The 70,906-nt window shown below is 31.8% G+C and overlaps 8 protein-coding genes and 2 long non-coding RNA genes across 25 annotated transcripts; 7 read left to right on the top strand and 3 right to left on the bottom strand.

Moving 5' to 3' along the window:
- The first annotated feature begins 808 nt into the window (after positions 1 to 808).
- LOC108841120 (uncharacterized) lies at positions 809 to 2,135 on the top strand. The gene is made up of 5 exons (XM_018613902.2): positions 809 to 941; positions 1,133 to 1,204; positions 1,308 to 1,418; positions 1,500 to 1,690; positions 1,795 to 2,135. The coding sequence occupies exons 1-5, from the start codon at positions 917 to 919 to the stop codon at positions 1,888 to 1,890; spliced, it is 495 nt and encodes a 164-aa protein (XP_018469404.2). The 5' UTR covers positions 809 to 916; the 3' UTR covers positions 1,891 to 2,135.
- Positions 2,136 to 5,175: 3,040 nt separating this feature from the next.
- LOC108841059 (uncharacterized) lies at positions 5,176 to 13,032 on the bottom strand. Of its 3 annotated transcripts, none has more exons than XR_008939321.1 (6): positions 12,696 to 13,032; positions 12,492 to 12,568; positions 12,315 to 12,432; positions 5,890 to 5,971; positions 5,553 to 5,770; positions 5,176 to 5,460 (listed from the first exon to the last, which is right to left on the bottom strand). It is a non-coding gene; the product is annotated as an uncharacterized LOC108841059 (long non-coding RNA). The 3 variants fall into 3 exon arrangements; XR_008939320.1 differs by having other exon boundaries at positions 5,553 to 5,592; positions 5,670 to 5,971; XR_008939319.1 differs by having other exon boundaries at positions 5,553 to 5,971.
- A 4,949-nt stretch (positions 13,033 to 17,981) lies between these two features.
- Positions 17,982 to 21,059, bottom strand: LOC108840421 (uncharacterized). 11 transcript variants are annotated; one of them, XR_008939290.1, is made up of 7 exons: positions 20,317 to 21,056; positions 20,092 to 20,177; positions 19,938 to 19,987; positions 19,738 to 19,851; positions 19,447 to 19,528; positions 19,077 to 19,170; positions 17,982 to 18,652 (listed from the first exon to the last, which is right to left on the bottom strand). It is a non-coding gene; the product is annotated as an uncharacterized LOC108840421 (long non-coding RNA). The 11 variants fall into 11 exon arrangements; XR_008939283.1 differs by having other exon boundaries at positions 17,982 to 18,890; positions 19,077 to 19,174; XR_008939287.1 differs by having other exon boundaries at positions 17,982 to 18,890; positions 20,317 to 21,055.
- A 2,365-nt stretch (positions 21,060 to 23,424) lies between these two features.
- Positions 23,425 to 25,381, top strand: LOC108843614 (hypersensitive-induced response protein 2). Of its 3 annotated transcripts, none has more exons than XM_018616846.2 (6): positions 23,425 to 23,557; positions 24,050 to 24,250; positions 24,340 to 24,460; positions 24,538 to 24,629; positions 24,711 to 24,807; positions 24,876 to 25,381. In XM_018616846.2, the coding sequence occupies exons 2-6, from the start codon at positions 24,062 to 24,064 to the stop codon at positions 25,232 to 25,234; spliced, it is 858 nt and encodes a 285-aa protein (XP_018472348.1). In that variant the 5' UTR covers positions 23,425 to 23,557; positions 24,050 to 24,061; the 3' UTR covers positions 25,235 to 25,381. The 3 variants fall into 3 exon arrangements, with proteins under 3 accessions (XP_018472348.1, XP_018472349.1, XP_018472347.1); XM_018616847.2 differs by lacking the exon at positions 23,425 to 23,557 and adding an exon at positions 23,651 to 23,669; XM_018616845.2 differs by lacking the exon at positions 23,425 to 23,557 and adding an exon at positions 23,775 to 23,791.
- A 1,940-nt stretch (positions 25,382 to 27,321) lies between these two features.
- Positions 27,322 to 30,320, top strand: LOC108835432 (glutathione hydrolase 1). Its single transcript, XM_018608688.2, has 6 exons — positions 27,322 to 27,845; positions 28,518 to 29,033; positions 29,095 to 29,330; positions 29,413 to 29,683; positions 29,765 to 29,902; positions 29,990 to 30,320. Exons 1-6 carry the CDS (start codon positions 27,522 to 27,524, stop codon positions 30,221 to 30,223), a joined length of 1,719 nt encoding a protein of 572 aa, XP_018464190.2. The 5' UTR covers positions 27,322 to 27,521; the 3' UTR covers positions 30,224 to 30,320.
- Positions 30,321 to 31,411: 1,091 nt separating this feature from the next.
- Positions 31,412 to 32,227, top strand: LOC108832017 (uncharacterized). The gene has a single exon (XM_018605509.1). It carries the CDS (start codon positions 31,412 to 31,414, stop codon positions 32,225 to 32,227), a length of 816 nt encoding a protein of 271 aa, XP_018461011.1.
- A 2,103-nt stretch (positions 32,228 to 34,330) lies between these two features.
- Positions 34,331 to 34,745, bottom strand: LOC108841576 (defensin-like protein 34). The gene is made up of 2 exons (XM_018614326.1): positions 34,685 to 34,745; positions 34,331 to 34,491 (listed from the first exon to the last, which is right to left on the bottom strand). The coding sequence occupies exons 1-2, from the start codon at positions 34,743 to 34,745 to the stop codon at positions 34,331 to 34,333; spliced, it is 222 nt and encodes a 73-aa protein (XP_018469828.1).
- A 726-nt stretch (positions 34,746 to 35,471) lies between these two features.
- Positions 35,472 to 35,931, top strand: LOC108841643 (defensin-like protein 34). Its single transcript, XM_018614398.2, has 2 exons — positions 35,472 to 35,532; positions 35,771 to 35,931. Exons 1-2 carry the CDS (start codon positions 35,472 to 35,474, stop codon positions 35,929 to 35,931), a joined length of 222 nt encoding a protein of 73 aa, XP_018469900.2.
- Positions 35,932 to 39,235: 3,304 nt separating this feature from the next.
- LOC108839864 (probable WRKY transcription factor 36) lies at positions 39,236 to 41,721 on the top strand. Of its 2 annotated transcripts, none has more exons than XM_018612644.2 (4): positions 39,236 to 39,392; positions 39,955 to 40,500; positions 40,597 to 40,710; positions 41,138 to 41,721. In XM_018612644.2, exons 1-4 carry the CDS (start codon positions 39,327 to 39,329, stop codon positions 41,555 to 41,557), a joined length of 1,146 nt encoding a protein of 381 aa, XP_018468146.2. In that variant the 5' UTR covers positions 39,236 to 39,326; the 3' UTR covers positions 41,558 to 41,721. The 2 variants fall into 2 exon arrangements, with proteins under 2 accessions (XP_018468146.2, XP_056851701.1); XM_056995721.1 differs by having other exon boundaries at positions 39,248 to 39,392; positions 39,959 to 40,500.
- A 522-nt stretch (positions 41,722 to 42,243) lies between these two features.
- LOC108839703 (SNF1-related protein kinase regulatory subunit gamma-1-like) lies at positions 42,244 to 44,341 on the top strand. The gene is made up of 4 exons (XM_018612483.2): positions 42,244 to 42,579; positions 42,676 to 43,118; positions 43,411 to 43,677; positions 43,743 to 44,341. Exons 1-4 carry the CDS (start codon positions 42,405 to 42,407, stop codon positions 44,196 to 44,198), a joined length of 1,341 nt encoding a protein of 446 aa, XP_018467985.2. The 5' UTR covers positions 42,244 to 42,404; the 3' UTR covers positions 44,199 to 44,341.
- Positions 44,342 to 70,906: the final 26,565 nt, after the last annotated feature.

Genomic DNA, 70,906 nt, shown 5'->3' on the forward strand with positions numbered 1-70,906 from the left:
TAAGTCAAGCTGATAACCTGCAAATTTATAACGTTAGGTAAAAATTGGTTAGTTTTTATTAAAAAAAAACAATCTTCGAGCATAAAGCTACTGGAAAGTAAGAATATTGAGTTTCTGTGAGGCATTTTATCAAAAACGTAGCATGCATGTTGAAAATGACATGCAACATGGAATAGACACGAATCAAGTAAGTAAAAACTAAGGTAGTTTCGATATACCCACAACTGAAGCTGATTCAATTGTGAATTACCGATAGGCTACAATTTTCAGACAGAGATCACAGCTTTAGAGATCCCACCCTGTCAAATCCAATGACAAACTAGATGAAACGAAGTTTACATGAAATCAAATAGCGGTTGAATTTTGAATTCAGAATTGGATGCCTTACAACGCCAATGATGGATCTAGCGTTCAAGAAAATGTCTTTGGGCCGTTGGGCGTTGGTTGTGTGGATATGAGTCAGTTGGTTAAATTTTTTTTTCATAAGTTTGGTTTAAAAGATAATAAACGATAATGATTGTCCGGGTTGTGGATATGAGTGTTTTTTTTTTTTCGTAAAACGATATGAGTGAGTTGTTTTAATTTTGTTTTGATAATTTCATCACTTTTTTTTTTTTTTTTTTTTTGATATCTCTGGTGTCTGGGCAGCCACTTTCCCAAATATCCCCGAAGGGGTCCAGCGCCCCAGCAGTAAGGATGTTAAATCGCTGTGGCCGGGTTTCGAAGCTGGGTGGCGGGCACCTCAGCCGAGGTTCCATTACCACCAGGCTACGAAGCCCGGTTTAATTTCATCACTTGATAAACCAGCACCTCCGGTTCTTTAGGCTTGGGGGTCACGCATAAGACACTTATAAAACCAAAGCCCTCGTATCCAAAATAAAAGGCATATCATTCGATCAGATATTCAGATTCGAGAATGGGTCGCCGCGGATACGGTGGTGGTAAATCCCAGATTACTTTTGCTTCTTCTTCGTTCAATTGTTCAATCTAGGGTTTTAATCGAGTTGATTTTACGCCTGATTTCTAATTAGTTTCGCTCTATTTTGATTGAGTTGATAAGGCACATATATATATTTCAGACTTAACCCTAATTATTCGTCATATGTAAATCCGAATAACATTCTTTATGCAGGAGGACGCAGATCATACTCAACTCGGCCTAAAGTTCGATCTACATCATTTTTTCATAAGAAAGCTAAGCCTGGTAAACAAAAAAAATATTTTTGACTTGAATATAAATCCCTTTTTGTTTTAATCAATTTTACAGTCTATATTATTGTTTATCTGTAATGTTAATTTATGTCCAGCCAAAGATGAGAAAGATGAAAAAGCGCCTCCTCCTGCTAAAGTTTCCCCTAAAGTTGAGACGGTTCATTGTGAATCTAGTCGCGGAAGTTTTTTTTCATCCATAGCTGATGGTATAATAAACTTAATTAAAAGAAATAATTTTTTTTTTATCTTTGCATTTCTATTTATTTTAACATCTTTGAGGAAACTAGGGTTTAATTGGGGAGCTGGAAATGCGATGGGACACAGATTCGTTGAATCCATTTTTGGTCCTAGAACCATTAAAACAGAAGTTGTTTTACCAGAGAGAGTTGAAGTAGCTGCTGTCTCTGCCATTGATGATAACGATAAATACAAGGACTACAATGAATCATGTAGCATAAGCTATAATGCATTTCAAGAAGTAAGACCTACATTTTTGATGATGATTGTTCTTAAATTCAAAAATCATTTGCAAAATTCTGTGATTTTTTTTCTTCGTGAATATTGTTTATTTATGATTCGCAGTGCTTGAACGTGGAAGGGAATAAACTAAGCAAATGTCACGTATTCATGGATTCGCTCTTCGAGTGCAGGAAGAACTCTAGTTCCTTCAACTTCTAAGTTGGGATTTTATAATTCTCTTTTTCTTTCTTAGTTAGTGTTTTCCAATAAATTAAGATTTAAAAACTTCGTTGATTAAATCGTTTATCATGTGGTTGTGTTTCTTGGTTAATTTGACCAACCAAGTGTATGAATTATCGTATGTCTTGGATAAAATAAAGTCTTTTAGTTTTGTGTTTTGCTAGAATTGAGGATTGATTTTGGTTTCATTATTTAACCTGAAAACAATTTATTCAGAAATGGACAAGAAGTTATTGAATCGATATTTGATTGGATGGGAGATTATTTTAGCTGCCGACAATTGATTTTAGATTTGTTGCACTAGTCGTATCTTGCTTGATGAACAAGCGACAAATCAGAAGAGAAATGGGGCTACCTTCAGCTGGGCTTTAGAAAAAAAAAATTACTTTCAGAGGAAGCTAAAAGCTTTTAGTTGGGATTCAACTCTATAAATGAGTAATAACTAGGGTTATTCCATTTATGGATCTTACCAATTACAATTAAACCTCTATAAATTAATAATACTGGGACTACACCAAATCTATAATTTTTTTATTAATTTATAGAAATATTAATTTATCGATATACTAATTGAATTAAAAATTCAATTTAGGACTATAAATTTATACTCCCTCCGTTTTCTATTATAAGTCATTTTAGAACTATACACATGGATTAAGAAAATCATTAATTTCTTAGATTTTCTAGACAAAAACATCATTAATTGTTTATCTAATACAATTCAATCAATACAAAAATAGAAAATATTTTATCATTGGTTATACTGTATTAGTGTAAATAAATTTTGCATAGAAAACCGAAAACGACTTATAATTTGGAACAAATGAATTTCTCTAAAACGACTTATATTAAGAAACGAAGGGAGTATTATTTTATAGAAATTTTAGTGTATATTAATTTATAGAGTATTAATTTATAGAGTTTATACTGTACAATGAAACCTCTATAAATTAATAACGTAATTTTTTATTAATTTATAGAGATATTAATTTATCGAGATATTAATTGAACCAAAAATTTAATTTGGGACTATAAAATTATATTATTTTATAGAGATTTTTAGTGTATATTAATTTATAGATTATTAATTTAAAGAGATTATACTGTATTGCAATTTAGATTTGAACTTTTTATTTATAAAACTGTCCTTCAAATTTTTGAATTTCTTTATTTCATACTTCAAAAATATTTTTAAATAATACAATAAAAATGATATTCTACAAGAGATTATTTAATATCATAAATTAATAGAAAATACCAAATTAAATATAAGAATATAAAATAAGTAACATAAAATAAGTGATTTAATAATCAAGTAAATAACTTTTAGAACCACTTTGATCAGTGAAGTATTGTCCAAACAAAGAAAATGTCCGGTTTTAAAATTTTCTTTCTCAATTTAAGAAATTCATGGATAAAGAAGCTAATTATACATTATGAAAAACATGAATTGAGTATTTGTGAGAAAAATATTCTGATACTCATTATAGTGTTTTTAAAACTGGACCGGAAGCTGAACCATATAATTTTTGGAACATGGTTTAATATGGTTTGATTGGATCAAACATAATTCAATATTCTGGTTTAATATATTTTTAGTGCATAAATGTAAAAGTAATGTAGTAAATATGATACATAATCTAAATATAAATGAATTAAAACATAAAACATTATAGATAGAAACTAGTTTTAAGTTTATATGGATACTTTATAGATTTTTTATAGTTTTAATAGCATTTATCAGTTTATAACTCTCAGATCAAATCCAGCTACATGATTGGTTTATGGTTGAAACATTTATTAGTCCCAACCCGTTTATGTAATCCGGGTCGGTCCGGTTTAAAAACAATGCTCATTACTGAACCAAAATATGCTATTATATATATATACTAGGGTTTGGTCCGCCCTACGGGCGGGATCATGACTTTGCATTTTTATTTTTGTAAAATCTGGTGCAACTTGATTCGTAAAATACTATGGTCTTCATTTTGTCCCCAGCTGAGGATGAGAGCTTACATAACAATTTTTCATATATCTGTTTTATTTATTTGGGAGTTCTGTGTGATGTAATGAACCGTGATATCTAAAATTTATTTTTCAAGTGTATTTAGCTTTTGATGCTAGTTGGAGAACAAATGTTTTGTGATATTTATTTGGTGTATTTTTTTGTACATAGTTTTTGTGGAAATGTATTGCTATATTTTCAGTTCGTAGGTGATGAAGGAGATTTTCTTTAAAAAAAAAAGAAGTGATGAAGTTGTTGAAAGCACTTAAGTGAAATGTGGAATATATGAAAATTTATTTTGGTTGCTTGATCGAAGAATTTGTAAATGTTGGCAATGTGTGCACTGGAGTGATGGTTTATGTGTAGAAGAAATCAACATGTTCTGTAGGTTTGCAAACGTAGTGAATTTTTTAAATTTACATGTACACCATTTGACAATACATGTTCATATATTAAACACATCAATTAAAAGATACATGATAATACTCTAAATCAATAGAGTGACTTATATTTACTTTTAATGAAATATGTTTTGAATATAAATCTAACTTAATAGAACAGATTAGACCTGTTCATTTGAATTGCAACCTTTTATCAGTACATAAAGCTATAATTATAAAATTTATGTAATATAAAATTTTATTTATCATATTTATAGGCAATTTTTAATATTGTATTTATTATTTTAATATTTGATATAAATTTATTTTCAGTATCTATTATATTTTATAACAACAATAATAAATTTTGATAAAAACACAGTTTGTTAAAATCTTAAAACTTACATTTTATATAATAATTTTAATACTATATTTTCAAACATTTCTTTAAGTCCTCAAACCCTAAGCAAGGTACTGTTTAAGGGATAATAATCACTTGAAAAATGATATTAAAAATTATTATATAGGACACACTAAAGGAAAAAATTAAGTTACAAAACAAAATCTAAATTAATAAACAGGCCTGAAATTACAGATATCTATACTAATTAAAGATATCTGAATATGTTAATTTTTGGTATAATTATTAGGTTAAGTTATTTAGATTTAAATGTAGATTTTTTAGAAAATTTTCGTCCAGAATTATTTTAAAAATGTATTTAGTATTACAGAGTTATTGCATCAAATAGTTGTTTTGGTAACCTTTCAAGTAAAATTCCAACAACAAAAAATTCTCAGTGCTATTTGACAAAGTTTTTTACGCACATATTCATTTTTATAAAGTTTCTGATATTAATATTTCCACTAAATGAAATGAAATTGATCAAAATGCTTCATTTATTGTGAAAAGGGCCATTCGGTTGGGCAAATATTATACTATTTAGCTTTGCCAAGATACTCCCTCGCAGCAGAGAACAAATCCAAAAGATATTCTTAATCTTATTACAGTAAAAGTTATCAACTTAGAGGGCTTTCTTAACCTCGAAAAAGTTGGGACGTGCACCGTTCGCCGCATCAGTGTCTTCAGCGGACGCCACAACCACAGCAACACCTTTGTCTCTAACCAAATCTATTGCTTCTGAGAACGCCTTAATGTCCTTTAAACTGTGGAACAAAAAGATGATCAAAACCACATTAACACCTTTTAATCATGTAACATAGAGAACCATCATTGAGAGAATGACTTGTTAATTAACCTCGGTTAGCTTGAGTTTGAATGCAGAGAAGCTCTACTATCTGTGGAACGTCAAAGAACATGTAGAATGAGTAGTGTAACTTCCAAAGGATTTCAATTTACTAAGTGAACCTGTCACCTGAGGCTCGGCAGTCGTGATCACATATTCATTAAGCTCAGAGATGGTGAGTGGCTCAATTTTCTTGGCATGAACTACCTTTGACGACGCTGCCGTCTGCTCTGTGCCATCAGCTCAGTCGGGTAGGGGTTAAGTGGGAGAAGACAGTCAAAGAAAGAGGAAATCAGATGCCAATACAATCTAAGTTGACGAAATGGTGTTTAAAATGAGTAGTACTTACTTGTCAAATTTCTCTCTTCCTACAGCTGTCTCAGTGTCAAAGAAAATATGTGTTCCAGATTTTGAGTTCATAAACAGCCGGCCTTCAAAGAATACATCAAGCTTATGTGAAGATATGCCCGGTGAAAAAAAATTCTAAAGCAATGCATTACTCCAAAGCTATATTAAAATGCATAAACTGCACATAGAAAAATTTATAACCTCCAACTATCTTTGGACTGATGCTGGTGGCAACTGGGAGGTGTTGGACATGGGTTTTACCCTTTAACAAGGCTTATAAGATAATGGGCTCAGCCCATTTGTGAGAAGGTCACTAGGAAGCCCTAGACCTCATCCTTCTATAAATAAGGAGGCATCCCCTCCTTGAGAAGGATCCTCTTTTTGATCTCTTGCCTCACTTCTCATTTTCTAGAGAGAAACACCAAATCACATGCTTTCTTCTAAGCACTTGTGACATTTCATTGTAGAACTACGATTGGCTTGATCCCCTTTCGGGGTACGTAGGCAACCCTTCACCGGGTCCAGCTATAACATTTTACACCTCTTTTACTCTCCATCTATCCAGTTCAAGCTCATTATGAAGACTTCTCCTAATCCCACCATCGAAATCAGTATACCCCCTACGAAGCACCGATTTCGGTTCAAACAATTGGCGCCCACCGTGGGGCATGGAGAAGTATCTTCGAAGAAAATTGAACTCAAAGTCTGTTTGTCCGTCGTCGTTTGCTCGTCGCCGTCTGCTCGTCACGTGACCATCTGCTCATCGTCGTCTGGTCATCACTTGATCGTTTGGTCGTCGATCGCCATTTAGTCGTCACCCGTTTGGTCGTCGCCGTCTGGTCATCACTTGATCGTTTGGTCGTCGCCATTTGGTCGTCACCGTCTGGTCGTTGCTATTTAGTCTTCACCTGACCCTTTGGTCGTCACCGTCCGTCACCGTCTGGTCGTTGCCATTTAGTCTTCACCTGACCCTTTGGTCGTCACTGTCCGTCAACTGACCGTTCACTCTCGTCATCTGACCGTCCACTCGTCACCTGGTCGTCTACTAGTCACCTGACCGTCTACTCTGGTCGACTACTCGTCACCTGGTCGTCTACTCGTCACTCGACCGTTTACTCGTCACTCGACCGTTTGCTCGTTTAAAAAAAAAACGAGTAAATATAGTTTCTTGTCACTTTTATTCGTCAAAAACGAGTAAATGACAAATTGCATTCTTTACTCGTTTCAGAAAAAAAAAAAAAAAACGAGTAAATGCATTTTACTCAAACGAGTAAAAGACGAGCACATCTTCCCTCATGATTTTTACTCGACCAAACAAAATTGGTTCCAGTCGGTATAATCATCACTTGCCGAGTAGAAAGAAAAGGGGGGCAAGGGACCGAGTATTGGTCAAAGACTTTGATCTCATTGGGCTCAAAGAAACAGAGCAGAAGCCCAATGAAGAATATTTTTCTTTTACTCGACACAGTTATAAAAGTGGATCTACCATTTATTTTATTTCCACTCGGCAATAAAAAATTGGGACGTGTCAGTATAATCATCAAGCCAAGAATTGGAAGAGCCCAAGCATACATCATTTCAGGCCCACTTGAGTCCTTTACTCGGGACAACAATAAAAAAAAAAAAATCCGAGTAAAAGCTCGTTCTCATCATGTGATCTCCATCTCCAGCTCCATCAAGGGAAGCTTCTTGTCGGCTCCAACCTCCATTACTCGTCATGGCTAAAGGAGAATGTGCTCGGTTACTCGGCTCCGAGTAATGACGATACACGCTCACCATGTTTTCCTCGACTACAAAGATGTGTCATCGTCAAAACTCTCCTCGACTACACCAGCTCTGTCTCTCGCTGCCGACTTCAAGCTCCATCACTCGTAGCGCAAAGATCATCAACCGAGTTCAAGCTCTTTCACTCATCAAATCCTGCTCGGCAGTATGGAGCCTAAGCTCGTGCACGTTCTTAGGTTCACCTTCTCGGTGATCAAGAGGCTTAACCTTATGAACGAGCATCAACGATACGCTCTGTTGCTCGTCACGGTCGAAACAAAGCTCGGCCTCATGCAGTTCAATGCAAAGCAACAGCCTAGCCACGTCACCTCCGTCATGCGCTTTATTCGGAGCCGACCTAAAGCTCTCCAACAAGGTCTTGCTTCTTCAGCTCGACAGAAACCTTATGCGCTTGCTCGGTGACTGAGGGCTTGCTCGGACCACATCATCTTGTGCACTCGCTCGGTGACTAAGGGCTTGATCTCTGATGCTCGTCGTCACGGTCTTGCCCACATAAAGTCCTCCGCAACTTAAAGTCTCGTATGCCTCCGTTTAAAGTTAATCTCCGTGTGTTTACAAGACAAGGCCTTGTTCAAAGCTCGCTTCAACTCCAAGCTCCATTACTCTCATTACGGTCGTCTCGGTTGCTCGCCGTTTGATCTCGTCGACAAAATCTTGTGGTAACCAACTTCAAGATTTCCATAGTCTCCTGAGGCCCGAGTAAAAGATCACCACCGACCAGCTCTTTTGCTCGCCTTACGCGAGACGCCATCACCAACAAGACGTCACTGCTGCCGAGTAACATACCAACGACGACTAAAAGCTTAGGCCGACCAAAAGCTTGTGCTCCAAGAGCTCATCTTATCTTACTCGATCAAGACACTCTTGCTCATGTGTTGTTTTCTCGGTGCCTATCTTAAGCTCATTCACGCTCCTAAATTCACTTGCTCGGAGACGAGACGCGGTGCCGAGTAAAAGCCTTCATGGTCTTGCCGAGTAAAAGTCACTTGTCTCGCCAAGCTGCTCGTCGCCATGTCGAGCATCGCAACGTAAAGAAAAAAGAAGCTTTAATTGGTCGGTCAAAGGATCTGCTTCATTTGGTGGTACAAGCCCATCAAGGCAAATAGTCAAACGAGCTAGAGTAAAATGACGCTTGCATCCGTTGCTCGTCATTCTTACTCCTCGCGAGTAAACGACAAGGCACGAGTTACTGGCCGAGTTACCTCTTTTAGGGACGATTTCTTAAGTAAATTTCCCTAGCAAAAGTTCAACTCGCGTCCTAGGCACGAGTTCACCGGTCAACTCGCCTAGAAAAGTACTACTCGCCTTTGTCTAGGCACGAGTTTAGTAAATTTGCTTTTCTCAAGGCACGAGTTTACACTCAACTCGCCTAACAAGAATACATCTACTCATCTTCACTTAGGCACGAGTTACTGGCCGAGTTACCTCTTCTAGGGATGATTTCTTAGTAAACTCCCCTAGCAAAAGTTCAACTCGCGTCCTAGGCACGAGTTCACCGGTCAACTCGCCTAGAAAAGTACTACTCGCCTTTGTCTAGGCACGGATTTAGTAAACTTGCTTTTCTCAAGGCACGAGTTTACACTCAACTCGCCTAACAAGAGTACATCTACTCATCTTCACTCAGGCACGAGTTACTGGCCGAGTTACCTCTTCTAGGGACAATTTCTTAGTAAACTCCCCTAGCAAGAGTTCAACTCGCGTCCTAGGCACGAGTTCACCGATCAACTCGCCTAGAAAAGTACTACTCGCCTTTGTCTAGGCACGAGTTTAGTAAACTTGCTTTTCTCAAAGCACGAGTTTACACTCAACTTGATAGAACCAAAATACGGATCACTCTACCGGTACGGATGATATGAACTCAGATCCAAGAGGATTGAGAACTGGTGGGATGAACGGTGACACAAAGGGTTGCGGAAGGCCCGATGATACTACCAGAGGTGAACTCCGAAGAGAACTGATGGATTGAACGGTGACACAAAGGGTTGCGGAATGACCCAATGATACTACCAGAGGTGCTTGATTGTCGCCTGATATGACTCACAGGTCCGACAAAGAAGCAAACTCGATCTGTTGCCGGATGTGACGCACCGGTCCAACGAGAAAGAGAGTGTTACTTAGAGCTAACCACACCAAGAACAAGAAAAGTGAGATACCCTCTCAAGGTTCCAAAAATAAACACTCAAAACTTATTTTATTTCATTGATCAAATAGCCTTTATATAATAGGCAAAGCATACAAAAGGTTTAGTCAAAACCTAAAAACTTGTAAACTAATAAATATTGTAGACTTGACTAAAGAACAAAGACCAAAGACCAAAGACCAAAGACCAAAGACCAAAGACCAAAGACCAAAGACCAAAGACTTTTGACTGAACTTGGGAAATTGTGCTCGCGAAACTCATCAGCTGGTCGCACTCTTTTGCATGATCGACGGTCTCTGAATTGCCGTCAGATTGATATATTATTCGACCATGGCTTGCATTTTTTATTGGGCCCTTCTTTCTTTGGGCTGAAATATGTTTATATAAACATATTTTCATAAATCATCAAACCCATCTCGTTTGATCCAAACACATAAGCCAAACTATCTTGATTTGTTTCTACTGCTGATTCAGGGCACATCATTCCCTCCTTCTTTAAAAAGATTTGCCCTCAAATCTGTCTTTCTTTAGCTTCAGATAGAATGATCTCTTGGCTTTTCATAGAACTCTTTTTTTTTTTTTAGAAAAGAAGATGAAAAGTAGAAGATGGATGAAGAAGATGGAAAGATGAGAAAAAAAATGAACAGACAAGTACCGGTTGAGTGGCTCTGATACCACTTGATACGTCCTGGGTCGGGACAGGATCACTCAAACGGACTTAGGGATATGAACTCGCCAAAAGGGAGAACTGATGGGATGAACGGTGACACAAAGGGTTGCGGAAGGCCCGATGATACTACCAGAGGTGAACTCCGAAGATAACTGATGGATTGAACGGTGACACAAAGGGTTGCGGAATGACCCAATGATACTACCAGAGGTGCTTGATTGTCGCCTGATATGACTCACAGGTCCGACAAAGAAGCAAACTCGATCTGTTGCCGGATGTGACGCACCGGTCCAACGAGAAAGAGAGTGTTACTTGGAGCTAACCACACCAAGAACAAGAAAAGTGAGATACCCTCTCAAGGTTCCAAAAATAAACACTCAAAACTTATTTTATTTCATTGATCAAATAACCTTTATATAATAGGCAAAGCATACAAAAGGTTTAGTCAAAACCTAAAAACTTGTAAACTAATAAATATTGTAGACTTGACTAAAGACCAAAGACCAAAGACCAAAGACCAAAGACCAAAGACCAAAGACTTTTGACTGAACTTGGGAAATTGTGCTCGCGAAACTCATCAGCTGGTCGCACTCTTTTGCATGATCGACGGTCTCTGAATTGCCGTCAGATTGATATATTATTCGACCATGGCTTGCATTTTTTATTGGACCCTTCTTTCTTTGGGCTGAAATATGTTTATATAAACATATTTTTCATAAATCATCAAACCCATCTCGTTTGATCCAAACACATAAGCCAAACTATCTTGATTTGTTTCTACTGCTGATTCAGGGCACATCACAACTCGCCTAACAAGAGTACATCTACTCATTTTCGCTCGGGTACGAGTTACTGGCCGAGTTACTTCTTCTAGGGACGTTTTAAAATAAACTCCCTTAGCAAGAGTACAACTCGCGTCCTAGGCATGAGTTCACCGGCCAACTCGCCTAGAAAAGTACTACTCGCCTAGGCCAGTCAAGTATAAAAGCGCTGAGTCCATTGTCTTATAAACCTCTTCATGAAATTCGTAGAGATCATTTCATCACTCTCAACGAACTGGGGGGACTTACTGTTGGACATGGGTTTTACCCTTTAACAAGGCTTATAAGATAATGGGCTCAGCCCATTTGTGAGAAGGTCACTAGGAAGCCCTAGACCTCATCCTTCTATAAATAAGGAGGCATCTCCTCCTTGAGAAGGATCCTCTTTTTGATCTCTTGCCTCACTTCTCATTTTCTAGAGAGAAACACCAAATCACATGCTTTCTTCTAAGCACTTGTGACATTTCATTGTAGAACTACGATTGGCTTGATCCCCTTTCGGGGTACGTAGGCAACCCTTCACCGGGTCCAGCTATAACATTTTACACCTCTTTTACTCTCCATCTATCCAGTTCAAACTCATTATGAAGACTTCTCCTAATCCCACCATCGAAATCAGTATACCCCCTACGAAGCACCGATTTCGGTTCAAACAGGAGGGACAATTTTTGGTTCAGAGAGTCGGAAAATATGTTCAGTACTGCATAGGACAAAGGTTTGCTAAGATCCTCTGTCTGGTTTTTTGGAGTAACTAAGATCCTTTAAATCTCAGACATCTTCTCCACTTCTCACTAAGACAGAAGCACAACTCCAGTTGAATCAAGAAACTTTATATAGAAGATTCTCACTTCTCACAAATGTTTTATGTAAAAATCAAAAGTATAATTTCATCTGAAATATAAAACATGTTAATACACATGTGACCATTATATTAAAAACAAAAGAGATATCAAACATACGATTCATATGACATATCAGAGCATAGTAAGTAATTTTATGGGTTAATTAACCTTAAACTTTATCTGCGAGAGCCAGAAGCAAGTTGATTTTCCAGAGTAGGGTCGTCCTTCAAGATGTCAAGTGCTTTAATAATCTACTGATATCTTCAAAATCATTTGCTTGTGAAACCTGTACGAATATAGTCAGAAAGAGACGCTAACAATTGGAAAAGAAGAAGAAGCAGAGACCTTGTTGTTGGAGCTCGCCATTGGGCCCAGAAGCTAGGTTTGCTTTTCTGAAGATTATCATCTCTCTGAAATTTGTCCTGGTAATGATGGCCGGATACGTATGAAGATGGTGAGGTCAATTATATGATATAGAGTGGGAGGTGTCGGATGAAGCTAGTAAATGAACGGATTTAAGGGGAAAATCAATGGAGAAAAAGGCGTTACATGAAATTCATCTGAGGAGGTGGAGGCTTCAGCCTCACAAAACCTCATCGGAAAGGTGGATGAAGGAGTTCTCCATCGCAGAAGTTGGCAAGCAGAACAGAGTATTTGTTTCGATTTCGTCTAGTCTGTGCTGTCCAGGACTGAAAGAGGGGATTTTATAGTGAGAGCTTCCGACGATTTCTCTGGGAATTGATTAGGCCGATTCAATGCAGTGTAGTAGAGGTATCAATGAGCAGTTACTGAGAGGAATCAAAAAGCCATAGACAACCAGAAAGCTTGAACATATGAATCCAAAGAAGGGGACGCAGCAAAGGAGTAGAGAGAAAGGAAACGTAGGTTTACTATGGGCCATGTTATTAAAATTATAAGCCCATTGATTAATAAGAAACGAAGAAAACAGAAATCATGCCTGCATCAAAATCAAAACGAACCGTTTAACTAAAAAGGGACAGGTGGCAAATTTTTCCCTCTATGGAAATAAAAAAGCCTACTTTATATATATAGATTTTATTTATTATATTTTCAATGTTAAATATTTAATCTAAATAAATTATATTTTTATGAATAGTTTATAAACGTAAAATAGTTGGAATTAATTGATAATTTTATAAATATATAATTATTAATTAAATAAAATAGAATCAATTTAGAATAATTCTTTTTGGATAAAAACTAGAATAATACATTGGAGCAAAACCAATTCAATTTTGGTGTTGTACCACTTTAAAGTAAAAATTAGAATAATACATCAGAGATGGGAAATGCTCTAGTTTGAGAAGAGTATATGTTTTAAATGGTAAACATTTCTGAGACTTTCTATAAAAATAGTTTGAATTTAAATAATATAGTTTGAATTTTGGTTCAACATAAACCTTAATTCCAGATAAGGAATTTTTTTTTTGTTTGATTATGTATAATTTTTTTTAATTTCCACACCAATAAATTCTGAAGAAAAAAATTATAATAAAGACTCAACCCGATTTACCAATAACCACAGCATTTCTAAACGGAGAGAATTCAAGAAAACAAAATAAATATTTGCATGGCAACCAAGAGCTCGTAGCTTGGTGATAAAGGAGGTACATCTGTACTGCCCGTCACTCGGGTTCGAGCCTTGTCCACAACGGATTTAACATCCTTTCCGTTGGGGCACTGAACCCCTTTCGAGGGAATAGTTGAGAATGTGGCTGCCCAGATACCAGAGTTATCAAAAAAAAAAAAATATTTGCATGGCATGGATAAGAGTTGCATGAAATCACTTCAGTGTAAGAGCTAGCTACTCTATCGACAAGATGTGGACCAGGAGTATGTAACTAAACAAAAATAACAAAAAATATTAAAAAGTAGGAGAAAGAAATGGCTGAGGTCCTTTGAACGACCTTTTAAGAACCTGCAAAAATAATTTGATGACACATGTTTTCTCTTCGTTAGTCAATAATTATTTAAAACATTTAAATTTAAATTTACAAACAAAACACATTAAAATATTAATTTTTATTGTTATAGGGTCCTCCCAAACAGTATTATATACTTCCTCAATTTCGAATTAGATGTCGTTTTAAAGCAAAATTTTTGTTTCAAAATAAGTGTCATTTTATGATTTCAATGCAAAATTTATTGACTTTTTATTTTAAGCTATTTTTCTATTGGTTGAAATCTGGTTAGATGTATTGGTAATGATGTTTTTATCTAATAAATATATAAACTTAAATATTTTATTAATCTGTGTGTCGAAATCTAGAACGACAAGTAAAATGAAACGGAGGGAGTACTTCGCTAAAAAGGCTGCATCGTGAATAATCGAAGATATTCAAATATGTAAATAGTAGAATAGCACTAGCAGATAATTTGTGTGTATAATCGACAATATTCAGCTCAGTTTTTCTAAAAAAAATAAAATTATTATCTAATAACATTTTATTTATTTAAATAATCAAAAAGATTTTTTTTTAAATAGTTAAATCCGGGTCAATGATAACACAGACCTAATCCCCGGTGGAGGTACAGCCCACAAATGACCCAAGCAATGAGTTCATACCCGTGTGGCCAGTAAGAATCGACCCGGAACCGTATTGAGGCCGGAGCTCTCTCAAGTACCATTAGGCTAACTCCGCTGGTTATCAAAAAGATTTTTAAAGCTGTTAGCTATTTACTAAATGTCATGTATAATACAGAGTATATGATAATATGTAAGCAGAAATCCTTTCTCATGTCTCGCTCCTATTTCTCTTATATACATATTTTTTTTAAATGATAAGATATTCTATAGATAATACCAATAGACATGTTCTACATTCTCAGATGTTAATTTCAAAAGAAAAAAAAACTCAGACGACGAAAAAGCATACGATATCTAGTTACAAAATTTAAGTTTAACTATTTTTATTTCTCATATATTGAAGCTATTTGATAAATAAATGTTCAGCCCTGCAGTTTTGTTTTGGTGAATATATTAGGATTGTACTATTATTGTTAGATTCGGACTAGTTACGGGTTTTCAACTTAAAATTAATTGGTGATAAATTTATTGGTCCTATATTATTTACGGTTTATAGAATTCTTGATGTGGAATATTTTATCCCTAATAATTATTTTCGAGTTTTTATACACAAATTACATAAAAGCCCAAGTACTAGACCAAAAACAAACAACAACAGAATAATCTACAATGACCACAACGAATAACAACATGTAAAATATGAACTACTAAACCCAAAACTGAAAAAGGGGGAAAGACGCAAATACAAAACAAACTACTAATAGTGTATGCCATGTGTTGTGAATACTCAATATTGATGTCATTGATAATATGAGTCTTTAGCCGGCAGAAATAGTCTTGTCCAAACTCGTCTCTAAAAGATTACCTACCAAATAAATCCAGATGGGTAATAAGCACAAAAACCAACACAAAGCCAAATTAACTCTGCAATAAACGACTATGGAGATTGCTCTGGGCCGGGATACCAGCCAACTATCACTTGTCAAAGCATCAGCAACCGTTGCAGCCACCATCGGAAACACCCTCTTGTAGTCCTATGAACAATAGCTCATGAGCACTTGATTACTCCAACTGAACTCAAGAGAACCTTACATGAACCACCTAAAATATAGATTCGAGATAGAAGTTCGTTCTTATTTAGAAAGACAAGTGGATGATAAAACCACAGAGAGATAAAACTATGAAAATTGCATATATAATTTATAAATATGCATATATACTGTTTTGGTCGCCATGTATAAACATAGTTTATTATTAGCCGAGAAAATACTATCTATATTATTAAAATATAATCTTTTCTAAGATTCTATCCCTCGTTTTGTGAGATAATTACAATGTTATCCCACTCATATATTTTTGCATATCAAATAAATAATATCAACGAAAAATTAATTTAGGTAATATTACAAAACTAAAAAACAATTAAATCATGTATAATTTCTCTCTTTATGATTTTACTTTCAATAGATACCACTATATTTATTATTTTAAAGACAGATTAGAGCAATTTCCGAAAAAGCAATTTCCGGAAAACTTACCCACTGTAACTTTGTATATAAAATTCTTTTAGAATATATTGTTTTATAGATTATGAATTTTTGATAAACACTAAACTGAACAATATATTTTTACTAATAATAATAATATTGAAAAATATTAAGTTTAAAATGATTAAAAATTAAAATTGAGTACTTAAAATTTATATTATAAATATTTCAGAAATATCAAAATATGTAAACAAATATATTAATAAACAATCTATTAATGGGTATAAATAATTTAACTTAATATATCAATAGCTATTTTTGGGAACTTGTCAAAACAAAATTTATTCCTCCGAAAATAGTCAAAAATAGTTTTTAACATTAAAAATATATCCAGCTTAAAACATAACAAAATATTTTAAAATAATGAAAGACATGTCTAAATATACAAATTATAGTAATTTGATTCTCATATATGTATATTTAAATAGAACTTTAGATAAATTTAGGAAATTAAAAATAATAATAAATTATATATGTTAACATATGCTATATATGGATCACTAGGTTTATTTTTAAGACTACATTTTTGGATCGAATATGGAAAAACTGTTTAAAAACCCAAACAATACAATATAATTTTTTAAAAAATTATATATTTCTAGTAATTTTTTAAAATATATGCATATTTTATCAAAATTATCTACTGAAAGTCTCGTGTTTTGAAATCACGAATAAAAATTTAATAGTTCACCTATGATTCTATCTACAGACAAATCAAAATTGCAAACGGGCAACTAAGAACGATTTTTGATTGGCTGTTTTACAAAGCCAAAACTAGGGGGTGTATTGAATCTGAAATTTGAAGTGATTTTGTTTTTAATGAGTTTTGAGATGATTGCAGGAGAATTAGAGAATTTGGTGTGACTTTTGTTAAAACATTCTAAAATCTCATCTAAAACACTGGATTTGGATTTTTATTTTTATGACTAAGAAATTCCTCTCAAACACTCTAGAAACGCTTAAAGTACTCTAAAATCTACAACTTAAATTTTGTTCAATAACATTGGATTTCAGAGTATTTTATAAAATGTCAAGTTCAATAACACTGTATTTTAAAGTATTTTTTAAAATCCACGTTTGAATAACAGAGGATTTGTCATTTTAATACAAATCACTTAAACTCTTAATTGAATACACCCTAAGTGAATGTTCTATTTCATTTTGTTTCTATTCAACAAAATTATTTTTACTAATTTTATTCTAGATCATTAAGTGGGCAGTTTGATTCCTTTCAAATTCCATCATTTTTATCTTTAACTAGTGGAGAATAAAAGACCAAACCAATTTTAGATATGGGTCATTTGGTATAGCAAGCCCCATTTAAAATCAACTTGCATTTAAAACAAACATGACTGATTACTCTTTACTAGAATTTTGCCCGGGTTTTTTTTCCATAGAATATAAATTCATATGTTTTTCGAGTATATACACATTTATATTTTTACAGCATTAAAAATAAAATAATTTTTGACTTTGAAACTATCTAAAACTAAAAAATTATTGTTTTTAATATCTAAAATATATGTCAAACAGAAATATAAAAAAAACTAATCAAGTCTTAGTTTTAATTCCTCTCTTTACCTATTTGAGTTCTAGAAATTGTTTGATTTTGTAATGATTTATATTATGTTTATGGTTTAGTATCAATATTGAGTTTCTATTTTTATTTGTGGTTTTATAAATTGTATTTCTTTTTCTTGCCTGCTTTCCTTTCATTATATGTTTATTAGAAAATCTATATAGATTTCTTTATATATATTCTAAGACATCGATGGTAAGAAAAACAATTGTATAACTAACTTTCTGTGTTTCAAAAAAAAAACTAACTTTCTATTATATAGAAAGCGGTGAAGACTTAGAGGAAACTCCATAAGAGATTTTCAGACCAAGCTTGATACATTAGAGAGGCAAGAGGAGCACAATAAAGAGGCAAGAGGAAACTCCACTGAAGGCACCATTTGTTTCAAGACTCTTTCTCTCCTGAAGGCTTCAATGGCCACATTGTCGAGACTATGGTCTATGGTCGATCACGGCACTCATTTCCCGTTCCACCTCAACTAACTAACTTTCTATCGTATAGACTCCTGTCTTAGCTTCACCTGACTCTTCCTTCGCTTTTCTGAGCTTCTCTGGAGCAGTTAAAGCAAATGACTTTTGCTCCTCTGCTTCTTTGTTAAGTTCTGGCATCTTCTTGGCTATTTATGTGCATCTCTCCTCTCTTGCTTCTTCGCTGTTTCTCTGACCTGATATAGCTTCTATATGTTGGGTTCCTAAGAGATATTTCTTCTCCCAATGGATACATGTGACAACTTGTGCAACCCTAAGCTCTATCACGACACCGCATGTTTCTTGTACTCATAGTGTGTATATCCTATTGTATCTTCTGAAGCTCTTGATCCACCGATGTCCCTCTAAACAATCATTTTTTTTCTTCTAAACAATCATATTAACTCAAGACTCAAGTATAATGAACAAAAAGAACCAAGAGCGTATGGCCCAGTGTTCTTTTTTTGTAAGTAGAGGTCTCAGCCATGTGGGCGAACGCCATGGATGGAGTTCCACCATGAACAAACATTGTAAAAAGTACCAGCTTTCTTTAACCTCTAATTTTGAATCTTATGTTCATTTCAATCTCTCCAAACTTGGAAACTGCAGGAGTATCAATCAAAATAGGACTCGTGGGTGACCCGAGACGTGGAGATCAAGATGCATGAAAGCTCTTGGTGAACCATGACTTTAAAACTGAGATCTTGGCTTCCGCTAGGTCGGCTAACTAATCCTTAGAGAATCACTATAAAGTTTTTCAGAGGATACAGAGGAGAAAACAAAATTTACCTGAACTATCATGACCAGTTGGCTGTCTAAAACGACATGTGAGGGTGGGTCTCCATTTTCTGTAGATTCTAGGGGCTCATATCTCCTCAGTTACCTGCCTAAGTAATTGAGTTTAAAGCTCTCTCAACTTCAGTGATGAAGTCAAGTATCAATAATATTAACCGAACAACAACAGAGAGCAGCAAAACTGAATATGGTACGATGTGATTAAGCAAAAGAGAGAGAAAATAGAGCTAGATGCGATTAAGCAAAGGAAAAAAATAAGTCAATGGATAACAGGTTGTGCCAATCATTTTTCTAATTCAAATAAACAGCTCTATCGTCTCTGCTTTGGCAAATCCTACTTTTCTTAATTAAAAAGAAAACAAACCTCAAAAGTAGACACATATGCGCATAACAGAACGGGACGACGAACTTAAGGCATGTGGCTCGACGGTTCGTGATTGAAGCACCTGCAATCAACCTTTAAAAGTGACAGTACAACTCTTGTTTGTAGGATTTACTTAAGAATAATCTGTGTTCATTTCTTATGAAAAAGGCAAGACGAATAGCCATTAGTGGTTTTTCTTGTGTTTCGCTGTCTTTTGATTCAAAAGAATATTCATAACGCATAACAATCACTTTTAAGGTAGAAGCATGAAGAGATTAGATAAGAAATTACCTTATAGCATCTTCACGCTATGTTTCATTCTGAAAGTATCAAGATTTGTGTCTTTTCTCTTGTTCTTTCTGAAACACCGTAGTCCTTGTCTCCAGAACTATCATGACTTGAACCCTGATAAACAGTTACACATTAGATACTTAATTCATCTGTTTCTTAAACAAACAGAAAATAAATATCTTTCATGCAAACGGGTATACTTTTCATGAGATGCGGTAGAACAATTTGTTTGCTACAGGTGTGGATCAGGCTGTCAAAAGATAGAAGAAGACGGAATTAATTGTTTTCTCAAGCGATAAAAGTATGAGAAGAAAATCCTTTTAATTATAGAAACTATTTCCGATTCTATGTAACCTCATAAAGGACAATGGCTTTCTCCTTGTTGAGCTGTAGCGATGCCTTCCTACTGCCTGATTAAGCATCCTCAAATATTGGTTAAACTGTAAGATCAAGGGCCAAGAAGCAAACAAAATCTTAGATATTGGCATGTAAAAAACACTGAATCATTATAGTATAAAATCTAACGTTAAAATGGTGAATTAACCAAAAAAGAATATATATAAATCAAAGTTAACTTACAGTAGTTAATGCCTCCTCAAAGTTGATCTATCAGTTGATAACACGTTCTAGGACACCCGGAGTGCTCACAAATCAAACAAACATAATGATAACAAAGGCGAAGAAAATGTCTCAGTTTCGATCATGGTATCCATTGTCCAACCCAAAACTCCAATTTTAAGACAACTTCTATTGGTATAAAACCTTTGAATTGCTCTTTTGGTGAACCAAGAGTAACTGTTATTATCTTCAGGTTTAGAATAATGAGTAGCCACCTTTAGCGAGTTGATCTATCGATGTCTCCAAACTATCGTAAACTGTTTTCTTTTCACATATGACCAAGATCTCTAATCTATTGACCAAAAACCCAATATCCAAATACACAGAGAGCTTGCATATAGATTATAAAACAAAATTAGAGAGGGGGGAAATGAGAGCCACCTTGATTCAGTGTTGCTGACTTTGGCAAGACCGGCAAGCAGATAGATTATACGTCATATTTAGTCTTTTTCTCAGAAAAATTGGAGGTGAAGACATAAATTATATAGTGACTGCACTAAATAATAAAGCTTAATGAGTCACAACTATGGTTCGTTAACGTTACAGCAGAGAAAGATAAGGACGTGAAAACGGCTGGGTTTCTCGTAGGAGAAGAAGGAAGATGAACTCGATCAGTCGCGATGAAAGTATAAAGTTGACAGAAAATTTGGACCAAAAGTGTGGGCTTGGACAAAAATTATTTTAAAGTGGCTAAATGTAATCGATCAAATTTTCACGTGTTGAAGAATAGATAATATGGCACAATACAGTACTATGATTGGTCTTAATTAATTTGCCGACGTGGCATAGCTATCCTTTGATTATATTTGCCTTTTAGTATAGTATATATAGATTCCACCCCTATATTGTTAGCTTTAAAAATTCTTGGAAATAATATCAACCGCAGTACCGTAAAACAAAGAAATTAAACATCTTTTTATCAGAAAAAGAGATGAGAAAAATAATGCCATTTCCTATTTTCATAAGAAGTAGGTCTGGGATTTAAAATCCGGATCTGCGATCCGATTCGGTATCTGCTCTGATCTGATCCGAAAAACAGATATCCGTAAAGTCCAGATCCAGATCCAGGTAGTGATTTTACGGATCTGGGTAGTGAAATTTTAGGTCCGGGTATCGTGATCCGGATCAAGACCTATTATATATTTAAAATATTTAAAATATAATTATATATATATGTATATCATATATAGTTTATATATAAAATAACTAAAATTTTAGTTTTATTAAATTTCAATAATTTTCAATTTTTTAAAAAATATATATTTTAAATAGACTAAATAAATGGTTAATTAGTTAGTTTTTAATTTAATTTATAATTTTTATTTTTTTAAACGTTCAGATCCAAGTATCCGGGGGTACTCGAATTTTAGTTCGGATATCCGAACTCCAGATATCCGGAAGGTCCGAATCCGGATTCGGATACCAATTTTACGGATCCAGATTCGGGTAGCAATTTTTTTCTCCTCATCCTCGGTCTCAGTTGATGTATTTTCTGTTTATATATAATTAGTTTGAACAATGTTCATAATCGTATTTGCATAATCTGTTATTTTTCAGATTGGGTTGATGATCAAAATAATATTAACGAAGTATAAAAAAATTTGTATTGTGGTTAAAAATTTATATTATAGTTGTCACATGCTAGACATGTAACTGAATATTTTTTTCTAATAGGCTTGCATGATCATTGTATATCATCCATAGATTACAAATGCTTCTTGTTTTTATATATTTTACGTGTACTGTCCTCAACCTAGAAGATCAAAGCTTTATCATACGTTTGTTTTTTTGTTTTTTTGTTTTTTTTGTTTTTTTTTTTGAACATACGTTTGTTTTTTTATTCTTTTCGGGTTAAAATATTCCTAGATTAATGCATTAATATAGCAACCATAAACTTTATATAATAATTATAATTATTCTAAATAATAATTATAATTGAATAATAATTATTCTAAATCATTATAATTTAATAAAATAATTTATTTGACATCTAAAACCTAATAGAAAAAATATATTTATTTTTATTGAATATTGTTTAGATAGATTATTTAATAATGTTTTAACTAATGTTTACTATAGACTTAATTCTAGTAAAGTTAATTATTTTTATATATTTATATTTACTATATATTTATTGTACTATATATTAATTTTATTAATTTTATATTTAGCTATTAATATATAAATTACATAAATTAAAAAATCATATTGTTAAAACATATTTAAAATTTGTTTGTTCTTTTTAATAAGAAATACATACAATAATGTTTTGTTCTTTAATAATATTTTCATTTTATTAATTAAAAAAACAAAAATCAAGAACCGAAATCTAAAATAACCATTCATGTTTAAAATCTACTGCAAAATCAAAAAAATAAACTAAAACCAGAATCTAAAATATAAAACTAAAAACCATTCAAAAATCATCACCTTAGTTTTCAAATAATTATTTTACTTTTTTGGTAAAAAAATAATAAATAATTTTATTTTAAATTTTTTAAAATTATTTCTTTCTCGCAAGCTTTTTCTCATGAAATAAAATAATTAAATGATTATAAATAAATTTAATTAGTAGACTTAAAAACTTTCTCAAATCTCAACTAATATAATCTTAGCACTGATGCAGAAATTATTTAAACTAGTTTTACGTTAGCCTATAAAGATTATGAGTTTCGGTTTAAAATTTATTCATTAAAAGAAAAGCAAAAATCTCTTTTAAACAGAAAATCTATTCTACTAAAACAGCAAAATGATCTACATATCTTCGTTAAAAGTTTCTTTTTTGAGAAAAATATATTCTATTAAAATAACAACCTGATATATTGATAAATGTTATGTCTAATTATATATTTCATTTATTTAATGGATTATTATGTCTATTCTATTAATATTAAACATATATATGATTACAAAAAAAAAATTATAAAAATTAAAATTTGCAGAAATTTTTTACACAAAAGGACAGGTCATGATCTACTTATCTTAGAAAGTCTGAGGAAATTATATTAGTGGTGCAAAATCAGACAGCATCAGACATACCCACTTCCACACAAAAAAAAACTCTGTTTCGTTGTGACAACACATTAAATTCGCCAATGAATGCAAAATTTGACTACACATCCTCTTCAAGTAGTTTCGCCGCCGCTGTCCGAAAAAAAGAAGAAGAGAGTTGTTTCGCTGTACCTTCCTTCGTCCTTCCCTTGTAATCTCCTCCCACTCTCCCTTCCTCTTCCATTTCAACAATACGCGTCTCTGGTTCCTATATAACATTTTTTGTAGTTTCCTTGATTCTATAGGATCTCTTTTCTTTCTCGGTAATCTATTTTTCTTTTCTTTTTTACGATTCATTTTGTGTTCTTTTAGGGTTTCGTTTGTTTGTTTTTTTTTCGTTGGTGTTTAGGAAGATGAAGGGGTTTTGCGGTTGTTCAATCATTAGGTGACTCTGAGTCTACTTATCGTACAAATAAATTAATTTTTATTGTTGTAAAAAAATATCTGACAAGTTTTTAATGTCTAAAAAAAAGTTTTTAATATCCTTTTGACTTTCTTTGTACGGTTCAGAATCTTTCTTGTCTTGTTCCTTACTTTATTGTTCTTTTTGATTTGGTGATCTCATTTTCTAAAGTTGTAGCTAGCTTCTTGCAGCATTTTTGTGTTTTATCTGATGCTCTGTTCACAATTTTTATTGATTCAGTAAACAAAAACAATGGGTCAAGTTTTAGGATGTGTGCAAGTTGATCAGTCGACTGTAGCAATCAAAGAGACTTTTGGGAAGTTCGACAATGTTCTCCAGCCAGGTTGTCACTGTATGCCATGGTGCTTAGGTAGTCAAGTCGCTGGTCACCTTTCGTTGCGTGTTCAGCAGCTCGATGTTCGCTGCGAGACCAAAACCAAGGTCTCTACTCTTCTTGCATGTCTCTTCATAGTCTCTAATGTTTTTGAGACATTGTTAATGGTTTTTGTGTTTTTTTTTGTTTGGTTTAGGATAATGTGTTTGTAACCGTTGTTGCATCCATACAATACCGTGCCTTAGCTGAAAGTGCTCAAGATGCTTTTTACAAGCTCAGCAACACCAGGAACCAGATTCAGGCTTATGTGTTTGATGGTTTGTTTCTCAATATCCTGAACATTGTTCTGTTTGCGTTACTTAAACAAACATTGATTTGTTTTTCTTTTGCATAGTGATCCGAGCAAGTGTTCCTAAGCTGGACCTAGACTCAACCTTTGAGCAGAAGAATGACATTGCCAAAACCGTTGAGAGTGAGCTTGAAAAGGTAAACCAAACCACTCTCAAGCAAAATTTTGTAAGCTTTACAGAAACATAAGAATATGTCTGTTCTTGTGTATAACAACAGGCTATGTCTCATTACGGGTATGAGATAGTCCAGACGCTTATTGTGGACATTGAGCCAGATGTGCATGTAAAGAAGGCAATGAATGAGATCAATGCCGGTATGCTCATTATTTTATATATACATACAAGTCTTGGGACTTGACATGTTTCTGTTCTGTTTCTGCAGCTTCGAGAATGAGAGAGGCAGCGAGTGAGAAAGCTGAAGCAGAGAAGATACTGCAGATCAAGAGAGCCGAGGGAGAAGCTGAATCGAAATACCTTTCAGGTCTTGGTATAGCACGTCAGAGACAAGCCATTGTGGATGGTCTGAGAAACAGCGTGCTTGCATTCTCTGAGTCTGTTCCAGGGACTTCTTCCAAAGACGTCATGGACATGGTTCTGATCACTCAGTACTTTGACACACTTAAGGATATTGGGGCGTCTTCCAAGTCAAACTCCGTGTTCATACCGCACGGTCCAGGCGCTGTTAAGGACATTGCTTCACAGATCAGGGATGGTTTACTTCAGGGGAAAGCTGCTGAGTAAGAAGATGTCAAAGTACAAAACTTTCTTCAGGGTTTTAGCTGTTTGTGTTTCTACTTCGTTTTTGTCTTTCGTTTTCTGTTTTGTGAAGTGTCTTATTAGTCTGGCGTTTTACTTGAATCTCTCTCAATAAAGCTATCTTCTTCAGTAGTTGATAATATCAATTTTCTCTAATAACAACAAAAACTATATTCTAACGGCTCTTCGTTTCAAACTATCCTGTTCTTCTTCCTTCTTCTGCAAAGTCCACCGTTACCATTGATGCCAAGTAATAAACATGCTGCCGATGATAACTTAGTCAGTGTCACTGCAAGTACATGCCCTGAAACATCTAAGAACATTGGATCGGTTGAAACAGGGCATTACGCACTCGTTTACAGGTAAGTGTAGAAGTATGTACTTTGGAAAGATTTTTAATGTTTAGCTTTGAAAAAATTCTGGCAATTACAACAGTCCAAACATCTGGCAGCTAGTACATGCCTGCTTAGACCATGATTATCGCATAGACCCAACAAAAGGGGTTTTTCAATTTTTTTTTTTTTTTTTACTTTTTGTCTTTTAAAAAAAGAAAAATTAAAACCCACCAATCGCGGGCCTCCACGTGTCAGTGGGGCCCGCAAACAGTGCAACACACCACCAACACACGTTTCTTCTCTGGCAACTTTTGTAACAGATCTCTTCATTTTTGTGGGGGCCTACCACCTACTTTTACTCTGAAAACCCCTTGAGAAGACTGCAATAAATATGCTCTTAGTGACACTATACATTTTTTTTTTGCTAATAGTGACACTATACATTTTATTATTGACACTATACACTTTATTATTCATTTTTAATGTAGGTAGCTAAAGATCACTTTCAGAGCATCCTTAATGGAATAAGTGAGGGGATATAGCTTAGATGTGAAAAATTAATAAAATAATATAAAAGTTGAAGTTTAGTAATAATTAGTAGTAGGATAAGTGGGAGGATATAAAACTTGTATCTTAATAATTATATAATTTAATAATGTTAAAACATATAATAATTTTTAAAACATTAAAAATAATTTTTAAATTGAAAACATAAAAAATTAATACTAAATTTTATTTGAAAATAAAAAGATACCCAATATACAATTTCAACTTATTATGAAAAAAAAATGAAACATAGAAATGAAAAACATAAAAAGAAACAAACATATTAATTAAAGTACACAAATATTTTATTTAATGAATACAAAATTCACCAAAACACTTCTTGCATAGTAACCAAAAAACACATCTCTCATTAGTTTTTCTTTTTTTCCTTTTATTATATTCTCATAAGATGTGATGAAATATTGCCAACGAAGAATCTAAATATTTCATATAACTATTATTATTATTCTTTGTTTGATATTTTTTTCATATAATTATTTTCAGGCTAATGATCAATGTAATTGATTGATTTCAGGGTAGAGAAAACAAGAGCAGTAGAGATATTATCCATGCTGCTCCAAACATATATAGATCGCTCACAAGACTATATGGATGCCAGCAAAGCCGACTTTAAAGTTGGTGTGGGTTTCCCTAAGTTACACGGATGGAGAAATGAACTACAATCAAGACGCACATCGTTAAAGGATTGTTGACTGGATTGACGCAACTAGTGGAGCTGCAAGTGCATTTGATGTCACAATCAATACAATTATTATTTATAAGGAAAAGTAAAAGAAAACAGAGAGTTAGAGTTTAATGGCAGTAGACAAGTGACATTTCAACATCTTCTACTGTGCTTTGGACCACTCTTTTTCGATTTATTTTAACATTTGAAAAAATGTACACTTTCGTCTTTTTAATCCTTTAATATACACTTTCGTCTTCTTCTTGAAACACACACACTTTTTGTTTATACTCTAGTAATCTCACTTGATATAAATTTCTATAATAATTAGTGTAAAATAATAATACTAAACTGTAATTCTTATCTTTTAATTGGTAAAATGTTTGTACATAATTTCAATCCTTCAAAATCTTGTTTCTGTTTTTTTTTTTATAAATAAAATAGAAAATACAAAACAATACTAACAATCATTGCCAATCTCGATTCTCTAATACATTAGTCTTTTTAATACTCATGTATCCTAGGTCCTAGTAAACGAAAAGGAAGTCTATAGTTAAGACAGAACCATAACTTTAACTATAGTTAGCTGGTTTAACTGTCATTCATGGCCAACAGCCTACGAAGAGAGCATTGAAAGCCTGAGGAGAGATAGCGAAGAAGTAAAGAGAAGACTTAGGGTTTCACACTCTCCGAAGAGGAAGCACCAATGATGCCAAAAGCGACGGTGGTTCTGCTTCTTCTAGTCGTCGCCGCTGTGGGAAATGCGACGGCCGAGAAAAGACAGCCAAGAATTGTCAAGCACAACGGCGTCGTTGCGACGGACGATGAACGCTGCTCTGAAATAGGGATGCGCGTTCTTCGGCAGGGAGGTAACGCAGTTGATGCCTCAGTGGCTGCTGCTTTGTGTTTAGGAGTTGTGAGTCCGGCTTCAAGCGGTTTAGGAGGTGGAGCGTTTATGGTTGTGAAGTTGGCCGATGGAGATGAGATCGCTTATGACTCTAGAGAAGTCGCTCCCCTTCGCGCAACCGAGGTAACGAAATATGCGTTTTTAAATAAACCTATTTGTTTCAACCATAGACCATCTTGGCAGAACCCTAGACATTCTTGATTTTTTTTTTTTTTGCAAACTTTAATTTGATTAAACCCTAGACAATCTTGATGTAATATCATTTTTTTAACATAATCTTGAACTAAAAAGTGTTCTTTTAAGCACAATCCCCTGCTTTGAACACAATGTTGAGATTAATTAGATTTCCTTAACGTTTTGGGGGTAAGTAGCTATTTTTTTTTTTTTGTAACACAAACCTTATCGGGGGTAAGTAGCTATTTTGATTGTGGTTTTGAACCGTAGAGAATCTTTGTTCTTGCTTGATGCATAATCTTAATATTATTACGCTAAACATGATCTTTAACCAAAAAGCCTCTTTTAAACATTATCCCCTCTTTGAAAAGCATTTTGAATACAATGCTGAGATTAATTAGCTTTTCTTAACGTTCCGAGCTTAGTAGCTGTTTTAAATGTGGTTTTGAGCCAAATCTTCTTCCTTTTAAATAAACATATTGAACTTTAAATGTGTTTCTTAGCGTTTTAGATAGACCTTGAAAATATTTGGAGGTAATATGGCGTCAAGAAACCCCTACCTGTGATGAATTAAGGCTTTTCGAAATCATTAACATTCTTTTGTTGGCTTTTTTTCGGTAGAATATGTATGGTGGCCACGTTGATCTGAAGAGGAAAGGAGCCTTGTCTGTAGGCGTTCCCGGGGAACTAGCGGGTCTCTTCACCGCTTGGAAACAGCACGGAAAGCTGCCCTGGAAGCAACTCGTCTATCCTGCTGAGAACCTCGCTAAGGGATTCAAGATAACGAAATATCTCCACATGCAGATGAATGCTACTCGAGGAGGCATCTTACAAGACAAAGGTCTCTCCGAGCTTTTCGTTTCGAATGGAGAGCTGAAGACACCAGGGATGATTTGCCACAACCCTATACTGGCTTCGACGCTAAGGAAAATCGCCGAGTACGGTCCAAAAGCGTTTTACAACGGAACTGTTGCGTTTGACATCGTCAAAGACGTTAGTAACCTGGGAGGGATACTAACGTTGGAAGACTTGCGAAGATACAGAGTTAAAGTCAAACGTCCTTTGTCAACAGAGATTCTTGGGTACAGAGTGCTTGGCATGCCTCCTCCATCATCCGGTGGTCCTGCAATGATGCTGGTAAGCTTCTTTTTATAGTTGAAGATATTATAATTTACTAAAAAGGTTTCTTGTGTTGCAGGTTTTGAACATGCTTTCTCGGTATGGGATTCCATCAGGTGTTTCGGGATCTCTCGGGGTTCATAGACTAGTTGAGGCTCTGAAACACGCCTTTGCTGTCAGAATGAACCTTGGAGATCCAGATTTCGTGGACGTTACCAAAGTCGTTTCAGACATGCTCTCCATAGAGTTTGCAGAATCGTTGAAGAAGAAGATAAACGACAATACAACTTTTGATCCAAAGTACTATGGTGGCAGGTTAGTTTTCCTAGTTGTTAGAACCCGTGGACTTATTCTTCAGTTGTTGGCTTTAGTATTTCTATCTATTCAAATCGTATAGGTGGAATCAGATTAAGGATCACGGGACAAGCCATATATCGATAATAGACAGCGAGAGGAATGCCGTTTCGATGACTACCACAATCAACTCCTATTTTGGGGCATTAATTCTGTCTCCGAGCACCGGAATTGTACTGAACAACGAAATGGATGATTTCTCAATCCCAATGAAACATGACGGTAGTGAATCTGTACCGCCACCAGCACCGGCTAACTTCATCAGACCAGGAAAACGTCCGTTGTCTTCTATGACACCCACTATTGTACTCAAGGTTAGATAAGTATAATACACAAAATAAAATAATCTAAAACTGGTTCGAAATGGCCGGTTTTTATGCACCCGGTTTATGCAGGATGGTAAAGTGAAGGCCGCAGTGGGTGCAAGCGGAGGGGTGAATATCATTGCTGGAACAGTCGAAGTTTATTTAAATTATTTTTTCCTTAAGATGGATCCTCTTTCTGCCGTTTTGTCTCCAAGAATCTACCATCAGGTTTGTTACTTTTATTTGTTTCTTCTGCCTAACCTAGAAAGACTTTTTTTGTTCACTACTCATGGCATTTTGTAATTTCATTTTCAGCTGATACCAAACGTAGTTTCGTATGAAAATTGGACGACGGTGTTCAGTGATCATTTCGAGATCCGTAAGGAAACAAGAGCTGTGTTGGAGAAGAAAGGCCATGTTCTAAAACCTATCTCTGGAGGGACAATTGCTCAGTTCGTAGTTCAGGAATCAGGTGCAAATTCCCGTGGACTGAGTGAGCTTGTGGCGGTAAGTGATCCAAGAAAAGGAGGGTTCCCTTCAGGATTTTGAGATCGACTTTTAACTTGTTATGTTAGCATGGACTCTGAACTTATTATTAGCATCGATTTTGAACTACTTATGTTAGTATTCGTATGTATGGGTTGCTGGAATGGTAAGATTAGTTCGAATGAGACAACCTCGTGATTTAATATATGTCTGTCTTTGTTTAACAAAAAAAATATATATATATATATATAAATATATTTATATATGTCTGTCTTTAGAAAAATACATGTACCATGACTCGGATTGACTCTTCAGATAGTTAAACATGACATGACAGTCCTAAGTTCTTGCTCATATTTGAACATGTATCTTACCAATTTCTTGGCATAATTAAAAGACTAACTAGGGGATATATTAAATAATGTGGAGCACAAATGCCTATACATGTGTTGATTCAAGGATCACTTTGCGACATAACTTGACAGCATATCGAACATGCTAAACTAAACTGTTAGTTCCATTCCATTAACTTCAGTACTATCTATTGATGTAACTTTGTATTCCCAAGCATATAAGAAAGAAGTGTAAAAGGAGTTACGTGTATAAGACTTAAGACAGTCTATCTATTGTAGAATCATGTGGTGATAAAGAGAGAAAAATATTTTAGAAGTAATCTTTTATAAAACAATCAGAAAACAGTGACAATGACAAATAGTTAATTTTCGTTTGTTTTTTTATCTATGACCTCTACGTGTGATTTCCAACGAATTTCAAACAATTTCAGATAAAGATGTGTTTTGACTCAAAGTGGTTTAATGCTGGACTTTGTAAATTTATCCCCGGATAACAAAGTTTTATCTCGAGAGTCAAATGAAAATATGAAACAGCTTTACATTTAAATATTCAATGTTGCATGCCCGTCTTTAAGAAAATAAAGATGCTATTACTCGAATTGTCTGATTCATGCATACTTCATAAAATCAAACATAACATGACTGTCTTAACTAATTTCATGCTCTTATTTCTGTTATGCAACGTTTATGGTACTAAATAGCAAAAAAATGACATTTTAGATATATCTCTATTTTTTTGTCGATAAAAGAAAGATATATTTCTATTTGCTGTAAAAGTTTCAGTATAAATTGAAAATATCTTACGGAAGGGATCACGTTTTATTATTGGAAATGGAGTATCAGAAGGCTTTATGGTGATAATTGGCTACCAACAGATCCTCCTCGATGTGCTACAAGAATGACGCATGGACACCACTTAATGGTTTCAGATATCATCATCTCTACAAGTTCATCTCAACATTGGAATGTTGAAGCTGCAAGACCCTTACTAAATGACGAACAATTTCACCTAATGCTCACTCTATACCTTCCTCAGACAAGGACTGATGATCATCTCGTCTGGCCAAATAATCCCTCTGGCAATTACTCTGTCAAAAGTGGTTATAAAAGAGAAATGGTGGAACTTGGTAGCGCCTTACCAGACTTGCTTCCTCCTCGTGGTGATGATCCGATGCTGAAACAGAATATTTGGACTCTTCCAATTTTACCGAAACTGAAACATTTTCTCTGGAGACTTCTATCTTTGGATTTGGGAACAAATACAAAGTTAAATACGAGAGGTATGTGTGTGGATAATCTCTGTCCCCGCTGCTCTGGATCACCTGAAAAAGTGAATCATCTTTTCTTCATGTGTCCTCTTTCAATTCAAACATGGAGGTTGAATCAAGTTACTTTAGGCTACTCTTCAACGTTTTCTGATGATTTAGAAAATAATATGAGACATCTGTTTGATCTTCAATCTTCTTCAACCCTAACGTTGGAACAGAAGCTCACACCGTTTTGGATGCTTTGGAAAATTTGGGAATCAAGGAACAATCTCATTTTCAAAAACAAGTCAGACTCCTTCATCCTCAACGTGATGCAGGTTATGTTACAGCTGAAGTTCGAGACTGGATTGAGAAGGCTGAGAAGGATTAATTGCCCTCGCACTTCGGGAGTTTGTGTGCGACAACATTTGTGGCGATGGATGCTTGAGGCCGAGAGTAAAGCTTAAATGGCGGCAACCCAATGTATATTTGCCTTGTGAGATATCAGATCTAAAGTCCACGTTGGACATTAGACAAAAGAAAGTCTAATATATAAATAGATATCCAACTCTAATAATACGAAGTTTTCTGGGATATAGCTCAAATGTAAATTCATGCGGTCTTTGTCTCCAAATCCCAAAATAGACAAATATCGTACTAATTGGACAAAAAAAGTTGGACATCGGCTCATTAAATTTCAATAATTGGTATTGGAGCGGTTGATGAGAGGTATATGACATAGTAGAGATCAAGTCAGAAAATCATAAAACGTGTGATGTTGTGAGAGAAGTCAAAGGAATGAGAAGAATGTGAGCGCATTTTCAAAGAAAAAAAACATATAATGTTGTGAGATGAGTGTGGTCCTTAGTTTCAGGAGAATAATGTGAGATATCAAATTTATGTAATACAAAAAAGTCTAATATATAAAGAGATATCCAATTATAATAGTACAAGCTCTTTATAAGTGTGGGATAATTCTTTGACCAAAAAAAAAAAGTGTGGGATAATTTATGTCCTAGTCTAATTATTCTCTATTTATGAAGAGATATCCAAGTCTAATATATAAGGAGATATCCAATTCTAACTGTGAAAATCTAATTATCCTCTATTTATGAATCGTAATATATTATAAGTGTAAGCTATTTAAATTCAGTTTAGATTATTTTGAATCCATTTACAATCAATTTCAGCTAACCAGGTTAGATAAAGTAAACTATTTAATTTGAATGCGTGTATATTAATATCAATGTCATAAATTGGTTTATAAATGTGACCTATTGAGCAAATATTTATGTAACTAATTAATTTTATAAAATTTCACTATAATTTTCTTATACTAATCAACTCTCGCTTCATAATTTGATCATATAAAATTTCACTACAATTTTCTTAGACCAATCAACTCCGGCTTATAACCCATTTTCATCAATTAGTTTAAAATGAGATAGATGAATTATCTACACATTCAACCGGTTTAGTTTAACGAAGCAATCTTATCTATTAAAATAGAATTCATGATTTATTTCATGTGTGTTTTTTTTTTAATTTGGACTATCACTTAGAAATTTTATTAAATGTATTTTATTAACACTAATAATATATAGAATCTTTGAACTATTTTAATCATATATCTTTTCACTTTAAATATTAATATATTAATTTAAATTTTTTAACAAATCTGTTTGAACAGATTTTAATATAATTTTAATTTTCAAAATTATATTTTAAATATTTTTTATTAAATTAGAAATTTAAAATATTATTATACATTAATATATTAATTTATTGTTTATAAAATGAAAAATTAAAATTATATCATATTTTTATCTACTTTATAATCATAATCATGTTAGAAAAATTATATAATACATATCTAAACATTAACATATCTTAGACTTTTTTATATATAATAATATATTATCTAAAATGTATAAGCATAAAAAATTGGTAAAGGTAAATTCAGTTCTGAAGGTGGATCAGAATTTAGCATAAATTTAATACAAAAATAATTTTAAATATATTTTTCATGCATATATAAATTTGTTTAATAACTAAATGCAAATAAAATAAGATAAATATATAATAAAAAGAGATAAATATGTGTGACGTTTTAAAACAAATAATTAATTATAAGATTTAAACTATAAAGTTATTGTATTTGAAATAGTTATATAAGCAATTAAATATATGATTAACGTTAAAAATATACACCACTAAAGATCCAAAAACAAAATAAAATAATATATATATATAACTGAAAATAAACACTCGCGCGGTTGCACGGATCAAGATTTAGTTTTTTTCTTAAATGCGGAAGCACAAATTGTTACCAGTCCCATTACTATCAGTTAACTAAACATGTTATAGGCGCAAACAGCTCGTAAATCATATCAACGCATTTGTAGACGCTTTGACTCCACAGTTTTTCATGAAACATACTAGTTGTTCTTTTTATTATAATGAGAAATTGACAATTGCATGTATCCAAGAGGAGTAGAGGACAAAGATAATTGATACAAATATTATAAGATTTTGGAATTTAAAGCAGTGAAATCACTGAAATGTTTGTTTTATCCTTCATAACACTCGCACATATAATGATTTTTGTAGCCTTGGCAACCACCACCGAGATAACCCTGATCTCTACAGTAACCCTGACACTTCGCTTTATCGTCGAAGCCGTTTGGATCTGAGCATTTTTTTCCGGTTGGGATTTGTGCTTCTCCAAATTCTATTAAAAAGAAAATTAAAAGTTTTATTTGCAAAACCAAGAAAAAATGATTGTTTCAAAATAAAAGCCAAGGAGAAATATATTTTTTGAATCATGCGAACACATCAACGTTTGGATATGATGTATACTATAAATCAGCGAAAGGTAGATAATTGCGCGGAATATGTTACTTATACAAAAAGCAATTTGTTACCTGCAGTTGATAGAACGCATAGACAAAGTATCAGGAATAAAGAAAATTTGTTAAATGCCATTTTTATTTGAAGTTTTTTTTTTCTTTTCCTTACAAAATGTTGGATTCGAGAGAGCAAAAGAAGATAAGAGATGATTTGTGTTTGTACTGCTCTCATACACCACACACATATATATATATATATATATATATATATATATATATATATATATATATATGAGATTTCCTAAATTACCACATTTATGCAGTTAATATAATGGAATAATATCTTAAGCTGATTGAAATCATAACGATTTCAACACAAAAGTCAAAACAAATTATGTGAACTCAACCATGATAATAACAACTATGATAATATTTGACCAAAAAACTGATATTTTAGATATATTTCTATATGCTGTATAAGGTTCCATATAAATTGAAAGTGTATTAAGAATGTATACTCCAATAAAATCTTCTAAAAATGTATATTCCAAAATATCTTCTAAACATTTATTTTGGGTCCAGAAAAAAATCCTCCTTGGTTGAATTCACATAATTAGTTTTGTATTGAAATAACTCTACAGCAATCAAAGGATGTGAATTCAATTAGCTTAAGATATTATTCAGAAAACAATAATATATTTGTTAATTTTATAGATATGATAGTTTAGGAAACTGCTCCTTCCTTTTATATATATATATATATATCAATGGTGTTTGAGAAATATAACAATAATCATTTAATATCTAGTTCTGGTTTCTCGACTTCAACAATTTGTAAAGAAAACAAAAAGCTTTGTTAAAAATGGCATCAAACCAATTTGTTTTCTTCTTAGTTCTTTGTTTATGTGTTCTATCAACCGCAGGTGAACAATTTATCTACCCTATATATATCTCCCTTTATATAAATTTATGATGTATAACTATTTATCCATCTTATATGTATGTTTTTCTGACGTAAAAAGAAATGTATGTTTTTCTCTGAATTATTTATAATATGCATCACTCATCCAAAAGTTGATGTATTCGCCTATTCATAAAATTATCATTTTTTTGCTTATAAAAATGAAATTGTTAATTTTTGTTTTTCATACAAATTGGTAGAATTTGGAGAAGCACAAATCCAAACTGGAAAAATATGCACAGATCCAAACGGCAAGGACATAAAATCGGAGTGTTTTGGTTACTGTACAGATATTGGTTTCCTCGGTGGTTCATGCCAAGGCTACAAGAATCATTATATGTGCAAGTGTTATGTAGGATAAACAAACATTTCACTACTTTAAATTCCAACTCTTATAATATTTGTATCAATTCTCTTGGATAAGAGAAATTGTCAATTTCTCATCATAATAAAAAGAACAACTAGCTAGTAGAGTTCATGAAATACTGTGTAGTCCAAGCGTCTACAAATGTGTTAATTTATGAGTCTGATTGCACCTATAACATGTTTAATTAACTGAAAGTTATGGGATTTATGTAACAATTTGTGCTTCTGCATTTAAGAAAAATATGTCTCTAACAAGAACTTATGGTTACATTTACGTTTGTTGTTTTTTAATCGTTTTTGAATCATAGAGGATAAGTATATGGGTATAATATATCGTTTGAATGCGACCTTGATCTCAAAACCGTTTTCCCAAAGAAACTACATATTTCCTTCTTATAAACTATTTTAATGCAATCTTGATATTAGTTAGATTTTCTTAGCGTTTTTTTTGTAAACTAATTTTCTTAACCTTTTCATATTAAATAAAGCTTTCAGACATTCTCAATCAACTCTTCATCATCTACGTGTTTCGAACGAACTTCAAACCAATCTCAATTTTAAACTGGACTATGATATGTGCTTTGACTCAAACGCATATGGTTCAAATATGTTACCAACTTTTTTTGTAACACAAATATGTTACCATATACAAAATGCAGGTCACATATATTGGCACACAAGTTTAATCAGCACGAAATTTAACATCCTAGTCGATAAACAGTAAAAACGAATTGAAAAAAATTGGTTTTAACTTGAAATAGAGTAGTGTTCATTGAAAAGTTTGGCCAATCGTTGAAAAACGATGCAGTTTTCTTATTAAAATCGCTAAACCAGAATTTTCCTTTCAAACCGTCAAATCAGTTTTTCATCAAAACTGTAAAATCAGGTTTTTTTCACTAAACCTGCAAATTCAAGTTTCCTGCTAAACTATAAAAACAGTTATCCACCAAAATAACAAAATCATGTTTTTCCGTCAAAACCGCAAACAAGATAAGATAATCATGAATTTCCGTGAAACCGAAAATAATGCTTTCCACAAAATTTCAATTTTTGGGTTTGGCAGAAAGTCTTGATTTTCCGGCTTTGATAGAAGCATAATTTTGCGGTTTTGAAGAGAAAATATGATTTTGTGATCTTAGTGAAAACATGGTTTTATAGTTTTAGAGGAAAATATAGTTTTATGGTATTGATGGAAAACGTTATTAGGCGGTTTCAACACGTGAATTTTTCAATTTTTGACGGGGAAATTGGGATTTTGGAATTTTGACAAAAAACATGAATTTTGTCAGTTTAGATGGGAAAATATGATTTGTGGTTTTCGCAGAAAAATATCATTTACGGTGTTGATTAACTCATTGTATTCAAAAAAAAATTTCTTTCTCCCACAGTATGTTTTCTCCTAAGATAAACAACTGAATCATATATTCTTCTCTTTTACTTAATTGTTGTCTTAAATTTCTGAACATAAATTAAAAACAAATTCTAGATATTTTCTAAATAAAAACATTATTACTTATACAACTAATAAAAATTAAATAATTCAGAAAATGAACTTACAGACATACAAAACAAAATTTTATCAAGTTTTATATGAAAATATTATATAATGTCTCCAAGATTTAAACTTTATAGTTTCTATAATATCGTAGAAGTTTTATAAGGGTGTTTATAAAAATATAAATTTATAGCATGTATAAAGAAGCAAACAAAATAGTATTTTGAAAATGAGCAGTACATATTTAAAAGTGAATAATACATAATAGTCATGTTCGTTTCATAACCGCCATTTCTAGCGGCAGCATCCAAAAATTCAACTAGGGTTGGGACTTCGGGTTTTCGGTTCGGTTTCTGGTAAGAACCGTTCGGTTCCGGGTAATCGGTTATTTAGAAACTGTATCCAATAAGTACTTTGTTGACTTACTGTTCGGGTTCGGTTCGGTTCCACCCGGTTTCAGGTCGGTTCGGATATAGAATTTAATACCCGAAATAATATTTTATTTATTTATTTATCTATCTATTTTTTATTTTGTATTTTATTTTTTAAAAGAAACAATAAACTGAAATCGAATATATAGTAGTACTATGTGGGTAATTACAACAAAGTTGAAGCATCCCAGTAGTATTTCAAGTGTTGTGTCCCCTTACAACCCGGGTTTGATGCCCACAAGATGCGAATCTGTGTATTTTTACATAGATTCTGTTTTAAATTGGGTATCCATTCGGTTCCGGATAAAAACCGAACCCGACCCGATCTCCACGGTTATTTATAAAATTATCCAATGGGTAATTTGATGAATACCGAAACCATACTGAACCGGTCCGGTCTATTTCGGATCGGATCCGGTTCAGGTAAATGGTTCCGGTTTAAAGTCGCAGGCCTAAATTCAACCTTTATCACGGCAATACGAACCACCGGTGAGATATCGCTGACCTATTTTCAGTTGTACCGGCAACAAACATCAAGAAGAAGGGACGCTGAAATTATGTGTGCGACACAAGCGTCTCATTTTTTGGTCTCAGACACTTCAGTAGTGTCTACCGCAACTTCTGGTTCTGCTATTTTGGTCTCGGTTGTAATATATTTTTTTGCCGCGGCCCCTAAACTCTGTGTTTATGAAACAAACATCTAATGTTATTTTCGAAACTTGCATCCAAAAAATGACTCATATTGTTGCTTTGTAGAAATATTCAGGGTAAAAATATTATAAAATGTTTTACCGAAACAATTGTTGAAAATGAAAAACAAGACAACTAAGGAAAATAGCAGTATTTTCTTGTTTTTCTTAAAGAAAACAACTATTTTTCTTGTTTAAATTTAAAATATACAATAAACAAAGGTTTTATCGATTTGACTTTGAGATATATATAAACATAAATAGAAATTATAAAGTTTCAGATATACTGTTTAGATCCAAAATTTGTAGACCCAAACACTTCTGGTTATGAAGCAAATGTAGAAAAATTATTAATGAATAGTAGAAGTATTATCATACATGATTCATGATTTGAATTGCAAGGAAATTTTAACCATTTTCGTTATTTTGATAACAATTTATAATATGAGAGTAGACATTATCTTATTATTAGTGCTGAGTCGTCGGTTCAGGATTATTCAAGAATCGAGGTGCTGTTAATTATTATTCTAAACAGAGCTGGTAACATGGTGATGAATCTGATGATCACCAATATTAAAATCCAATATTTTAGTTTGTCTTTCATCTTATTAAAAGGCAAAGTCAATGTATGTAGGCACCGGGGCTCTTAAAAGGAAGCTACAATACTTTACATATAAATAAAGAGAATATAATACAATTTTTCTAGCAGAGAAGAAATACCCAAAATAACAGATCCAATTGTTCTCAAGATCGCATCCGAATCATAATATATAGCATGATCAAAGAGAAGACCAGTTCATGTGTTCATCCTTCCGATGGTGTTATGGCAGAATCCGATAAGGTAAACAAACAAACTATTTCTTGATTCTAAACCACAATATTCTCTAATTTGTTTGGTTATATTTGTTTTGAGTCTCACTAGCTCTGGTATTCTTTTGATCGGTGAGAGTTTCAAAATTTTAGATACGTATGTTCATATAATACCTGTATTTGCATATCTACATGTATAGCTCCTACGCTTTTTTAAGCCTGGAATTATTACATTTTTACTGCATCTTATAAAAGTCAACGAAGTTTCTTACTGTTGAGAAATAAAATAAATATTCCATTAAACTTTCATGTTTTCGCATAAATATAAGTTATCCATAAAAGAACTAATACATGTTTCTTTTTAGCTGTATGAATTGATTCGGGTCCGTTATTCTGATGGAATACACGTATTACAATCCAGTTTAATATAGGTACAAATTCTTGATTTCTTGGTATTCGATCTCTGGTCAGCTCGTGTCTTGATTTATGAAGAACTGATTCTCGTATAATGCTTATAAAATGTGGATGAAAATAAAAATGTAATGAAGGTGTATATATTGTAAGTATAATGTGTTTTGAAATTTACACTTAAGGAAGTGGAGCTTGGAGCAACAAAAGCAAAGCTGGATAAAGTAAAAGAAGAAAACGAGAAGTTAAAGCTCTTACTCTCTACGGTCCTTGCAGAATACAGCTCTCTTCAAATGCATGTCTCCAATGTTATCCGACAGCAACATGAAGCTTCTATGAAGCTAGACGGTAATAATGGTCACGAGGATTTGGATGTAGATATATCTCTTAGGCTTGGAAGATCAGAGCAGAAAATATCCAAGAAAGAGGAAGAAGTAAAGAAAATTATTGCGGAAAATATTTCTATTGAGAAAAAGAAAGGGTCGGAAAAGAAAAGATCGGCATCTGGTTTAGGATTCCGGATTCAAAATTTTGAAGATCCGAATACCATGAAGTTAGATTATCTTTTTAGAGAGGTTAAGAATAAAGACGTGGAAAATACATGTTTATCTTCCAGGAAAGATTTCAAGACAGCCAGAAATGAAGATCATCATGAGGTTTTGGAAGGACATGAGCAACCAGGTCTAAAGAAAACTAGGGTTTGTGTGAAAGCCCCATGTGACGACCCATCAGTACGTACCAAACTATATGATGATACATCACATATACATTCTTTTATTCTATATGCAACATGTAACATATTGCTACTGATGTACATGAATGTATAGATAAACGACGGTTGCCAATGGAGGAAATATGGTCAAAAGACTGCAAAAACGAATCCTCTTCCACGATCCTATTACCGGTGCTCCATGTCCTCAAACTGTCCAGTCAGAAAACAGGTATAAAACATTCTACAACTAATATTCACAATCCGAAAATTCGAATTCGAACTTCTTAATAAAATTCAGAATCTTGAACCCATCAAACCTATTGTAACCACTTTTTTACAAATTCAATAGACTTGATAAATTATTGGATTGATATGAAGAGAAATGTGTTTTTGGACTACTAAAGAAAAAAAAAACTTTACTAACTGGTTGACGTAGAGCCATAGACAAAGAACATTGGTATTAGTCATACAAATTTTGTGAATCTGATTATGTAGACCATTTGATGGTGATCCAGTGGTTGGAGTGTTCACCCTAAATGTTAAGGACTGGAGAGTCCTCCCACTGCGATTTTGATCATGGTTTGTCACTGTAATTGGTTTAAATGACCAGGAGTTATATCCTGAATATTAATGTGAATAAGAATGTATATATGTAGGTGCAGAGATGCGGGGAAGATGATACATCTGCTTATATGACGACATACGAAGGAAACCACGACCATCCTCTTCCCATAGAAGCAACTCATATGGCTGCTGGAACTTCTGCTGCCGCCTCCTTACTACAAACTGGCTCCTCCTCTTCCTCGAGCTTAAGCCATTTCTTTCCTTTTCACCACTTCTCTGTCTCCACCACCAATTCCCACCCCACTGTAACACTTGACCTCACACAACCAAACTATGATCCCAATCAATTACCAAACTACCCTCTTTCTTCTTCCTCTCTCAGCTTCTCCTCCTCTGCTCGTCCATCTTCCTCGAAAAGTCACACATTGAGCTTCAGTGGTTTGAAATCACAAGCTCCCTTTAATACATATTCAAATTTATCACATAAAACCAGACTTTCTGGACAGCAGTGACTTTGTATATTGGTTTAGATACATGTTTTTTGGTCATGTTTTAAATTGTTTTAGGCATCACGGACTTCCAACTCGAAACAAATAGCACTGAGTGGAGAAATCCTTGTCATTTGTACACAATACTAAAATTATCTTTTTGTGAGATCTTCTAACAGTTTCTTCAATCTGGTTTTGAATTATGTGCGTGTCATATACAGTTGTAGATATTAAATTTATTTAGTTAATGGTGTTGAAGCTTTTGTAATTATATTTTGCTACACAAAACAATTTTCTACAACTATATATCCTGGTGAGTTTTTTGAATAAAATCTGAAATACTGATCTCAGTATGTCAGATTTGAAAACATCGTCAATATCTTTATCGATCATCAATCTTATAACCAACCATTAACCAAAGAGATTTGCATAACTAATGAAAACCAAATAAAAATATAAAGAAGCTAGCATAATATTCTAAACTAATTTGCTAAACTCCAACTATTCTATATTTCTCAAATAAACATTTGAAAAACAGGCGATACTTGTAGTTGTAGCAAATTGTTTCTTTTCTGAAACTATGTGCTAAAGTCTGGCCCACCCGAGTCAGAAGGCTCCGATTGAAGCGCTGTTATTCACTCTTTGATAGAGCGACACGTGTCACCGCAAAGAAGCTGCGTAACCGCCAGTTAAGCAAAACCAAAGGTTCCTCTCCGACACGTCGCATATCCGATCACTGAAGCACGCCCCTGTTTTAAAAAAAAAAACAAAAACTTAAACAAGATTTACGTTTTCTCGTTCTTGAATCTGGAATCAACATAGATTACTTTCAAGTCGAATCATTTTGCGTTTCACAAGGTGGTATCAAGATATGGCGGGAAGTGAGAGTTTAGATAAAGAGATAAGCTCGGCGGTTTCTAGCTGCGAGGCGTATTTCGAAAAAGTTCAGTCGAGGAAGAACCTTCCCAAGTCTCTTCAAGAAACCTTAAACTCTGCCTTCGCCGGAATCCCCGTCTCCTCCTTCCCTCGAGTTCCCGGCGGCAGAGGTAATTAAAACTAAATTATAATCTCTGTCTTAAAAATCATAGTACACTCGCTTACGTTCTGTTTTTGTTGTTGTTGTTGTGTGTATGGATCAATAGTGATAGAGATTCCATCGGAAACATCTGTGTCCGAAGCAGTAAAGATTCTTTCAGACAGTAAGATTCTCTCAGCTCCTGTAATAAACAAAGATCACGAGAGCTCCCTAGACTGGAGCGAGAGATACCTAGGAATCATCGACTACTCCTCCATCATCCTATGGGTTCTTGAGAGTGCAGAACTCGCTGCAATCGCATTATCCGCCACGTCAGCAACCGCTGCTGGTGTTGGCGCAGGAGCCGTGGGAGCTTTAGGTGTTGCAGCGCTCGGTGCAACCGGTCCTGTTGCTGCAGCGGGGCTAGCGGCTGCTGCTGTTGGAGCTGCCGTTGCTGGTGGTGTTGCAGCTGACCGTGGTATCGGGAAAGATGCTCCAACGGCTGTTGATAGGTTGGGAAAAGATTTCTATCAAGTCATTCTACGTGAAGAGCCTTTCAAATCAACCACCGTAAGTTTTAGTGTTATGTCACTTCCATTGGATTATTAAGAAAACCATTTTTATTAGGTATAAAATTTCCTAAGAAAAATAAATATTAAAATTTTAAAAATAGTTGAATATGGATGTAGTGAGTTATAAATTACTATTAATTCACACAACCCATATACAACCATTAAACTAAATTTTACCTCAATCGAGGTTTTCTTGGTAACTCGTGATTGTTCACAATATTTATAAAAGCAAAATGTTTATCTTCATGACAATGACTGATTATGATATGGTTGTGTTTTTTTTCTTTCAGGTTAGAACGATACTAAAGTCCTTTAGATATGCTCCCTTTGTTCCGGTGTCTACAGAGAGTTCCATGTTGAGTGTTTTGTTACTACTCTCAAAGTACCGGTTAAGAAACGTTCCGGTGATTAAACCAGGTGAACCAGATATCAAGAACTACATTACTCAATCTGCAGTTGTTTATGGTCTTGAAGACTGCAAAGGCAGAGACTGGTTCGACCACATTTCAGCTCTCCCAATTTCTGATCTAGGCCTTCCGTTCATGACACCTAACGAGGTAAGAGTTAGATATCTTCACGGACATTAGATGCAAACCGGTGAAATCAAGTTTCTTGGATTCAGGTTATTAGCATTGACAGCGAAGAACATATACTTGAAGCATTCAAGCGAATGAGAGACAACAACATTGGTGGTCTTCCCGTTGTTGAAGGGACAAACAAGAAGATAGTTGGAAACATAAGCATGAGAGACATCAGATATCTGTTACTTCAACCTGAAGTCTTCTCCAATTTCAGGCATCTTACGGTGAGGAATTTCACTACAAAGATTGCTACGGCGGGAGAGGAATACGGTTTGGCTATTCCTGCGATAACATGTAGGCCTGATTCGACTTTGGGCAGTGTTATAAACAGTTTGGCTTCGAGGTCGGTGCATCGAGTTTATGTTGGGGATGGAGATGAGAATGAGCTTTATGGAGTTATTACACTGAGGGATGTGATCTCTTGTTTCGTGTCAGAACCTCCCAACTACTTTGAGAACTGTCTAGGCTTCTCGGTTAAAGAAATGCTTAACCGATGATGATATCTTTTTTTCTCAGCTTTTTGGTCTTCTATGGATTTTGGTCTTTCTTGTTCTTTTTTTTTTTCGTCTAGTTCTTTCTTCGTTGAAATTCTCAAAGTTGTCGTGTTTAATATCGAAACTTGTCAGCCAATTTTCAAGTATTAACGTCTTGTACACTTTTATTTACAAAAGTAAAATAAAGAGTATGAGACTTTCTGAAATAAACCAGACAACCAATCAAAGAACGCAATTTGGTCCACCATCGTCCAGCCTTTGATCTGGCTGCCATGTTTGTGTTAACTCCTGCAATGCAAAAGATAATGATGTATGTTCTGTTTCAAGATCATCGTTACTTTCTCTAAGTAGACAAACAGATCAACACGATAGCAGAATGGATCTGAAAATGTTCTAAAAACATAATTTAGATAGTAAATGAGTCATGTGACAAAAAAAAAAGATAGTAAATGAGTCAAAACTTTAACGAAACAGAGTGCTACACTATAAAAAGAAATTACTCATTCATGAGAGCACCATAAATTAATCCGTTGCTTTTTTACATGAAGGTGCTTACATATAAATCACCAGGATGGTCACATCTCGATAACACATCTAACCTTACGTGCCAATATGCCACCTAGAGTCCCCCCAAACACTTCAGTGTTCATTTGATTGATTTATCTTGTAGATATGATACAACTCAGTTTTGAACAATGAAGCGTTAAAGGGAACTCAAGGTGGCATTTGACTCTTTACTCGCAATGTCTTTCGCTAATGCTTCTTTTCTTACTCAATGACAGTACTCACAACCCAAATTACATATTTATATCTACTTCTCCATTGTATGTTTTTCTCTTCTTTTTTGTAAAGGAATTTCTTAGAAAGGGAATATATATTATATATTCTGCACTACATATAAAACATGCGGGAAATTTGAAGATGAACCAAGACGAAATTTGGGTAATAAGGAACTTAGAGATTAAAAGTATCTCCATCAGTTGCTACAAAAGCAGATTTCACAGGATCTTTCTTGTGGTAGATCTTATTCTAACTTTTTTTCCTTCATGTAACTGCAATGTTAATGTGTGGTTCATACCAAGTTTTGTGTAAAGCCAATCCTCAAATACTAAAGTTTCCATCAAATTTTAATTAGCAAACATTTTAAAATGTATACAGCTTAAAAAAAAACATTTGATGGTGGCAAGATCTGCCAATGCCGCAGGCTCAATGGTTTGTCAGACTAAAGCGATGAATCATGACAAAAAATAATTTTTCTATAATTTTACTTTGCTTTAATAAAACAACTAGATCAAAATCAGTGCTTTGCACGGGATAAACAAATATATTTAATGTTTAATTGAAATATTAAATATATATATTGTATATGACATAATCTAAAAATTGTGTAATCATATATGGAAAAATATGTTTTTAATTTGTATTTTTAAAAGAAAATTATAATAAAAATACATAAATAGAGTTAGAAAATACACATTTTAAATGGTTGTAAAACAGTTTTATTAATTATGTGACTAAACACACAAAAATAGTTACTCCACCTATTACAAATATTTGAGTTATAACAACTTCCCTTGTATATGTATAGAATCAAACACCTATATGAAAACTATAGACTCAAAACTATATCGGGAAATATATAAAAAACTATAACAAAAGTTGACGATAGTGAACCATTAGTTTTTCAGTATATTATATAAGGCAGTATATAACCCTTTTAGTTTAAAATGCAAAAATATTAAATATTATAAATAAAAAAGAGAAATAGGTATTCGTCGATCCCAGATTTCTGATCTAAATTTTTCAGAAAAAATGGTTTCTACATAGATGAATTTTATACTAATTTTGTAATTTTTTCATTCTTATATCTAATTATTACATTCTTTAGATTTTTTTTTATGTTTGAACTCGAAGTACCTAAGATTCAATTTTGCAAAGAAAAACATAGTACAAAATCGTATATTTAATGTATTAATATTATGGGAATAATATTAATTGTATGATCATATTAATTTCCAATAGTAAACAGAGTTACAAATTTAAAAAAAAAAATTGTAAACATAATCATTAAATTATTATTGGTAACTTGTAAATCTGATTTTCCATTTCAAATACGACATTAAATGTTTGACCAAATGCATATATAAATCTATGTTTATAACTTATTATAAATCTACCAATGGCATATATTGTTTATTATAAATCTATAGTCATTTCTAGTAGTCATTTCATTAATCCATAACATATTATAAATCTGCTAATGACATATATTGTAATTGTTCTAGTAAATGTTGGTCTATTAAAAAAGAAACATTAGGAAGCATATGGTGATGACACTTCATCAATAATGACAAACTTGTGAATATAATATTAAACAAAGGTTATTCTCCTAAAATATTTCTCTATTAATAAGTAGGGGATGGATTAGCTTCGTTGTTTAACCAAAAACAAACAAACAATGGATTAGTTGTATTAACATTTGAAAACTTATTTTACTTTCGATTTAACTACTGACTGTAACATATTCTTAATAAAAAACTTATTCAGAATATTAGGTGTATTAACATTTGAAAACTTATTGTTATTATTATTATGGATATACAAAAATCAAAAATGAAAATTAAATTTTTTGTTACTTTGGTTATTGGGAGCATGAAACTAATTTAGAAGAATCTCACCATTTCCTTCGGATTTTAAAGCTCTCTAATAGGCAATGGAGTAGATCCTACAAATAAAGATATGTCAGGTTTTTGGCACATATAGTAAAGATTTAACATTGACGATTCAAGATCGAGGAACATGACCTGATTTTTCCACTGAACTAAAAGAGATGATGAAGCTTAAGAATAGATTTACAGCATTTTCGATTATTTTTATTCCTCGTTCTGAAAATATATAGTCTAATCCATTAACTAAAATAGAAAGATCTTTTCATAGAGATTTGTACTATATTGGTTATTTTGTTTTGGTTTAGTTTCATAGATCATCTCAAATTTGATTAATAGAATAGTCGTTTGATGAAGAAAAAAAACTTTGTAACAATGGAACTCTATCAGATTAACCTTTGAAAAAGATCATAGTAGGGAAAAAGACAATCAAGTTTACTCTTTTATCGTTAACTATTTTAGCAACTTTTTCGATTACATAACTAATTTAGCAACTTATAGGGGGCATGTATATATATATTGAAACACCATAGGGTCATGTTTATATATAGCAAAATCGGTTTAAAACGTGTACGTAATTGATCAACGTTCTATCATCGGATTGTTTGGTTCAATATATATAATTTTAGTTACACTACATTTTTGTAACAAACTAAATACAATACGTCATGTTATGATGTAGTGTAATATATCCAATAATTGGCGTCAAATTTAGGTTGGACGAAATTTTCATCGGATTTATGCTTCTTGTTTCGGGAAATTGAAATGAAACTTTGTCTAAACTTACGAAATCTTGGTTCTAAATTGTTTATAAAATATCATATTGTAAACACGCTGGAACCTTAAAATTCTGATTTGGAATTACGTTTATGTTTCAAAAATACAATGTCATAAATAAATAAAAAATATAAAATCATGTTTTTTGTTTTTATATAGTTCTAATATTTAATAGTCATGAAATAGAGAGAATAGAAATATATAAGTATTAAATCTAATACTATAAATTATCTTTGTGCATTGAGGTTTTTATTAGAGATATAGCATGTATATTCAAATATATTGTGTTAATTATTTATGAAATATTAAAAATAATTAATATAATAATTTCCTGTAAACTTAATTTATGTGTATTTTCACAGTTTAATTCAAAATCATTTAAAATCATTATCAATAAAAGATTTATTTTTAATTTGAATCAAATAATCTTTATTTTTAATTTTATAAAATTTTCTTATATATATATATATATGTATATGGATATACGCTTCCAATATATTTCTAAAAGATCTCGCAACTGCATTTTCATACGATTTGGATTCCGTGTACATGCTTCCAATTTCATGTAACATAGCACCAAACACTAACCTAATGAGTACTTTTGCATGTATGCGAATGTATATGTATCGTTACTGGCATCTACGCGTAATGCCTGTATATAATCAATGTGATCTTTCTTATCATGTAAAAAGCTGAAAGGAAAAGGAATTTATGCAGTTTTCTTGAAATATTTGATTCCTGTACTTAATCCCGAAATGACGTCTAAATTCACAATGCCTCCAAGTGTATATATAGAAACGCCAATCCCTCCAAGATTTCAAACCATAGTGCTCTCGTAAAGTAACATATTCCACCGAAATACAGAAAATACATTGATCATGTAGTTTAGAACGAAACATATTGTTTTGGTCGGATGTTTCCTAGAGTTCCTCTGAGCACTTCACTGGATATAACATTTCTATCAAAACGAAATGTATTCTACTGAAGTGTTTGGGGGAACTCCTGGACTCATTCGGTACTTTCAGTTCACTAGATTAAGTTTGGTTTGAAAATACTTATGATTATGAGTTACTTTTATGCCGGAAACTCAAACTATAGAAATAGCTCTTTTGAATCTGAGTGACTAAATTGCCTAGACACTCATTTACCAACAAACGAACAGTTGTTTGTAAAAAGAAAAAACTTTTTAATCAACCTTGTATGTATGTATGCGCGTAGTCTCTTAATTCGTGAGGTCTTGACTAAAGGCGAATTAAGCAAGGGATCAAATACAGAACATTGAATTGATTTTTATAAATACTGATTTAACTACTTCAATTTTTTCTTTTGTTCTTCAGGTTAGTCAATCACTAATTTATTACTACCTTACATTTTTATTTTATTGGACAGCTATCATCTTACCTTAATCAGTCCCATATGTATCAATTTTGTCAGCATAAGACTAGCACTATCCCCTTCTTATTATTTTGAGTAGACCATTTAAAAATAAACCTTTATTTTATGTGAGATTTACAAGTGTATCATTTTTTAGGTGTCACAACCACAATTCACATCACAACTTTTTTGGAAAAACTCTTTTTAACCTAGACTAATTACATAACATGCCATTACATTTAATAAATAGTATATGTTTCATTTGTGCATATACGCTAAAGATAAACAATGGAATTTAATGAGTTACTAGATAAGGAAAAGATCAATATTGTTATATATATTTTTATGTTTTGTAATTTACATATATAGTAGAATATATTATTTTATAATATAGATGTTTGATAATAATATTTTTGTTTGCACAAAATATTATATTTAAAATCTATAACTTGATGCAATTTGATGTAACTGTACTATTCATATATTGACATGTTGTTCTTTTGTAAATTTATTTTAAAATGAAACAATATACTAATTTTTTTTTGCATTAGTTTTCTATGAGTTATTATTAGTTTTATGATATTTTATTTAATTCAAAATTAAACTCTCAAATTTTTTATATTCGACTAAACTAAATAAAGGAATACTATTTTAAAATATATATATATATAGAAAATCCCTTAATTTTAGCCTAAGATTTTTTAACTAAGCAATCAACATAAATGCTAATATACAAATAATTTTGACTATATAAATTATTAGATTCTTTGATATGGTCAAATCTCATAGTTAATATTGTTTCATATTTGTTGATTTTTAGTTATAATACTTTTTAAAAAATTTAAATTATATGCTAAAGTCTCGTATTATTCGAATGAAAAATTTAGTGATAGAATATTCGTTTTCTTTCAAATCAAGGTGAAATCAAGATTTGCATTAGATAACAAGAAATCAGACATGTAATCGTTCATTCTATATGTGGGTAAAAACAAAATCTATATGTAGTCAAGATATGTATGATATTGTGGAAACATAAATTTCCAAAGTGTCGATCGTTTTATATTTTATACTTATAAAACGCCGTATAATATTATGGAAACATAAATTTCAATATTATACTTTATACATAAATTTCGAAAGTGTCCAAAGTATAATAGAAACTAGAATTTTATACGCCTCTGCGTGGATGTTTGATTTAATTTATGCTCAACGTAAACTCATAAACTGCTGGTTTTATAAGAAAAACTCATGTATATTTTTATGTTTTGTAATTTACATATATATTAGAATATATTATTTTATAATATAGATGTTTGATAATAATATTTTTATTTGCACAAAATATTATATTAAAACTATAACTTGATGCAATTTGATGTAGTTGTAATATTCATACATAGACATGTTGTTCTTTTGTAAATTTATTTTAAAATAAAACAATATACTAATTTTTTTACATTAGTTTTCTATGAGTTATTATTAATTTTGTGATATTTTATTTACTTCAAAATTAAACTCTCGGAATTTTTATATTCGAATAAACTAAATAAGAGAATACTATATTTATAAATATATATATATATATATATATATATATATATATATATATATATATATATATATATATATATAGACAATCCCTTAATTTAAGCCCAAGATTTTTTAACTAAGCAATCAACATAAATGCTAATAAATAAATAATTTTGACCATATAAAATATTAGATTCTTTAATATGGTCAGATCTCATAGTTAATATTGTTTCATATTTGTTGATTTTTAGTTATAATATTTTAAAATAAAAATAAATTATAAACTAAAAGTTAGGTATTATTCGGATTGTTTGGCGATATAATATTCGTTTTCTTTCAAATTATCGAGGTGAAATTAACCCTCTCAGTTATTATCTGTTATTGAGTTAAGGTTTATTAAGGAAATAAAAACTAAATCTAGAACCAATTAATATCATTTTACAAATATTCTAAATTATATTGAAAATAATAATTTACTTGGTGGATAATTTTTTTAATTTATTTATTTTAATTTAGATTTAAAATAAAAAATAATTCTAGAAACCAACTAATATTTTTAAAAGTATTAGTTACAATTCTTTTAAAAAATATTAAAAATGTGAATATCAATATATATGTTATCATAAAAAGTTAGTGACATATACATTACATGTTCTACGTGTTTTTTACTCCATCTCAATCTCTTTCTGACTAAACTTGGTATGCAATTCTATTGACCGAAATAAATACGCTTATTATTTCTTATAATACATTGCAAATCATAATCATGTCATTAATTGCCATGATAATTGCCATGATCCCTATAAATCATAATCACGTTATTAATTGTACCTATATTAATTCAATTTTCTGTGTTTAGGCGATTCACAATATCAATCATGTCATTAATATTTTTAATATTATGAATTGATATTACGAAGTACATAAAATTCAAAATGAAAATTTATAATAAATTGAAATCCTTTCACTTAAGCAACCAGACCTTGAGATTAAGAAATCTCAATAAATGTTAATAGATTAATAATGTTATTATTCATCAATTTGCATATGAATCAAAAAGATAGGTTATGACCGTATTTAACCAAATTCAATTAAATATTAAATTTAAATTTCATATGCAAATTTAAATAATATTATTCTAAAAAAAGATAGATATTAAGGAAATTTAAATTTGACTGTAATTTATGCAATATTGAAAAATAGAAAACCGATATACACAATCATCATAACGCATTTTGGTTTCGGTTATTATAAAAAAATTACTATAAACTTATTTAAATTCTCATAACTAATTAAAAATCACATACAAATATTTTGGGATTTAATTGAGAAACATTATTAAACAAGTTTTTTTAAATAATTAAACAAAAATATAACCAATTACACAAGTTGTAAATTGTTCTTATAAATTTACTTTCACAAAATTTACTTCAATTACATATTACCAATTACACAAGTTTTTTTAAAAAAGTCGAAGCTAACTTTCTATAATATGCACAATGTCCTTCAATCTTTTATTATATAACATGTATGTAATATTTGTGACTAAAACATTTACCATTCTAATATCTATAGATTAAAAATTTTAATCTCTATTTAGTTCATTCACTCCGCACAAGGCGCGGGTATCACCTAGTTACTATTTATTAGGGGTAGGCATTTGGATGTTATTTGGCTTTGGTTTGAATCTATTCGAATTTTTGGGTTTAAAGATTTAAACCTCATTCGAATATTTATAAATTTTTGTTCTGTCCAGTTTAGATCTTTATGAGTTCGGTTCGGGTTGGATTCGGATAACCCGTTTAATCTATTTTAAATTTTTAAAATCCATAAATACTTTAAAATTCTTAAAACCATAAAAAGTGTAACATTTAAATTTGAACAATGTATGTCAAAACAATAAAATTTCATATAAAAACTGGTTTACCTTGAATATTTTGATGACAAATCATTATATATTTTAAGCATTTTTAGTGTTTTGAATATTTTGTAGTAATTTTAGATATTTAATTTTGTCTATTAGTATATTTTCAAGTATTTTGGAAAACTTCAAAATATCTTATATATTTTGGATATTATTTGAACATTAAATCTAAAAATAAATAATATATAATTATATAAATCTGATTCGGATCTTTTTGAATATCCAAAATATTTCGATTTGTCGGATTCAGTTCTATTCTCTAGATACCAGATTTTTGAACATATATTCGAATATTCAACTAGTTCCGGTATGGTAGTACTTTTTGTGTCAGATTCGGTCGGTTCTTCGGATTATGATTTTTTTGTCTAGCCTTCCTATTTACGTATCCCATTGGGGCATTTTATTTGTACGTTTGTAATGTGTATCATTCTATATGTGTATGTCATTAAGAGCATCCACAACCCTGTATTCCATTGAGATCCTTAAAAAATGATTTTTTTTTATTTTTTTAACTCTTGTTTTTTCGAATTAAAAAAAAAAACTAACCAATTGTGGGCCACCACATATTAGTGGGGCCCGCAAATAGTTAACAAACTCACCAATTTCAGTCCTTAGCTAAGTAATTTTAGAGACAAAGCTCGCACTGCGTGACAAAAAAAGAGACAAAGCTCGCACATAAACCTATATTTTGTGGATCCCATTTAGTTTTATAATAGTTTTTCTTCAAGGATTTTACCTAAGGACTTAGCATTGTAGATAATTTTGTGGATCCCATTTAGTTTTATAATAGTTTTATAATAAGCTTACGGTTTGTTGCTTATGTAGCCGTATTCAGGAAAACTTAACAATTCATCTTTACCATAATTTGAGTTTGTTTTCATATATACTAACGGACTAAAATTACATTATAAATAAAGACAAGAAAACTTAACAATTTGTCTATATAAATTGAGTTTGTTTTCATATATACAAACTAAGACGGACTAAAATTACATTATCAATAGCATATTTTACCATATTTGAAACTTGAATCTTTTTCTCCAAAAAGAAAAAAAAATCTGAAACAATAAATCAAAAACGTTATACACACTCCATTATTGATAATTAAAGAAAATCATCACCATTAACCAATGGACAATGCGTGTCTCTCTACACATGAGGCTATATACTATGCATTTCGAATCATATCGCCTTCAAATGGTAAAGCTGTCTGAAGATCTTCAGAATGGGAAAAATTATTTCATATCTGTTCTTTGTTTACGGTTTTTATACTTTTGTCTTTTATTCCTCATGAGTTTAATGCTAGAGCTGACCTCTTTGCGACCTCTTTGCGAAAGGAGGTCGAACGAAAACTTCTGAATTTTCCCATGTAAACAATTTGGTTCTCTCGGGGTTAGGTTTGCCTAGCCTTTCTGAACCAATTCAAAGCAATAACGATTTTTATCCCAATAAAATTTATAACCAACAATAATCTAACTGAATGAATAGATTTTTCATCACCATACAAGAATTTGAAAAAGCGTGTTTGTAGAAGCAAGACATTCTTTCTTTAATTTTGTAAACTTCCCACAGTGTGATGGTTTACATGGTGTTCAACTGCATATAATTTTGTCTTCAATCACCAAAGAACAGAACCTGTCAAACTTAATTTTTGTGTTGTACTCTCACTTAAGACATAAAAAATACTATTCATTATTGGAGAATCTTTTGTTGTTTCAAATTCATGTTCGTATGAATCTGTTTTTAGTCTTTTTAATTTACAATATGGAGACTTGAATTATATAAACTTCTTCAAAAGCAATAACAAGAAAGAAAACGTTTTGGCACTAATTAACATAATCAATTTGGATCCATGACTATCGAAGTCAGAAAACGTTTCTTTGCTATTAATGAAAAGATATAAATGATTCTTTCAGTCACTGATTTCAGTTTGGTCAATAATCTAGAACAAATATTGAATCCAGTCCCAATTCCAAACCCGAGTATCATATCAAACTTGGTTTGATTTAATTCGGTTTAATATATGTATTTTAATTGGTTATATCTTTCTACTACTATACCATAGTATATTGATAAGGTTTTATAACCTTTTTACTAATTCACTATATATAAACACAAGAGGACATAGCTAAGGTTTAATAACCCTTTTATATGGGATATTTACTTTTTTTAAATATAGTCAAATAGTCAAATTTACAAGATTTTCAAGTCAATGACTTTGGATTAATATTTCTTATTCAAACGAACATTGTTTTTGACATATGAATACATTACTTCATAATGTTTGTCCAACATTCGGTTATTACGATGAACGTCTTTGTCCCGGAACTTACCAAAAAATTATCTAAAATCATTTAGTCAAAAACAAATTCCAACAATCTATTGATGATTCTATCATTTTCTCAGTTTTTTTTTGAATTTTTGTAAGGACATCAATCTTTCTTCGAATTAAATATTTACAGTGTTAAAAAAAGACTTCCATCATAATGTATGTGGGAATTAGAAGATTCCGATGGAGATAAAGTCATGGAAGTCTCCAAATATTTACACTTTTTTTATAACGTATCTTTGTTGTTTTATTGGAGCATACAAGAAAAAATTTCAGGAAAATGATGACAGACTACTCAAATATTGGCAAACGGTACAGTCTAATAATATAATTTACAAGTCTTGATTAGCCTATCGTTTCATCTTATATATCTTTATCTCTTTGAAATATTTTCACTTTTTATCTCCTTCGTGGCGTAGGAGCAAAAATGTTCAAGTAATCGTTTGATCTTTAGGTATGAGAAACCGGTGTTCTCTCCCTTTAAATATGCTCAACAAAATGGAGACTGTGTTACCCTTATTATCACTATTCAAGTGATCGTTTGATCGTTTGACCTTTAGATATGAGAAACCGTTTCACTTCAGGTTTTCAACACCTAACTCACAAACCAAACACCACAAACCACCTCCGAAGTGAGCTTCCTCTCTATGCAAAACTGAATATAGCAAATTTTTATATTTGGTGGTCAGAAAAAAATGTTCAATTCTTAATCCATTTTCGTACGATTTTATGTTGTCTACTCGATTTCTATAATAACAAGTTAACAGGTACAAGCATTTCTTTAGTATGATGATGTTGACTAATCGAATAATGTAATGAACAGTGTTCTAAAACTTATGGAGAGCACTATGCTGTCTGGTAGAATCTGTTCTGGTAAAATCCTTTAGCCAAAAAAGTAAGCAAACAAAATGATTATCTCCATAATTAAATTACCTTCTAACATCTTTCCAGACAACATTACAAAGGTATTGTTACTCATTTCAGTTAAAGGACCCCTTTGTGTTGTTGATGCATGGCTATAGATTGAGAAGTTGAAAACCCCCACATAAGCAAAAAATAATACAATAGAAAACGATGCTTCCTACTTTTTCTTTCTATATTTTAATTACACGGAAAACGACATTTATCTTTTCTATCCTATGTGTTGTTGATGCATGGCTATAGATTCAGATCGATGCTTACATGGTCATTTGGGACACGGTTCTTCAAAGACTAGACCCTGTTAAACGACACTTCTTATCATGGTTTGACCTTCTTTCATGGCTGAAACAGCACTCAAGAATGGCACCTTCCACTCTTTGGAAGTTACTGTGCAATTAACAATTATCATCTATGGAGGCAGAGGAAAGCATAACCATTTCCAAGTCACTCTGACCAATATCTTCACTCTGGTTGATAGAGACATCAAGAACATCATTCTGAGCCGCAAGAACAAACACCGTTTTTGCAGTCTGTTGATTCTTTGGATTAGATGACTTATGTTTCATTCTGTTTCAACTTTCTTTCTGATTTCCATGTCTTTTTCTCTGATTTAATTTACAAAACATAATTAGTCAAACATTAAAAGTTGAAAGAAAATATCATTATAAATTGAAAATCTAATAAAAACGGAAACAGACTTATATTAAAAATATCATTTGTTGTTACAAAATATATATTAATTATTATTTTATGTCATTATTGAAACTATTTATATATTACTTTAAAATATAACTTTATAAAATTTTATCACATTACGTTTTATTTTCAATTGATTTAGCTTGGATGGGATGTATTAATTTTATTATCGTGAGAAAATTAGTTATTGTAATAATATTAAAAATAACACTTAGAAATATTAATTATTTTTTATTTTATATTTTCTTCAACTATATCAAACTGAAATAGAAATCAAATAGAAAAAATATAAATGATTACATTTTTCATCATTTTGAAAAAAATAATACTTGTGTTTTCTAACAAAAAATGTTAGTAGTCTTTTCAATTCAAACAAAAAAATTAATAAAATTTACAATATTATCTTAAAATAAAAACAGGTTATAATTATTATATTCAATGTAAAGAAAATTTTCAATTTTTTATAAAACTAAAATATATTTTAATATAAAATTGTTTTAATGTAAACTCACCGTCCATAGAGTGAGCTAACCCCTAGTATTATTTAAAAATGAAATTATGTTATGATGGTTGCGCTACATAACTAGTATTAATAGGATCGAAAAAGAATTCCGGTTCTAAGCCTAAAATGAAATTTAATTTGTTAATTATGTATTGCTAGTATATTGTAAAACTGGAGCAGTAGTGTATTGATAAGCATGTAACTGAACAGTCCGGACAGAAGAAAGCAACCAATGAACGGGATGAGCTAGCACCTACAGCAGATTAAGAAGATAAGAGAATAGAGGGGTACAGAGTGGTCGATTGTATTGTGAGGAATTGTCAACGGCACACATATGGCTTGTTTTCTTGTGTATGACGGACGAGACTCTGTTGATGGTGATAAGGTTCGGTGTTGGTGATCAGGTTTCAGACATGTATATGGGCACAAAAGAAGCAAAATATTTATTTGTGCATTTGCATGTATGTGACTGTACTCTGTGCATGTACTATTGGCATCTATGCGTGTATGTAAATGGGATCTTTCTTATCTTGCAAAAAAAGCTAAAAGGAAAAAAGGATTTATGCATTTTTCTTGAGATATTTGATTCCTTCACCTAAAACCCTTAGCCTGAATTCACGTCTAAGTTCACGATGCTTCCAATTGTATATATAGAAACGTCAATCCGTCCAATTTTTTCAAACCCTAATTCTCTTCGTAAACCAATTTAACATACAATAATATACATTGATAATGTAATACACAAACAAACATCATTTTGGTCGGATGTTTCCCAGAGTTCCTCTGAGCACTTCATTGGAGAAAATCATTTGTTATCAAAATGTATTCCACTGAAGTGTTTGGGGGAACTCCTGGACTCATCCGGTATTTTCTATTAGGTGGACTAAGTTTGGTTTAGACTCCATCCTACCCAGGGCATAGACAAACATAATCACGGCTTTGGGTTGCAATTTGCATGTTTTTGTTTTGTCAATTAATTTTCTGGGAAACATTTTTGAATATATTTTCAACATAAGCAAAACAATCTATACAAGGTGACCGTTTAGATTTACGTGCGTCCCTCCAGTGGGGTTTGGCTTTCCCGACATACATCAACTTGTTTTACCGTAATGTGTACCATATTGGCTAAAAGCTAATTAAGACAAATGAAAAAGATAAAATAGTGAATAAGTTTACCTTTGTTGAATTGTTTTTCTTATTTGTTTTCCTCAGGTTTGTTGATCGATTATCACTGCTATAATTCTGCTACCTTGATAACTCAGCAAGTCGACGTGAGAGCTTTTTCAAAAAAAAAAATCGACGTGAGAGCTTTTTCAAAAAAAAAAAAGTCGACGTGAGAGTAGCCCCCATTATTATTTACCTACCTCGACATGGTTAATTTGTGCCTTTGTAATGTGTGTGTATTTCACACAAAGTAAATGTTTATGTTTGCAAAGTAAATAATAAAATAGTTTATATTACGGGTTTTGTTTAGTTGGGAAAATTTGTTATGGGTGAAATAATCGGTGGCTGTAGGGTACATATTTGTCTCATAGGGGCTCTTAAAATGGTTAATGTTAACCTGGTAGGAATCTTGACCGCGTCGTGCAAACCATAGAAGAAATCTACAACTAGCATGAAGAAAAATGAAGTTTTTTTTTCTAGAGACCTGAGTTAGAATCGCTATGTTCATGAATTTGGAAAATGTGTAAGTGTGAATCGTCTGTGGATGTTAAGTTCTATCATATAAGAAGATTGGGTTGATTAAGGAAATAAGAAATGAGTGTTGAAAGTCGATTGGTTTGTGAAGTCTTCCATGATGGTTTTTTGGAACTTCAGTACCACAAAATGTTTGCCAGCATCAGCTTGATAGACTTTTACATTTCCTTACCACCAGGCTCCAGCCATGTACCATCCTTTAATGGTATATGGAAAATTGGTCCCAGCAGTTAACTGACTTATTATATCAATACTATTTAAATTGGATCATGTACAATTATTATTTTCAACCAATTGATAAAAGATTATGTACAATTATTATTTTCAACTAAAATAGTTTTAACAAATTATACTCCCTCCGTTCGGCAATACTTGTCGTTCTAGTTCTATTTTTTTGTATCAATATACATGACGTTTGCTGAATTCAATGCAAATAATGACAGGAAATGACTTCTTCCACCCTTGTATTATCACGGTCATTTTAGCATTTGTTTGACTTGTAAATGATTTCAAGGGTTAGATTAGAGATTGTATTATTTTCCTTAATTTACGGGCAATGGTATATAACGTCAAATAAAAAAGGAAGAACAGAGGGAGTATTACACAACTGTGTAACTTCTTTCCAAATTTCACGGTACCCAACTTTTTTTTTTGTTTCTTTGCAGATAGTTACGTATATATAATTAATGACAATAATTCTTCTTTTTGGGTTTATAGAATACGATTGTTAAGTTATAGAAAAAGAAGGAATATGATTGGTAACCTATATTATTTTACTATACTACGATATGATTGAAATCTGTTATATTATGTACATAAATTATAATTGTAATATTAGCATGTTATTCTGTTACGTTTGCTCATTTTCTCTGAGTAATGTATTCCATCCAAATGATTTATTTATGTTATTCAACAATCTCAACTTTTTATAGAAATATATACTATTCATTTAAACTCATTTAGACAGGTATTTAATGGGTTATTCTGTTAATTTTTTTATTAAATGTGATTTTATTCTATTAAAACAACATCATGGTTTATTGATATTGGTGTGGTCCAACTATTTTAATTAAATATATTAATTTTTTATTAATCATTTAATAAAAAAATATTAAATAAAGAAAAATATAAATATGATTAAAAACACAAATGTAAAAATAAATTCCTATAAAAATATAAAACAAAAACTATTCACGCCCTTTTAAAGGCGGATCAGAATCTATTAATGTATTAATTCTGTATTGAGGTAAGGAAATCCCCTATATATTAAAGGAGAAGCATTTTTAAGGCTTTCCTTAAACGATTTTGGTGAGAATGCATGAGAAGGCTCGGATCCACGTGTCACTCTGTGAGGGAGTTTAAGAAAAACGGATCATTTAATTCTTTACTTTGTTTCCTTATTTGATTCCATTACAAGAAACGTAACCAATTTTTTTTTCATTCATGCGCGAACTGTGTGTTTGTACATTTGTTTTGTGCTGCATTGACGTTAAACATTTAGAAACAACTACATTTCCAACTTATGGTTTGAATCCCCATCTCAGCATGTGGAAAAAATCGTACGAAACTCACCACCACGAAGCAGAAACACTTTGAAGCATTACCTCTCGACGATGGAAGGATCCGAGTCATCGTTCTCTCCCTTCGAGTCTTGCCGTCTTCTGTCGCGTGTTCTTGACCTCGAGATCGATGAGGCAGCCCTTAGCGTAGACGAGGAGGACAAAAGTTAGGGAGAACATACAACTGGCTTGAACTTCAGTTGCGAAGGCCAAATCGGATGAGTTTGCCGTTTGCAAACATGGAGAGCTAAGGGATGAGCAAACACAGAGAGCTAAGGGAGATCTAAGGGACGAGCAAACATCAGTCCCGAGTAACTATGGAAGATTGAGAGAAAGAAGGAAAAGATTTGATACGTTTACGAAGAATAAACTTTATGTTTTTCATAGTCTCTACACTTATTTTTTGTTGTTCTATAGGTCGACCAAAATTATCTACAATTTTCATGTTTTTGTAGAACCGAGCTGCTCGTGGAGCTGATGTTTATATCCCTGTTTCTCGCAAGCATTACATATCGCAAGTTGTGATCAAACATTCAAAGGAAGTCGTGTATTTTGACAAGGCAAGTGGGTGAAACAATTGCTGCTATGGTGATTTGCTGCTATTCAAAGGAAGTCTTGCATTCAGAGGCCAAAGGTACAATGTCGTTATAGCAAATAAACAAACTGAACTCAAACTACGCTTCCTCGAACTCAAACTAAGCTTCCTTCTCGACCACAGCTTCGAGTTTGTCTCTGTTGAATTATGTGTTTATTCTTCGCGGAAGTTTCATAACCGAAAACAACAGCTTCAAATAATGTTTGTTCTCTTCTCTTTTTGTCAAATAAGGTCATAGAAAGAAGCTATATAGACGTACACTGCAAGAAAATCTTGAACTTCAGGTGAACTCGAGTTGATTTAGTTAAACTTCACGACATGGGTGGATTTTAGTTGAACTTTGTTGGCTTAGGATCACATTGCATGATAATAATATCGAGCAGATGCAGTAAAACACATTGGTTTGTTTCCCGTTTAAGTGGACGTTGTGCATGTAAATTTTTTTGTTAAATTTTATTTAAGACCCTTTTGGTTAGTAAATATTTTTATAACTAATAGTAACTTATACATTTTATTATATTCAAAAAGTAACTTAATATAGCAATATTTTTAGTTTATATTACAATTTCAAGATTGTTTACGATTTCTATTGTTCGGAAAATTACATTCCAACTTTATTTTATATAACTTTCCTCTATTCACCTTTAATCATATTAAAAATTATAGGGGGTATTAAATAGTTGCTATTAATGTTTTCTCTACAGAGTTTTTCATATTGCCAACTTTTTATAGTTATTAAAAGTCAAATATTTACAGATTTGAAGGTGAAGACATATATATTTAATGCATTCAATATATTATACTTGGAGAAGCATCAAACATTAATATATTAACCGTTTTATTAGATATACATAATATACATTTTACTTATCGTTGATCCAAATACTCGATTTGGAATCTAAATATTCGTCTGTTTACATTTTTATCCATGTTTCCTTGAAGTTTTGTATATTGTTACTTGCAAAAGAAATAAACTTAAATGCTTCATTGGATTGCTTTCTACCCAAGTTTACTAAATATTGCTCACATTTATATCGTCGATACCTAATCTCCTTTATATCTTATCAACTATATAAAGGGGTATAAGACCACCGATAATAGATCAGACATATAACTTCTCTTGCCGTTCTTTAAATCGTTTAACCTACCAAAATCATGTCTTCTTTCAGCAGTGTAACTGATCTCAAACCTTTCAAATCTATGTGGAAGATAAAGGTTAAGAAAAGCACTACTCCCCTGCAGGAGGATTAACAATGGAGATGGTCGTCGTCGACTCCAACGTGAGATTCATTGTCTTTTTGTAGTTTTAATGCTATTTAAGTGGAAGATATGTTGTAACGATTTTTTATTGCCAATGTTCATTGCAGGGAATGAAAATTCATGCTTCCGTGAAGAAAGGAATTGGTGAATCGATTTGATCACATTCTGTCCCAGGGTGATTAAAAGATTCTCATCAACTTCTCAGTTGGTCACTCATATGGTTCGTACCGAACTACTAACCATCCATACAAGATTTCTTTTCTTCCATATATAAATATTAAATTTAAGTTTCATATGCAAATTTAAATAACATTATTCTAAAAAGATAGATATTAAGAAAATTTAAATTTGACCGTAATTTATGCAATATTGAAAATAGAAAACTGATATACGCGATCATCATAACACATTTTAGTCTCGGTTAATATAAAAAGTTAGTATAAATTTATTCAAATTCTCATAACTAATTAAAATCACACATAAAATTTTGAGATTTAATTGAGAAATATTATTAAACAAGTTTTTTAAATAATTAAAAAGAAAATCTAACCAATTACACAAGTTGTAAATTACTCTTAATAGATTTACTTTCACAAAATTTATTTCAATTACATCTTACTAATTACACAAGTTTAAAAAAAATCGAAGTTTACTTTCTATAATATGCACAATGTCCTTCAATCTTTCATTACATAACATGTATGTAATATTTGTGACTAAAACATTTACCATTCTAATATCTATATTAGTTTGTTCACTCCGCGTAAGGCGCGGATATCACCTAGTGTAATAAATGTTCATACAGTTTAGGTTATGCCACCTGAGCTAGGATGAGCTATTAAAAATACTAAGGACGAACTATAATTTTTTAAAAGAAGAAACTAAAGTATGTGTTGTACCTTCTTTTCATAAAAAAATTATGTCTCATATTTAAACACAAAATACATCAACTCCAATTGCTGTGTGGAAAAGAAAAGACTAACTTATCTTTTTATCATCGGCAACGAGAAACATAGAGATGTTTAATGGTTTATATGTTTAAGTGGCTTTAAAAATCTATGGATAATTGTTGACCGAGTTCAGAATTTAGGAGGGGAATGGGGTGGAGTGTATTTGGGAGGGGCGTTATTAAAATAAATAAATGGTAGTTTATTGGTTTATAAAGTAAATATTCCATCTATTTCATTATAATGCATATTTTAAAATTTTCACAAATATTAATAAAAATTAATAAATACATAATTTTGTGATTATTTTCCATATTTCTAAACTAATAAGAATCTAATAAATACAAATAATTTTGTAATTAATCATTATTATTTGATAAATATGCGTTATTTTTTTTTTAAAACTGATATTTTCTTCTAAAACATGTAACTTCTAAAACGGAGGAAATATAATTATGAAAACATTATGTTACTTTAGTTATGTTTAATTTCTAGTTCTATTAAAATGTAATTTTATTGGAATATTGATTTCTTAAAATTTCTGTTTATAAAATTCAAGGCTTTAAATCATGAATACATATAAAATTATTAAATTTTGTAACAAAAGGTAAATAGTTTCTACCTAGCATCAAGCAGTGGCATCCAACAAACACGATTTATACTTTTTGACACCTAACCTATTTTCATTGATTGATGATTCAAAGCCAATTGAGAGATTTAATGATATCTCCTATATCAATTTAAGCTTTATTTACTCCTTCAAACTTTCTGCTTCGGTTGAGAGGTTAGGTTACTGATTCACCATGTAACTAGATTTGACCCGTCTTTTAAAGGGCATATATATATATATATATATATAATATATATATATATATATATTAGAAATATAATTTTCATATTTGTATTTTTAATTATATCTGTGTTTTTGTAATTATATTTGTCTAAAATATATTTTTAAATGATTAATAAAATGTTTTGATAGTTATATTAAAATAGTTTGCTTAAACATATATCAGTAGATCATGATACTGTTTTAATAGAATTGGTAAATGATTAAAATCATTAGCTCCGATAATTCAACGCTCATCAAAGTAATCGACAATAAACATCAGTGCATGGAATTGATCGGAATCCTCAGTGACATTCGATCGAGTTCTTCTGATTTCACTTTCATCTCTTTCTCATATCTCTCGAACTCTATCTGTGATTCCCAAGCCAAGTAGGCTCTTTGTCTTTATGTTTCTGGGCTTAACAACCCTCTTGTTTAGATTTCTGAGTCATATCCGTTTCATTTAATGTAAGTATTTGTGTGACAAAAAAATCATTAGCTCCTGAGTTAGGTCACAAAAATAGACTAGGGATCTAATTGGTAACTATCTCGGGAATACTATGAAGAAATATAAAAAGAATGGATGAGAATAAAATTATGAGAATAGTGAGGAACAGTTATTCCATATCAAATTTAGTGAGGAACAAATTTGTTCTTTAATTCTCTACAATAAAAGGAATGAGAATGAATAAAAATGAATGACAATTTCTTATGAATGGTAAAATTTGTTAAAAACATTAAAGAACTAGTGGTGTGCCGGATTTGTATATTTTTATTCTTAAATAATTTTACAATTTATTTTATGCTTTTAGTGAAAAAAATATGTTCAAAAATATTAAAATGAAAATATGTTGAATGAGAATGAGATTTTTTTTTTCTGATCCATTTGATAGTAATTAGCGATCGTAGTTTATACTTTGTTTTGAAATTGTTTAGTACAAATCAAAATAAGTAGTTGTGATTAATCGATTTAATAAAAGTAGAATAAAAATGTATAGTCATAGCAAAATTAATTTAGTTAGAATTTAAACATAAAATAAAGTTGATATTTTATTTAGAGAACATATTTATATTGTTAAGTACCATGTGGACAATGTATAAAATGAAAGGTATTTAAAATTTTATTTCAGAAACTAATCTGAATTTAAATGTGTGTAATGAAATTTTGTTCATATATTTATTTGATTTCTTTTTGGTAAGAAACTAATTCTGGTAATGGAACGTACAATATAACCTCTTTAAATTAATAATCGATAGATTAATATCTCTATAAATTAATATAATTTTATAGTTCCAAATTGAGTTTTTGGTTCAATTAATATCTCGATAAATTAATAATCTCTATAAATTAATAAAAAAATATAGTTTTGGTGTAGTTTCAACATTATTAATTTATAGAGGTTCAACTGTATTAGAAAATGAGAAAAAAACATTTATATCTTCGGTTACACCTAGATGATATAAGTGGGTCGTATCTGTTTGGTTTAAACAAAGTTGTTATGTTTTAAGCAGGAAAACTAACCCCCTGAATTAGGAAAGAAAAAAAAAACTAAAAGAATAGTGGGCTCGTGCAAATGTTCCGCACTGGTTTTAAGATATGTGGTGAGTTAGTCCCTGAGCAGTTTAAACATATATTTTTTTTTTGGTAAAAACAACATATTGGTTAAGCTTATTCCGGTTTCTGTTAATGTAGGTGTTTGTTGATGGGAAAATGGCTTATTCCTCTACAATTGATAGTTAATGTTTATTTTATGTTATAAACTAAGTTAATGTTTAAATAAAATAATTTACGATTTTAGGGGAATTAGCTTAAAATTGATAATTTGTGTATGTAATTAAAAAATAGCATAGTGTATGTGGTTTTTGGCAAAGTTTAAAAATTTATGTGTGAAAAAGCTGGAAATAATTAGTTCATAAGGGAATAAGCAATATTTCCGTTGTTCGTGTAGTTTTTAGCATGGTTTAAAAGTTTGTGTGTGAAAAAGCCGAGAACAATTAGTTCGTAGGGGAATAAGCCATTTTCCCTGTTTGTTGATAGGCTGATGTTTGGTTAATGGTATCATTCGAAATTATTTTACGTCCAGTTCTATGTCAATGTGTTCTTTGTGTTTCAGTCTTATTTTGTGAATGAATATAACGTTGTTTTGTTTGGAAAATTGTCCAGGTGAGAATTGATTCTATATGTGATTGGTGTTACTGAATGTTGTATTGCTCTTTTCTATTCTTAATTGGCAGCTTCTGATTTGTTTTTCCATACACTATGTCTATTGTTTGGCCTTCTTTCGATAATCTATGTTAAATAAAATTAAAAAAAAAATTAAAAAGTGTAGTATGTATGTTTCCTGAAAAAAAAAAAGTTTGTGTTTTCTAAATACCCAATACTATTGTAACTTTAACATGCTATTAAAACTTAGGGAGAGATTTGGAAGTTAAAAATTGTTATATTTGTTGTTTAGGTAGGCTCATTACAATTGTTTTTAGTGGGTCTGTCGATTATGGTTTTAATGGTTTATAATATTTGTGGGGCAGAGATTTTTATTTTATTTTGACGAAGGTGCCATTTGTTTATATTTCAAAAACTTCTACACAGTGTATGTTTCTCATGTATGTAGCAGTGTTACGAAAGAGGCCATGTTTGGTAACAACGTTAGAATAATTTGTTGGGTCACAAATGCAAGAGTAGTTTAGGATGCATGTCTTATGTGTTTAGGTTTGTTCTTTTGGGGGCTATGATGCGTGGTCTGTTTGTATATATCATCAACTGCAAAAAAATCAGAAGTAAAAGTGTGCTTGATTTGATGATTGGATCGAGAAGGCTGGTATAATCATCCTCGGTTAGTTGTTTGAGCTTGACTTGTTTCGTTTTATTTCTTTTTATATCACTCAACCTATGTGAGTTTAATATAGTAAATGCAGCTAATAAAGTTGGTTTTTGGGTTGGGCTTGAACCCTTTATTTTATTGGTTCACCATATTACTATATTTGTATTCTCATGTCAGTTGATCTTAATAATTCAATGGCCAAATACGAAATGGTAAAAAGGCCCAAACAAAAACAGAAATAATACCAAACGGAATCAAAAGACGAAAAAGAAATCAGAAAGCATAAAACGCAACGTTTAAATAAAAGTATGGACAGGTGGCATGATTTCCCCCCGGAGATAAAAAAAGCCAACTTTATTAGTTAAGATGCATTATTCCTTTTTATTTTTTGGTCACGAGTTAGATTCTAGGACTGTTAAAGAATAAGTTACTTTAAATACGGAAAAGCTACCATATGTTGATATCCTGAAGGGCAAAGGTACATGTGACTCCTGCCTTTCTAACTTATCGATTGATGTATCCAATAGACGTCCTGAAAGTTTTTTCTTTCTTCTATTTTTGTTTTGAGGATTTTAACAAAGGAATCGTCGAAGTTGAGATTCTTATCGAAACGTGTGCAAAAAGTTTTGTACAACCGAACCGAGGATGAACCTGGTCTATGTTTTGGACCTGATGAGTAGACATTGAAATAAGAATATAACATTTTCAACAGAAAGAAAAGCACTCGCGACTAGTTGTTCGATGCTATATTTGCTTTTGATAAACATATATACACATCTTATGTATTGCATAATAAATGAAGGACGTTTTTGATCAAAAAAATAAAATAAATGAAGGACGTCATGTGACGAAAATCAACCTTAGTGATCCCGACGGCCGAAAAGAAGGTAAATGAATATATTAGATTCACGAATGAGATTTCATGTATGGGTGATTTTGCTGTATATTCATAGGAAATCAATCAATTAAGAATATAGCCATGGCTTGGGAGTTGTGTCTTTTTAGCCACTAATAGACAATATAATCCTCCGTAGCGCATCATGCGTTTTTAAGCCACGCACAACAACATATACCATTCTATTTATGTTGTTGATATAGAATAGATGTCCCAAACAAGAATGCAACAATAGAAAATAATTTAATTTTCTTTCTATTATTTATTTGTAGTGTTCACTGGAATATAACACAATGTTTAATATAAAAGAGCATATTTGTTCATAATACAGATAGTTTAGTATGATATAACATATGAAAACATCTATTTGATTGATATAGTACAAATTAAAATAATTTGTTATTCTATATGTGATGGTCATTATAGTATAGTATATTAGTATGTGGAAGAGAGAGAGAGGGAGGGCGGGGAGAGAGAGGGAGGGTGGGGGGAAGGAGGGAAAGAGGGAGGGGGAAGGGAGGGAAGGAGGGATGAGCCAACTTCTTTCGTGCCCCTATTTGTGGTAAGTCAATCTCCTACGAACTTACTTGATCTCTTATAGTCTTTTTCTACAATTCTATTTTTGATCAAAATCCAAAATCCTAAATTAAATCCTCCCATATCATCAAAACTAAACCCTAATCCCTCCCCCTATTGATCAGTGAACCCACAGGAAAATATTTAAGTTCTATACAAAATCATTAAAAAAAATTTAAAATCTTTTTTAATCATATTTTGATGATTTTCACGAAAATATGAAAAAACAGTTTTTTCATATTTTCGTGAAAGATATGAAAAATGGAGAGGGATAGCAATGGAGATTGGAAAAATATAAAGAATGAAAGATGGAGAGGGATAGAGATGGAAGATGGATAGAGATGGAGATTGGAGAGGGATAGAGATGGAGAGGGATATAGATACATATAAAGAATGAAAGATGGAAAGGGGTAGAGATGGAGATTGGAAAAATAAACAGATGGAAATATACAGCACATACAGATTGCATAATTTCAAAGCTATTATATATCTAGTAAATAGAATAGACAAACATTTCTTATAACTATACATACACAATTTATAAATATATGTTGGTATTATAAAATTCAAAACATTTCATAAACAGAAAAAAATCTATGTTTTTTGTAGATACCTAAGAAATTCAAATAAATGTTTTTTATATTTATAAAGTTAACTGAAAGAAAGAGGAGAAAGTAAGAAAGGACAATATAGAAATTAATACACAAATATCATAGCCTAATGAATACTATGGTTAGTGACTTCATTTAAATCCTACTATGTATATGCATCCAAATTTCCCTACATGTATTATATAAATTACATGATCTGTCATATTACAGAAATCTTTTTAATTAGTCCCAAAGATAGACTAATTTATTCTTTATACTATTATATTTACTAAAAAATGGTCAACTCTACCCGAAACTCATACAAGATATAAATTAACGTTCATTTTTCTATTTGTGATGAAACTATATATTCATAGATGATAGTTTTCTGCTACTTTTTCAAGTATCTTTAAGAAATAAATTATGAGATAACTAAATTAACTTTCGTTTAAATGATTATTAAAAAGTGCTAAACAATAAATTCAAGTTATTGGGCCCAAACACCAGAGCGAGTTTTCACAGAACCGACCAATTTTATATTCTGATAAAAAGTTTGCAAAGTTTTGTTACACCGCCTCGACTATTGTTGTTACCCAATTTATTTCCCTCCAAACTTTTTCTTGGGTTTAATTTCCTTCCAAAATTTTAACCTCATAACTATACTTTCCATTCATATAAGTTTCATTACTAAACGACATGTAATTTTCAAGTCAAACTAATTCCACATATTTATTCGATATTATAAAATTGTGTTTCGTTAACTCAAATAGCATTTTGAGAATTGCGTCTTACTAGATCTGACCCAACAAAAATTTAGTTTGGTTTAGGTCATTTATTTTAGTAGTTTATAATCCATTCAAGAACCAAGGAATTTTGGTTCGGATTGAAATTAGTTTGATTTCATTTTGGTTCGTTTTCAGCTAATTTCAGATAATTCAAATTAAATATCGTATAGTTAAGATGGTATAGATAAAAATAGAAAATGGTTATTTAAATATTTAAGATAAAAAATAATATTCAATAATTTTGGATAATTCAGGTAATTCAATTAGATTCTTCAAATATAATATTTTGTATAGAAATTTAATTTTTGATATTTAATTTTATAATATAAATATACTTAAAATTTTAGTTTAGTATTTTATTTCATATTAGATACTTAGTTAACCTTTTGCTTCGGTTCGATGGTTGAATTTGGCTCGATTCTTTCCATTTTTTAAACCACCTAATTATCGGAATAATTTGTGAAGCACGTTATTAAGGTCTAAATGGGATTAAGTTCAACATGATTTTTTTTGCAATGAGTGTGCATGAACTTCCTAAGTCCTAAGTACAAAAAAAACGTGAAGTCATGAATTCCGGTTTTAGTAATTACCAGTTCATTCAAAAAACATTCTGGAGAGTAAAAGAAGTTCTTTATTCGAGTCTCTACTCTAGGATGAAAGTAGACTACTCAGAATAATAGTTTTGTAGTCTTGTAGAATCACATTTTAAATCTCACGAAAAGACAGAAGGAAAAGAAAGACTGATTCTCTTCTCCAAACTATTGACCCCAAGTTTACGTCCAGGTTCACACAATCTCCCCTCACACTAAATTACATGAGATTCTTTAGTCCTCGCTATAAATAAAATATGTCACTCCTTGTATCTTACTTAAACCTGGAGAGATCTAAGATCGTATATATGCATCTTCTCTTGTAAATTTACATATACGTTACTAAATATATACAACATATTTATATATGTCCACGATAGTTCAGGAGGGACTGTGATAGAGAGCGGAAGCTTTACAACCTAAAGATCAAGGGTTTGATCAATAGCTAAGTAACGTGTTCTCGAAGTTTAATTCGAAAACGGGATAAGGGCGCGAATACTCTTCGCAGTGTTCGTTAGAACTCTTTAGGATTGCGAATACTCTTCGCAGTGCTCGTGAAAGCTCTTAAGAAAACCAATATCTTTATTAATTCAAGTCTGTCTTACAAAAGCCATAGGAGAGTTCTTTATATAGAACTCTTAAACCGTCATTAAAATCCTTAACCTAATAGAAAAGGAAAAACATAAACCTTAAGTAAAAAGGAAATAACTTGAAAAAGGAAACTTGACGTTTAAGCTACAATGCTGCTGCATCAGGTCCCGCCGGGTTGGAAAGATTCGACCACGAATCTGGAGCCGTATTATCACCATGATGTAAAGGAGGTAAACACGACCGTCGGAGGATAAG

The sequence above is a fragment of the Raphanus sativus genome, chromosome 2 (genome assembly GCF_000801105.2).
Source record: "Raphanus sativus cultivar WK10039 chromosome 2, ASM80110v3, whole genome shotgun sequence".
Lineage (NCBI taxonomy): Eukaryota > Viridiplantae > Streptophyta > Magnoliopsida > Brassicales > Brassicaceae > Raphanus > Raphanus sativus.

Coding starts and splice junctions, on each gene's coding strand:
- LOC108841576 (XM_018614326.1), bottom strand. CDS start 34,745: ATGGCATTTAACAAATTTTCTTTATTCCTGATACTTTGTCTATGCGTT. Junction 34,492..34,684: donor ATGCGTTCTATCAACTGCAG/GTAACAAATTGC, acceptor TCTTTTTAATAG/AATTTGGAGAAGCACAAATC.
- LOC108832017 (XM_018605509.1), top strand. CDS start 31,412: ATGACGCATGGACACCACTTAATGGTTTCAGATATCATCATCTCTACA.
- LOC108835432 (XM_018608688.2), top strand. CDS start 27,522: ATGATGCCAAAAGCGACGGTGGTTCTGCTTCTTCTAGTCGTCGCCGCT. Junction 29,034..29,094: donor GTGGTCCTGCAATGATGCTG/GTAAGCTTCTTT, acceptor CTTGTGTTGCAG/GTTTTGAACATGCTTTCTCG. Junction 29,331..29,412: donor CCAAAGTACTATGGTGGCAG/GTTAGTTTTCCT, acceptor CAAATCGTATAG/GTGGAATCAGATTAAGGATC.
- LOC108843614 (XM_018616846.2), top strand. CDS start 24,062: ATGGGTCAAGTTTTAGGATGTGTGCAAGTTGATCAGTCGACTGTAGCA. Junction 24,251..24,339: donor GCTGCGAGACCAAAACCAAG/GTCTCTACTCTT, acceptor TGTTTGGTTTAG/GATAATGTGTTTGTAACCGT. Junction 24,461..24,537: donor TCAGGCTTATGTGTTTGATG/GTTTGTTTCTCA, acceptor TCTTTTGCATAG/TGATCCGAGCAAGTGTTCCT.
- LOC108839703 (XM_018612483.2), top strand. CDS start 42,405: ATGGCGGGAAGTGAGAGTTTAGATAAAGAGATAAGCTCGGCGGTTTCT. Junction 43,119..43,410: donor AGCCTTTCAAATCAACCACC/GTAAGTTTTAGT, acceptor TTTTTCTTTCAG/GTTAGAACGATACTAAAGTC. Junction 43,678..43,742: donor CGTTCATGACACCTAACGAG/GTAAGAGTTAGA, acceptor TCTTGGATTCAG/GTTATTAGCATTGACAGCGA.
- LOC108839864 (XM_018612644.2), top strand. CDS start 39,327: ATGATCAAAGAGAAGACCAGTTCATGTGTTCATCCTTCCGATGGTGTT. Junction 39,393..39,954: donor TTATGGCAGAATCCGATAAG/GTAAACAAACAA, acceptor TTTACACTTAAG/GAAGTGGAGCTTGGAGCAAC. Junction 40,501..40,596: donor CCCCATGTGACGACCCATCA/GTACGTACCAAA, acceptor ATGAATGTATAG/ATAAACGACGGTTGCCAATG.
- LOC108841120 (XM_018613902.2), top strand. CDS start 917: ATGGGTCGCCGCGGATACGGTGGTG. Junction 1,419..1,499: donor TTTTTCATCCATAGCTGATG/GTATAATAAACT, acceptor TGAGGAAACTAG/GGTTTAATTGGGGAGCTGGA. Junction 1,691..1,794: donor GCTATAATGCATTTCAAGAA/GTAAGACCTACA, acceptor TATGATTCGCAG/TGCTTGAACGTGGAAGGGAA.
- LOC108841643 (XM_018614398.2), top strand. CDS start 35,472: ATGGCATCAAACCAATTTGTTTTCTTCTTAGTTCTTTGTTTATGTGTT. Junction 35,533..35,770: donor ATGTGTTCTATCAACCGCAG/GTGAACAATTTA, acceptor ACAAATTGGTAG/AATTTGGAGAAGCACAAATC.